The following is a 67,584-nucleotide window of genomic DNA, read 5'->3' on the forward strand; positions in this document are numbered from 1 at the left end:
AGTATTAAGTGTCTGAGGCCGGATTTGAACTCAGGTTCTCCTGAATCCGGGGCCAGTTTCTCTATCCACTGCACCACCTAGCTGCCTGTTTTTTTTTGTTTTTTTTTTTGAGGAGCAATGAGAGCTAAGTGACTTGCCCAGGGTCACACGGCTAGTACGTGTCAAGTGTCTGGGACCGGATTTTAACTTGGGCAGGATTTGAATTCAGGTCCTTCTGAATCCAGGGCCGGTGCTTTATCCACCTAGCTGTCCCCTCAGTGTGTTATTTTCAAAATTATCCTGCTTGTCTGTTCTATTGACTTTCTTCCTATTCTCTGCTGTAATTTAAAAAGATACTTCAACGACCTTCATCTTACTTTTCTTTTTTTCATTGTGGTAATCTTCTCAATAGTCCAGTGCTCCATGGCCATCTCCTACTCTCCTTTAAAAAAAAAAAAAAAGAACAGAATCCTTTTCTTAAAGCAAATGCTTGGCTATGTTAAAAAAAAAATGTGTCTCATTCTGCACCTTGAAATGATAATCTTAGGGGCAGCTAGGTGGCACAGTGGATAGAGCACGGGCCCTGGAGTCAGGAGTACCTGAGTTCAAATCCGACCTCAGACACTTAACACTTACTAGCTGTGTGACTGTGGGCAAGTCATTTAACCCCAATTGCCTCACTAAAAGAAAAAGAAAAAGAAATGATAACCGTAGTGTGAGGAGGTGGGCAACATGTTTTTATCAATGTATTTCTGGAATCATGGTTGGTTATTGCATTGATCAGAGTTCTTTGTTCTTAGTTGTTTTTCTTAGTTTTTTTTGTTTTTTTTGTTTTTGTTTTTGTTTGTTTGTTGTTTTTTTGCGGGGCAATGAGGGTTAAGTGACTGGCCCAAGGTCAGACAGCTAGTAAGTGTCAAGTGTCTGAGGTCGGATGTGAGGACGATCTGGCTGCGATATGTGTCACCCCATTGATCCCCAGGGTTGATTCGGCTGATTTGACTGGCTAGGCGGGTGTCCCCTTCCTCCGTCACTGCTCCACGTGCGTCCCTCCCAAAGCTGCACACTTTAGAGGCGGTACCATTCTTCAGTCAAGGGTATACGAGTGGCTGTGCTCCCCTGCTAGAACAAGCTCCAGAGGTCCATTAGTTGTTTTTCTTTACATTGTTGTTATTGTATAAATTATTGTCTAGTTTCTGATCACTTCACATTGCATCAGTTCATGGAAGTCTTCCCAGGATGTCTAAACTATTCCTTTTGTAATTTCTTTCTTTTTTTTTTTTTTTCTGGTGAGGCAATTGGGGTTAAGTGACTTGCCCAGGGTCACACAGCTAGTAAGTGTTAAGTGTCTGAGGCCAGATTTGAGCTCAGGTCCTCCTGAATCCAGGACCGGTGCTTTATCCACTGGACCACCTAGCTGCCCCTGTAATTTCTTAGAGCCCAATAATTGTCCATTATATTCACCTACCCAGTTCATTCAGCCTTTTTTTTTTTTTAAGTTTTTTTTTCTTTTTTTTTTTTAGTGTGGCAATTGGGGTTAAGTGACTTGCCCAGGGTCACACAGCTAGTAAGTGTGTGTTAAGTGTCTGAGGCCGGATTTGAACTCAGGTACTCCTGACTCCAGGGCCGGTGCTCTATCCACTGCAACACCTAGCTGCCCCTCATTCAGCCTTTTACCAATAATTGATAGGCATTCCGCTTATTTCCAGTTCTCTGCCATAACAAAAATGGATTCTATTAATATTTTTGTATGTATGGGTCCTTTTCCTTTAAAAAAAAGTCTTTGGGGGCAGCTAGGTGGCACAGTGGATTAAGCACCCACCCTGGATTTTGGAGGACCTGAGTTCAAATCAGGCCTCAGACACTTGACACTTACTAGCTGTATGACCCTGGGCGAGTCACTTAACCCTCATTGTCCTGCCAAAAAAAAAATGTCTTTGGAGTTATAAATCTAATAATGGTATCTCTGACTCACAGAGCAGAGTTCCAAATTGCTTTTCAGAATGGCTGGGGCAATTCACAGTTCCCACTGAAACATTTGAACAAGAAAGTAGCATGAACAGATTTGTGCTTTAAAAACAAAACTATTGGGGCAGCTAGGTGGCACAGTGGATAGAGCACTGGCCCTGGAGTCAGGAGTAACTGAGTTCAAATCTGGCCTCAGACACAACACTTACTAGCTGTGTGACCCTGGGCAAGTCACTTAACCCTCATTGCTCTGCAAAAACAAACAAACAAAAAACCACCAACAACAACAACAAAAAAACTATTTTGGCAGCTATGTGGAGGAGGGATTGGAAACAAAAAAAAGACTGGAAGGAGGGAGGCCAATTTGAAGGTTATTATTACAGTATTTCAGGATAGAGGTGATGTTCTAGGGGTGGTGGCCACGTGAATGTTTTGAAAGGGACAGATGTGAGGGAGTTTGTGAAGGTAGAATTAACAAGATTTGGCAAATGATTAGAAAGGGCACTGAGGGAGAGTGAAGTATCAAGGATAACACCTACGTTGTGTATTCAGGTGACTGGAAAGATAATGATCCCTCAATAAAAATGGGGAATTTAGGGTAGAAGTAGCTTTAGGAAGAAAGATCTAGAGTACCATTTTGGACATAGTGAATTTGAGATATGTAGTCAGGTCCAGCAAGCAGTTGGTGTCATGGGTGTTCAGGAAAGAGATGAAAGATGATTATGTATATTTTGGAGTCACTTTCATAGAGATGAGAATTGAACCCATGGGATCGGGAAAATGCGGATAGAAGAGAACTCAGGACAGAGCCCGAGGGGATGGCTGCACTTAAAAGATAGGGTATAGATTATAATCTCACAAAACTAGGGAAGAGCAGAGGGCATGAGGATCACTAGAAGAGAGCAGTGTCATGAAAAGCTAGGGAGGTGAGAATGTTTAAGGGAGTAAAATTAGTCAACAGTATCAAAGCTACAGAGAAATCAAGAAGAATGAGGCCTGAGAAGAGGATATTGGATTTCTTTTTTAACTTTTCTTTTCAATTAACAAGCATTTTCTCTTCCTTCCAACTGAACCCACTCCTGGGGTGGGGGTGGGGGGAGGGAAGAACCCTCATAAAAAACATGCATAATCAAGCAAGCAAAACAAATTCCCACATTGAAGGCCATTGGATTTAGCGATCAAAAGCCAAAATCGTGTCCATAGCCTTGGAAAGAACTGTTCCAATGGAGTTCAGAAGCTAGACTGCAATAGACTAGGAAGTAAATAGATGAAGAAATGGAGGCAATGAGTATGGCCAATGCTTTCTAGGAGTTTGGTTCTGAAAGTGAGAAGAGAAATAGAACAATACTTTGATGGGAGGGTCAAGTAATTTTTTTTTTTTAAAGAATGGTGTGGGGGCAGCTAGATGGCCCTGGAGTCAGGAGGACCTGAGTTCAAATCTGGTCTCAGACACTTAACACTTACTAGCTGTGTGACCTTGGGCAAGTCACTTAACCCCAATTACCTCACAAAAAAAGGGAAAAAAAGAATGATGTGTGTGTGTGTGTGTGTGTGTGTGTGTGTGTGTGTGTGTGTTGGATTGCAGACTGAAGGAGAGGAAGCAGAGGATCAAGTGAGAAAGATTAGAAATAGGGGACTATCAAGTAGGTGTTCCTGATTCTGAGGCCATCTACTATGCCATGTTATCAAAGTCCTTTAGGCAGGAGAATGCTGGAAAATGTTTAACAACCAGTTCCCTGAGGGAAAATGTACAGAACACACTTTTAAGTGTAATCTACATTATTACCATTGATTACTTTGAGTACAGAAAATGAAAACAGGAGCAGCTAGGTGCACAGTGGATAGAGCACCAGTTCTGGAGTTAGGAGGACCTGAGTTCAAATCCAGCCTCAGACACTTAACACTTACTAGCTGTGTGACCCTGGGCAAGTCACTTAACCCCAATTGCCTCACTTTAAAAAAAAAGAAAAAGAAAATGAAAAAAGCAATAGATCAAGCCTCGTTTTCGTGGTGTAAATGCTCACCCTGAAAATTTAACAATTGGCTCTCCCAGAGCCCTTGTTTTAGGATACCTAATATACTATATTACATACAATAGATATCTCAGCTAAACCTTCTCAATTTACAGGTAGATTAGGGCTTCAACCAAAGGAAATGAGATCGTGCAAGACATTTCAGAGACTTTAGTGCTACTGTTCTTAACCCCCTTACTCTCATCACCTTCTACAATCAATTGCCAAATCATGTTCTACCTTCCCAACTTTCTATACATATATTTGTTGTTGTTCAGTGTTTCAGTTGCGTCTCTTTGTGACCTCATTTGGAGTTTTCTTGGCAAAAACAGTGGAGTGGTTTACCATTTTCTTTTCCACCTCATTTTACAGATAAGGAAACTGAGTTAAACAGGTTAAGTGACTTGCCCAGGGTCACACAGTAAGTGTCTGATGCTGAGATTTGAACTCAGGTCTTCCTGACTCTAGGTCTAGTGCTCTATCCACTGAGCAATAATCTATCAATCTATTAATCAATTAATTTCTCTCTGTCAATCTAATCTATCTCCTTAGTACCTCCCTCACAGGGTTGTTGAGAGGATCAAATGAGGTAATATTTGTAGAGTGCTTAGCACAGTGCCTGGAATATAGTAGGTACTTAATAAATGCTTTTCACTGCTTGAATCTTTTCAAATCGACTCTTCTTGACCCATGGACTTTACCATCCATAGGGTTTTCTCGGCAAAGATACCAGAGTGGTTTGCCATTTCCTTCCCCAGTGGATTAAGGCAAACAGAGGTTAGGTGACTTACTCAGGGTCATCCAGCTAGTGTAAGAGGCCCAATTTGAATTCAAGTCTTCCTGACTCCAGGCCCAGGGCTCTATCTACTGAAGTTAGCTGCCATATGAATGGAAGGAAGCCCAATTTGGAGGGTGTTAAAATAGCCCCAAGGAGATGATTAGGACCTAAGGGTGGTGGCTATGTGAGTGGAAAGTAGGGGACTGATGTGAGAAAGGTTCTTTTTGTTTTTGTTTCTTGAGAAAGGTTGTTGAAGTGAAATTGACCAGACTTGGAAACTAATTGTCGATGAAGTCTGTGGTAGGGTAACTAGCAGATATCCCATCGGGTCAAAGGACATGGATTTTTTGTCACTTCCAGTTTTGTTCCAAATTGCTTTCTAGAATGGTTAAATTAACTCACAGGTCCATCAATGGTGTATTAAATGCAAATATCTTCCACCCATATTTCCAATACTGTCCATTTTTATTTCTTGTCTTTGCCAATTTGGGTTGTTTTAATGTGTATTTCTCTTATGTTATTTGGGGTGGCATTTCATATGGCTAGTAGTTTCAACAATATTTTTCCAGTGATGTACTGTGGCTACAAGTTATGGAACTGCAAACAAAGTTAAGGGTTGTCCACTGAGTAATGGAGAGGTGCACGACGGACATGAATTGCAGTACATTACTAACAAAGAAGGTTGTGTAAGTGGCATAAAGGCTATTTTCAGAGATGTATGACTGGAAATGGTGAGCCAGTTACAGGGTGAGAGCAAGGGCGAGCTAATGGCCAAACTGCTCCACTGTTAATAATGGAACAGCAAGCAATCTGGAGGAAGGTGTCTACCTAGTGGGTAGACAGGGCCAAGAAGCTCACAGGACGGGGCACAGGCTGTGGATTGCATTGTTGGTTAGCCAGTCTGTGAGAACATAGCTCCATGAAAGTATCAGTCTGTCAGTTTATATGCACAGAAATCAAAAAACCTAAAAGATAACAAGCACCCTTACCTGGCTGTTGAGCAACCCTCTGACCTTCTATTTGTGAGTGGCAGTGTAGATTGAGTGCAAACATACAACTGTATGAAAAATTCCTATAATTAGTACCTCTAGTAGAAGTCAAGGTTTTAGGGGGAGAAATTTTATATATAGCGGGTTTTTTTTGGGACAAAATCTGTAACTTATTTGTTGACTGTTAACAGATAATGTAAGTTGTACTTTCTGGTATTGATATTACTTTTCTAAGAGAATCTGTGAGAATTGAAATTATAAGTACTGATAGATCAGTAAAATTAAATAGAAAAAGTTACTTAAGTTATACCTAGGTGTTTGTATTTAAATGGATAATATATAATAATTTAAGCTTATTAGGAAAAAAAGGCGATTAGAGATTTATAAATAGCCTACCATTCAACAAAAATGTTTTATTTTTACATAAAAGCACTAGCTGGATTGTGTGCTTTATGCTAAAGGAAAAAAGCAAAGTGACAATTCTGATCACAGTGGACTTATTTTATTTAATCCAAATTTATGATAACAACATATACAGGCATAATATAAACAGATATACATAAAATGATTCACTGGTTAGTACCTTGCAAATTTAAATTCAATTTTTATCACTTTTTTTTTGCTGAAACAATGCACATCTGAAGATAAAATACAGCATAATGGGAAAAGAACTCCACATGTTCCCTTCCCCCTTCCCTAGGCCCCCAAGCCCTCTGAGTTTAAAGTTCCCAAAGGGGATAGGTTCAAGAAAAGTAATTTGGTCCACAATTTTACTCTTTCCTATTGACAAGTAAGCTAAGAAGTAGGTTGCTTTTACTGCTTATAACATTTACTTTGAACTACTGAACTAGCTTGCATAGTAATCCATACTTTCAGTTAAATCAGCTACTAAGACTGGGAAGTCTCCAGTGGGATATATCATGTACTAATATGCAACTGTTAAATGTAAGCTAAGATACTGAAAATTCTCATATATAAACTAAGGCAAGATTTAGTTTCTTTCAAGATAAATTTTTGAATAGTTACAGCAAGTTAGAATCTGGTTGACTTTTCCTTGATATGTGTGATGTCTATGTCTTTTTTTTCTAATTTAATTTTTTTTGTGGAGCAACAAGGGTTAAGTGACTTGCCCAGGGTCACACAGCTGGTAAGTGTCAAGTGTCTGAGTCTGAATTTGAACTCAGGTCCTCCTGAATCCAGGGCAAGTGCCTTATCCACTGTGCCACCTAGCTGGCCCCTGTGGAGATGTCTTTTTGAGGTGGGCTTAATGGTTGAAGGAAAAGATATTTTTGGCTAGCGTAGAATGGAATATCTGGTTTAGAATTTGGGCTTAGGATATTAAAAGAATAACAAAATGAGAATTGGAGTAGGAAATTGCTCTTGGAAATATTTCTAGGTTTGTCTACAAAGTTACTGAGCATCTGAGGGGAGACCTTGAACCTAATAGAAGAAACCAATTAAGAAGTTAAAGAAAATTTGTACCAATCATTTGTTCACTGTCACACAGAATTAAATTAGTGATTTCTAAATTTAGAACTTTTAACAGAAATTTACTTCGTTTGACAATGAAAAACTTTGGTCAATCATAAGTCTGCAAATGTGTCACTCAAAAAATTCTTCTTCTTCTTCTTCTTATAATATAATGAGCATCTTAGCTAAATATTCCCTTCAGGAATATTTGTTCTTTCACATCTATTTTAGTAAGGAAGCTTTATGAAAACCAAAAAAATCACCAATATGCTTTGCATCAAATAGAGAAAATAAAAGACCACATGTCAAGTCAATGCCTTAATTGAAAGAAAATATGCATTGAATTTTTTTTGGAGTGTTTTAATAGCTTTGTGATAATACAAAGTACTCAATCTTTTCCCATTTGCCTTAGTTTATCAATTGCTTGCTTAACCCTGAAAACATAGATTCAGTGCCAGAAAGGAAATATCATAAGGATTATAAGTTAATGTTGAAACCAATCTTATTAATTAATCATAGATTTACTAAGGGCAGTTCTATTAAGAGTTTATCCGTAGCTTATATTGACAATTGATTTCATTTCAGAGCCACAAACTTTATTATTAGCAATCTAAATAAATAAGATAAAGATGATTTCCTATGAGCATATGAGGTTAATTAAATTGACTTTACTATTGCACATACCTTGTAGAGCATGTGAAGAGTACATATTTACAAATAATAGACTGTTTTTGTTTCGCCACTATGAACCTTTGAACTATGAACCTACTTTGAACTACCTACTCCCAGTCTTGCTCAGCTGCTGAGCCACTTCCATTTTTTGCTATTAAACATTAGAAAATTGAATTATATTAGAGCCAAAATAAAGGAGACCAAGATAAAAGGGCGAAGATTTCAGTAAGAAATATTTTAATGCATAAGGAGGAATTATTTTTTACATTTGAGAAAAAACAAAGGATAAATTAGTCATTAGTCATAACGATAGGATTTAGAGGGGGGAAATGATTGTCATTGTGGCTCATTGTGCCCCATCCTATGCTGAAGAAAGAGTCCTTAGAATAAAGCCATGCATAACATTTATATTGTAGTCTGATCGTCCCACTTAATCTTCAAGGCTCATTTACCCAGCAGCCACTGCTTACCAATGCAGTAGGTATGCCAAGGTTTTCCAAAGTCTGGTTTGCAGGTTCCATATGTCCTGCTCTAAAGAAAAGTTCTTAAAATGAGGTAAAATAAAAGATATCCATCCAACCGTCATGTGAGAAAACGGAAGTTGTTTGTTCTTTATTTTTGATTGCTGATGCCAAAAGCTTTCCTTGTCATTGCAGGCAATGCCCTGAAGTTCCTTCCACATTGTACAAACACAGCCTCCTGCTAATCTGCAAATCTGCTGGTTTAAAAAAGGGGAGTGCTGTTTGCTATTCTATTTCTATATTACTGCCTATGTGTTTTTGCTAGGGGGGGAAATCATTTCTGATTTTTGTCCATCTAAACAAGATTAAAGTGGGATGCCACTCTCAGTGAGCTTTCTAACTATACAGCTATCCTATTCCATCTAATATACTTCTTCAGAGACCACATGGCACAAGGCACAGTGTGAGCTATGGTCTTGTTTGTCAATTAACCTTTTGTCTTATAGCCACCCCCTGGGGACCCACTGGTCAGCTATTATCCATGTCTTCACACCTGCATAATTACAGTGCCACAAGATGACCATAAATGCTAGGAATCTAACTGTATTCTTAGCCACAGTGATCCTTTACAGACCTAGATTCGTCTATGTGGAACACCAGCAAAAAGGGACAAGGCATCTGTGGTAAATGTGAATGCCAAAGCCTCACTGGAAGGCTACATAAATCACTCTTTTCAGGTACTTTGGCAAAGAAGGCTGTTTCCATCTATCAGTGCATCATTTGCCATCATACAAACACCTTCCAATCTGAGGTTCTTTGGATTTATGTTGAACTGGATCCGTGCTTGGTTAGGAACGTGGTGCTTTGTGAAGATTTGGTCTTCAAATAGATTAGTGTCTCATGGTCCTTTGTTCAATATCATACTGAATGAAATTCAAACTCCTAAGCTTATTTATTACTCAAAGTCCTTCATACTCTGGCCACACTCCATTTTTCAATGCATTCCCAACCCAAATGCTTGCTGAATTTCTACCCTTCCTGTTAACCGCTTTCTAATGCTTTTATCAAGTGTATGGTTATTTTGTGGCTCATCACCACAACCACGTGTAGACTATGAACTTATAAGGGGAGAGGCATGTCTGAAATGAAGGGTGCATTCCAGTCAGTATCTAGCACAATTCTCTGCATATAGAAGACACTGATACATTTTTGAGCTGAATATAGAAAAATTATAGCTTCAGACAGCACCTTTGATTTCAATTAGCTGCTTCGCAAAAGGTTCTAATAGATAATGGGAAGAGAAATGCAATTGAAAGGACCAAGGATGTGGACAGCTCAGCACAAATGCACCAACAATGCAAAGATACCATAAAAAACAAAACATGTTTTTGTGACACCATTTTAGTGTCGGGATGGGGAGAAGCATATGTTCTGATGAGACTCTCCAATTCCAGGTCAATTTTCTTTCTTTTATAGGACAAATATCCTACCGTAGTTTTCCTGTGGATAATTGCCAGCTCTCAGATGCTTTTTATTAAATCTTAACTTGACCAAACATTTCACTACAGAAGAGGACTTAAAACTTTGAAATCTGTGACATAAAATACTCAGTTGACAAACTGGTTAGCAAAATATGGGACATCAAAGATAATTGTGATTTATGAACTAGATTCATCCCCTATGGAAGTTTCTCCCCCTGAATCTTCAAATTTATATGTACATGATTATTGTCTATACAGATGCACACAAAAACCACATACACAAGTGTTAAGGTTTTATAGGTCATACACTATGTGATCCTATACTGTTCTAAACTGTAGGAGAAACAAGGTCACAGCTTTGGAAAACAGGAAAAGAGAAATGTGTCTTCTTTTCCCTGACCCAACATCTCCTGCTTACTCCTGTCCATTCTCCCTCCCACCCTCCTATCTTGTGCACTCGCTTGCTCTCTCTCTCTCAGAGGGAGATAAAGCAAGTCCTCTGACAGTGGGGCAATAATTGGGTTCCTGTTCTCAGAAGATACAAGGACTAGGACCTTACTGTGATAGGACACTTCTTTTACCAGTGTAGGACAGCGGCTTTTCTAAAACAAACAGCCTTAGAGAGTTTCACTGAGTGACTTTTCCAACTAAAAGAGCCAGTGTATGTCAGAGACCAGAACTGAAGCCAGGTCTTCCTGGCTCAGAGACAAACTCTCTATCCATTACACTACCATGCCTCTTTTTCCCCCCAGGAAATACATAAAACAAATCAATAATTGTAAATTAAATGCTTCATAATACAGTCACCTCCCACAGACCTCTGTCAATGGGTGTTTTTCTTATTTTCTCTGAATCATTTTATCCTTTTTTTCCCCCTAGGATCACCTCAGACACACTCAACATAAAGCGTTATACATGTCCAAATATCTCATACCTGGAAAAAGAGTATTAACTACTAATCTAAATAGACAATAGGAAGCATATATGTTTATTATCCTACCAAATGAGTCTGCAATATGAAGAAGGGGGTGGGGGAGAGGCATAGGGTAATATAGACATAATTTACACATATTGCTGTTTGTCCTTTGTTTTCAGAGAGGACCATGACATCAGGATGATATCATGGATATCATGACTTGCAGTGAATTGGATTTAAGTGAGGCAGGGCTTTGCAATGTCACCAGCCTCATTCTCTCCTCCAGAGCCATCTGGGTTCAGTGGTAAGATATACATCAGGACGACTGGAGATGGCCCTGGATGTTTAAGGCAATTGGGGTTAAATGACTTGCCCAGGGTCACACAGCTAGGAAATGTCTGAGGTCATATTTAAAACTCAGATCCTCCCAACTTCAGGGCCAGTGCTATATTCACTGCGCCACCTAGCTGAACCCAGTTCACACATTAGAAAATATGAGTACCCCCACAGGGGGCATCCTAATTCTAGAAGCAATTTGCTGAAGATGTTTTCCAATATAAGTTCAAGCCTAGAAGAACAATGCAGTCTCATATTTGTTTAGGATATACAAAAATATAATATAGGGTCTAAGAAAATAACCACTTTAACCTTTTCATTTGTTGGGCTGTCTCAAACAAAAGGTGAAATACAATTTTATTTAACGCAAACCCCAACTTGCTTATTTGAAATCCATATTAGTAAGCACCAAATGAAATACTTGACAATATTATGATAAATGACCAAACCTATTGACTAAATAAACCAAAAACAAAGAAACAAAAAAAAACAAACCTTAAGGTAGTCTACACTTGTCTAATTCCTATATAACAACCAAGGTCAGGAGTTACAAAAGAGTTAAAAAAAAAAAAAAGGCTAATTATTTATCTGGGCTTTTAAAGGTAGTTTAGACTTAACAGTGGAATGTTCCAGAATTTCTTCCACTTTTGACTTCTCCACAATGTTTACAGCTCTGTTTTCTTTATCCTTTCTGGAGAATTTTTTACGCTGTGGATGTAAGGGAAAGAAAAAAAAATAAACACAAATGTAACAAATGTAATAACATACAAAATGTCACTTTAGAGACTTTCTCAATGTATCCATCAATTATGCTGAACCCCACCTCCTCCAAATACTATTTGTCATACAGGATGGCTCTGGGGGAAGGGGAGGAATACATAGGAATGTAAGAAACAGAAAACATCAATAAAATTATCTTAAAAATAGTAAGGACTTACATTTATATAAAAAAGAAAAGACTCATTTTCTCATTAATGAATTTTATTTTGTCAGGGTCTTCATTCTTCCACAGGAAGAGGCTGCCAAACAGTCTTTATTGTGGCAAACATGCCTGCTGAAACAAGTTGTAGGCGACCACCCTGCAGGTGAGCTGAGGCTTCCAAGTAAGGCCGTGACCAAGGGAGGCCCAGCCCTCTCCTGGGCCTACAGATGCTCAATGAGTGAAGTGGGAGACACAAGGACCCCATGGTGGCCTAAATAAATCGCTGTATTGAGTTTCTAAGCCCAAAGGAACAGGATAGGAAAAAGGAGGAACCTGATCTTGACAATGATGGAGGGGGGGGGTCCAGGGAAGCCCTCTTTGTTTACTTTGTTCTCCTGTGAGTTTGAGCCAGTTATTCAACTACCAAAACTGCCCAAAGTTTTTGTTTTTGTCACTCTCTTATTTCCTCCCAACCCATTCCCACACATGAAGCCCAGGCTTGTCAATTTTTTTTTCAGGGTACTTTCATTCTCTTTATTATTTGTATGCAGACATTTCTTCTCTCCCCCAATCTATGCTCTCATTCACCCCCCATGTATGTCAAGTATGAAACATTTAACACACAGTAATTCCATTAGCCTTTCCAACAACCTGAAGTAGATAATTTGTCCATTTTACAGATGAGAAGACTGGGCCACAGAGACATTAAGTGACTTTGGCCATAAAACTAATAAGCAAATGTTTGTTGAAAACTACAAAGGTGGGCCCCTAACTCAGGTATCCCTGACTAGCTCTACCACTCTCCATTAAGCTCTCTTCCCAGTCTAAATTAGACTAGAAGTCTCCTACTCTTGTTTCCACTTCATGTTTCTAGACTTGCTTCTCCCTGCCTAGAAAATGAAGATCAAGGCTACCACACAAACAGAGAAAAAAAACCTCAGGCTTCAGCTTAATTTCATCAAATGCTTGAGTTTTCTAAAAGGTCTCTGCTTCTTGCTAATAATAAGATCAATAAATATAGTTCCACGTATATGGAGGAGAGTCAAATGCAGGCTCCAATGTCCTGTATACCCTCACCTTCACAATTCTACTATGAGCCACTGTCCCCAGAGCCAGAAGATGATACTGGGCTCCCTGAACATGTATGTCAACAGAGTCGGGAAAGGAAGCAACAGCAGTGACTGATGCTAAGGTTCCAGCCCCTCTAGGTCAGGGCAGGTGAGGAACTCAGCGACTATTAGCGAAGCTAGTTCTGTACACTGAGCTGTCCGATGGAGAGTCTGATTAGTGGAGGTGGGAGCAGGTCAGGATTGGGGAGGAGGAGAAGGTATGGTACAGGGTATACAGCTAAAGGAGTTGTTTTTTCTCCATCCCATGTCCCCAAAATATGGTTTTCAAAAAGTTAACAACATAATTTTGAATGGAAACCTACTAAGAAGTTTTGTCCTTGCAAACAAGAGAGGAATTTAAAATCTAGGTTACCTAATTCCACTAGGGAAACTCCCTCCATTAATGCAGAAGTGTGTCTCACAGTTAACCCACAGTGCCCTGAGCTCTGCCTTACTCCAAGACCAGCTCTTCAGTCAGTACTTGCCAGTAATGAAATAGAAGGACACTGGGGCTAGAGGCAGCAGACTTGGGTTCAAAGCCTGGCTCTACTATCTACCACCAGCGTGACCACTAATGGTCACTGGCAGTTCTTCATCCATAATCCTCCTTGCCTGACCCTAGGTCATATAACATCCCTAGTCCTCAGTTTCCCTCTCTGTAAAATGAGGGTACTGGACTCCACATCCAAGGTCCCTTCCAAAATTCTTTAACTTGATTATCACTTATGTTAGATCCATCAGCTGTAGCAACATTCTCTCAGAAGTGACAACATCAGTTACCTGGAAAAAAGGAACACCACCATTGATAGGCTTGCACACGCTGGTTTCTGCTGTTGGCTCCTCACTCAGGATGATTTCATTAGTGAGCTCCAGGGCAGGCTTCTCTTCATCCACGTCCTAAAAAAGAAAGAGGGACTCAATCCAGCAGGCACTTCTGAAGCAGCCATTGTGCACCTGCAGACATGCACGAGGGACCCTGATGTCTGAGAACACAGAGGGACATTTGAGAGCCACGTATACAAAATACATTGTATGTGTGTACGTATGTATTTTTGGTGGGGCAATGAGGGTTAAGTGACTTGCTCAGTCACACAGCTAATAAGTATCAAGTATCTAAGGCTGGATTTGAACTCAGGTCCTCCTGAGTCCAGGGCCAGTGCTCTATCCACTGTGCCACCTAGCCGCCCCCTACAAAGTACATTGTAGAGGAGGAGGCTAAGGAGTTGGAGGAAGGAAGGGAAGCTTCACATGCCCATACAAAGGAGTTTGTACACATAACAATTAGAAAGGACCGTGGTGAAGGAGTAACAAGAAACTGAGATTTTGACACTTCATTTTTACCTCACTGGGGTCTTCTTCTGCTTTAATTATGTCTGCTCTTAAGAGCTCAGGTTGTTTCTCTCTTAGCTGACTTAGGAGTTGCTCCCGAGGTTCAGTTCTCAGCAACGTGGATGGGTAGGAATAAGTTTTCCTCTGGGGAGTTGAACCTTTAGTGGACATTGCAACCAAATAAATGAATTAAAGCACCATTGTGTAACAACAAAGGACTGAGCTGTAAGTCTCGAGATCTTGCTTCTAGTCCCACATCTTCTATTCGTTGTTCCTTGTGCAAGGCCCTGATTTCCTCACATCTAAAGTAAGAGACTGGATGAGATGGTTTCTAAGGTGCTTCCTGGCGCTTATTACAGAGTGGCAGTGTGACCATCATCTCAACAGCTGATAGGAGGAGCTTCATATATACCACCTCATTTGAGTTTTCCAACTGTGAGAATTGGCACCCCTACTGGAGAGATACTGGAGGGAAGCTCCGCCATGAGGAGAAAGCATGTGATTTAGAGACCATGTGACTTTAGCGTCCAGAAGTTACATCTATAGAACCACCTGTGGGACTTGTCAATCAGAGCTGCCAGCCAATTAGCTTGGAGCTGTGTGTGGGTGGATGGCCCTGTTTCCTGTTGGAGAGGAGGTTTTCTGGGAGGAGGAAGGACCTCAGTTTGAGTGGAGCTGAGATGCCGGCTCCCTGAGATAGAGAGATGATGGCTCTCATTGTACAAACTCAAATTCTTAGGTAACAATCCCAGAGGTCCTGGATCTGGAGTCACCCTTCCCCTCTTTGGGTCTCAGTTTCAGGGGCCGCACTAGGAGCTCAGTGGCCCCTTCCAGATCCTCTGACCTGATGTCATCTAGGCTCTGACTGCTCTTGGCTGCCTCCATCAGGCCTGATTGTCAGTGTCCTCTGAATGGCCTTTCTCAGGCTTGTTTCTAAGCAGTTCTGCACCTATGATTCCTTCTCTCTAGTTTTGCTCTCTCCGAGAAGGACCTGTACATGCTCCAACCTCAGCTGGGCCACTTGGGGTCTGTGTAGCCTTGGTGAGGTCACTGAGACTCTCTGAAGCGGCGTCTACTTCTGTAAAATGAGGATGGGCCTAGAAGCTCTCCAAGCTCCCTTCTCTGACATTCGGTGGTCCTTTGAAGCTCTGACGCTCATCTGTCATGATGTCCCATGGCCCTGATGAGCACCTCCCTCCCTCCATCTAATACTACACTAAATATTGTACTATCTTTCTCTATTTTCCCTACACATTTGCAGGTCTGGTTTCCCTAAATGGGCTAAGCCGCTCAAGGCTAGTGATATCTTACAACAAGACAGGGATTTAATTTTTCTTTTTGGGGGTGGGGCAATGAGGGTTAAGTCACTTGCCCAGGGTCACACGGCTAATAAGTATCAAGTGTCTGAGGCTGGATTTGAACTCAGGTCCTCCTGAATCCAGGGCTGGTGCTTTAGCCACTGTGCCACCTAGATGCCCCAGACAGGAATTTAATTAATAAGAAATTTAAATTAACCTCATATACTCGTGTAACAATATAACTTGATTTCCCGCCTAAACTACCTGTTGGAATATCCAGTTTCAGGTCCTGCTGCAAGAAGCAATTAAGTTTATTCCAGCCACTTTTCGTGATATCATCAAGTTCTTGACTGTGTTCCACCAGCATTTCCTTGTCATTAGTTATCTCATCATGAAAGGAGGTCAGCTGGCTGTCTTGTTCTGCTTTTTGTCCATTGACCTTTTCCATGATTTCTGAATTGGATATAACACAACCTTGCTTTACAACCTAGAGGATAGAAGCAAACATTTGCCAAAGCAATTAGACTCATCAGTTCTTTAAGATGGCATTTCTTTTTTCTGACAAGCTGAAATGATGTGAACTTTTTGAATCTCCATTATGGGAATAATGGAGAAATGTCTTTATTTTGCAAAAGAAGAAATCAAGTCCTAAAAACTTAAGCAAGCGTTATGTTCTAGCAAGTAAGTCAGGTCATGAGTAGGTTATCAATTCTCTTTTGAGTGGCCAAGCACATGGTAGCAGACTAGACATGCTTGAAAGCATATTGGAAAAGTAAGAAGTGCATGCAAGTGAGGTATTAGACATCAGAGGGTGGGATTGTTCCTCTTAAGTGACTAATAAGGAATAAAAAAAACAATCCAATGGTAGGTGTAGAACCTAGATGGCTGTCTAGGTTCTTTAATCACCAGACTTCAGATAGGAGGGTAATTAAAGCATGAAATCAGGATCACTTACTGTGGTGGTTATGCATTAAGGGTGAGCTCAAAAGGAAATGGTTAAGCCACTTCAGAAAGAAATGTACTTTTAAAGTAAATTCCTAGACACAAATATTCCATTTTTGGACCAGTAATTTTCTCCTCAAGGTAGGTTTCAGTTAAAAAGTTACCTTTAGTAAGTTATCAAGTTCTTCTTTCCTTTTGTGTAAGCCAGATATCCACTGATCTGAAAAGTGGACAGTACTTATATTCATATCATTATACCACTGCTGGCTCTCTTGGGACACTGTTTTAATACTGCAGCTGAGCTTCTCACAATGTTTGATAGACTCTTCAACCAACTCTGAGCTTTGATGGTGAAGATGTCTGAGCTCTTGTGACAGATCATCAGAAACAGCAAGGAACTTTTTGTTGTGAGAAGCTGTGGTGCTTATGATGTCCTGGGAATGCCTGTGAGGAAAAAAAAAGGCATTGCTACAATTATGGATACCTGATAAAATGTGCCATGTGGCTTTTGCATGGTTCACAAATGAGCAGTTTATTTATGACGTTTTTACTGTGTAGCGATGAGATTCATGACTTGAGTAGGGAGATGAATCCGAGAGGCTATGACAATTTTTTTTTTTTATGGGGCAATGGGGGTTAAGTGACTTGCCCAGAGTCACACAGCTAATAAGTGTCAAGTGTCTGAGGCCGGATTTGAACTCAGGTCCTCCTGAATCCAGGGTCAGTGCTTTATCCACTGTGCCACCTAGCCGCCCCGACTATTTCTTTATGAATCAGGGAATCTTTGTCCCCTTTTTGATAGGCCCCTGTCTTTTGAGGATTCCTCTACCAGCAGGTGATCCTTTCTGTTCCCTGTTCTTTCTCCCATTGCTACAATTCTCTTTCCCCACTCCAAGGCTTGCCTGACCTGTAGGTCACCTGTGGAGACTCTTGGCTGTATAACTTCCCCGACTGCAGTTATATATACCATCAACATAGCTTCAGAGTAACCAGAATAGGCTGGATTTTCCTTTTGAGGTCCAGACTATTTCACCAGTATTATACTTCAATTGATCCCTTTACATGGCCCATGGCCAGGAACGCTCCTCTGGCCCACTTACCCAATCTTTCTTTTTTTTTTTTTGGTGAGGCAATTGGGGTTAAGTGACTTGCCCAGGGTCACATAGCTAGTAAGTGTTATGTGTCTGAGGCTGGATTTGAACTCAGGTCCTCCTGAATCCAGGGCCGGTGCTCTATCCACTGCGCCACCTAGCTGCCCCTTCCCCAATTTTTCTTATCCTGAACCACTCTCCTTGGCAAAACCCTGCTTCCTCCAGACCTTGAAAGGTCAGATCTCAGGCCTACCACTGTGTCAAATCAAGACCACTCTCACTAGTCCTTTCTTCTATGACCTTTGGAAGTCACTGCTCCCTTATAAACATAATGTTCCTATGCCTCTGACTCCTTCAGTCATTCCTTTAACCTACCTATCTCCTAAAGAGACAACAGCTCCCTCGAGACTCTTAGGAGTCTCTTTCCCTCAGGCTACATATGGCCTCAGGGGCAGCTAGGTGGCACAGTAGATAGAGCGCTGGTCCTGAAGTTGGGAGGACCTGAGTTCAAATTCACCTTCAGACACTTACTAGCTGTATGACCCTAGGCAAGTCACTTAACTCTGTTTGCCTTAAACACCTGGGGCCTTTTCCAGTTGTCCTGATATAAATCTTGCCACTGGACTCAGATGGCTCTGGAGAAGAGAGTGAGGTTGGTGACTTTGCACAGTCCTGCCTCGCTATAACAAATGAAAGAACATACACAATCGGGCCTCTTATGCTTTTAAACCTTGCATCAATCTGGTGGAGTAGGTACTACAGGTATTAACATGTCCATTTTACAAAATAACAAAATGTCAAACCCAGTGGGCTTTCCTCAGCTCTTATCTTCCTTGAAATCTGTAGAATTAGGCACTGCTAACCTTCCTTTGGGCAGCTGGGTGGCACAATAGATGGAGTGCCAGGTTGGGAGTCAGGAAGACTCCTCTTCTTGAGTTCAAATCTGGCCTTAGATACTAACTAGCTGTGTGACCTTGGGCAAGTCACTTAACCTTGTTTGCTTTAGTTTCCTCATCTGTAAAATGAGCTGGGGAAGGAGATGGCTAACCACTCCAGTATCTTTGCTAGGAAAATCCCAAATGGGTCACAAAGAGTCAGACATAACTAAAACAACTGAAAAAGTAACAACCATCCTCATCTTGAGTCTCTTCCACTGGATTCCACAAGACCACACCACCATCACATTTCTCCTCCAGCCTCTATCTGCTCCATCTTGATTTTCCCCTTCCATGGGTCTTTTCTTCCTCCCATCAATGTTAACCATATTTCTCGGTGTTCTTTTCTCCCCTGTCTAGACCGTCATCATTTCTCTGCAGGGTTCCACATCTTTATCTCATGCCCTGGCTTCTCCCAAGTCTCAGGTTTACATTCCCAGCTGTCCACTGCACATCTCCAACCTCAGGGTTGCAGGTCAAACTGAGGTCCTCTTTCACCCCAAAGCTGCTTTTCTGAGTTGCTTTTTCCTGCCAATGGAAGTACCTTCTCACCCATGCTTAGAACACCAGCCATCCTTGACTCTTCCTTTGTCCTCATTTCAAATACTTCCTCAGTTGCCAGTTCTGCTCATTTCCTACCTCCACAACATATATATATATATATATATTTTTTTTGGGGGGTGGGGCAACGAGGGTTAAGTGAGTCACACAGCTAGTAAGTGTCAAGTGTCTGAGACCAGATTTGAACCCAGGTCCTCCTGAATCCAGGGCTGGTGCTTTATCTACTGCCCCCCTCCACAATATTTTTTGCAAAATTTCCATGTTATCATTATTCTACTTCAGGCTGTCCTTATCTTTCACCTGGACTATATAGCATAAGACCTTACCCCCACTATCCTGCTACCCTCCAGTCTGTTTAATATACTAGTGCCAGACTAACTGTTTTAACGCACAGATCTGATCAAATTACTGCTAACATACTTTTTTGTGGGGGGGGGCGGGCAATGAGGGTTAAGTGACTTGCCCAGGGTCACACAGCTAGTAAGTGTCAAGTGTCTGAGGTTGGATTTGAACTCAGGTCCTTCTGAATCCAGGGCTAGTGTTTTATCCACTGCACCACCTAGCTTCCTCCTTCACTAACACATTTTTAATGGCTTATCACAGGCTACCAAATAAAATTTGAACTCCTTGGCCTGGCATTCAAGTCCTTCCACAATTTGGCCTGAACAAACCTAGCCTTCTCTCAAATGACTTCATCTCGCAAACCAAGGTTCTTAACATGCTACACATTCTCGAATACTCACTGTCCCTTAACATCCCACATCTTCTCACTGCTATACCTTTGCCAGTGTTGTTCCATATACTTGCAATAGTCCCTCTATTCCAATATCTGCCCACTGATAGAATCCCATCTTCCAAGACCCAGCTCAGATTCAGAACCCTTATAAAGCCTTTCCTAATTTCCCAAGCTGGAAGCTTCTCCTTTATCTTTAAAATGTTTTTTCTCCCTTTCAAAAATGCTTTATTGATTTACTTAAAAACCCATCACTATCACTTCCAAATGATAACCCTCAGATCTCCCTTCAAACAAATAAATACTGTCAAATCAAGTAAATCAACACACTGGCCAGCCCTCATCTGATCTTGTAGCACTTTTTACTTATTCTAATTTGGACTTTATTTGGTTCCCTCTCAGTTTAGATATGTAGAGATGTTAAAGAAAATAATCACTACTGTGCATATATAACCTATATCAGATTGCTTTCTGTCTTGGGGAAGAGGGAGGAAAGGAGAAAAATTTGGAACTAGAAATCTTAGGAAAGCAAATGTTGAAAACTATCTTTACATGTAACTGGAAAATAATAAAATATTTTTATGATTAAAAAAAGAAAGAAAGAAAAAAAAAGAAAATGATCACTAGCCTTTCAAAGAGTAGCAATAAATGTCTGATGTCCATCACTCAAATGAATAACAAGGTTGTGTGACCAGCGCCATGTTTCCCAGCACTCACCTGAGCACCTCATCTACTGAATCTATCCATCAGTCCCCAAAGCCTTCTTTGTATTTAGGATCCAATGCAAACTCTTCTGTTTGGCATTGAGACCTGGGCTCCAGCCAGGACGTGTGTAATTGTAAGGGATATTTTACTTGCTTTTCCTTATATTCCTAATACTTAGCATAGTGCCTGGCAAAAGTAAACTCTTAATAAATACTTTTTCATTCATTAATTCATCCAGATGACTACAAAATGAGAGCTAATAATTCATGTTATCCTTTTACATTAACCCTGTCTTCTAGATTTGTAAACACAATCATTTTTAGGGGCTTGCGCTAAATTTATGTTGAATCAAATACATTAGCTTATAGATGTTACTAAAAAAAAAAACCATAAGCAGGAATGAAAAACATCTTACTGTTGTGTATTTTCTTGAATATTTCTGAGTGGATTCTTGATACTTCCACATGTTTCCTCCAAGGCAGAGAATCTTTGTGTCCAAAGATTCATTAACTGGCAAAGTTCCTGTAGGTGAAACCCCCCCCACCCCCACACAAATGATATAATTAAAGAAAAAGTTAACTTGTGAGTTACTAGTAAGGTAGAATAATGGAGCAAAGCAATAATACTGATATTAAAAGGGGACAAGTAATCCAAAGACCAGGTGGGAAATCTGAGGCCTAAGGAGTTAAAGTGGCTCATTTAAGATCCCCAGCAATCAGTAAATAGTGGGTATAGAACTTGAACTTGGCCCTCCTGACTCCCAAAGTCAAGTGTCCATCCAACTAAATGAGGAACTATAAGTTTAGAATGAATACCTGAGGAATTCTACAAATGCCAATGATTAAAAAAAGTCTTCTCATATGGAAGGGTGAGACCAAACTGAATCAGGCCGGGTTAAGACTGTAGCTCCCTTGCCACAATTTTTCCTCAAGATTTGGGACAATTTCTTTAAAGTGTTTTAAAGCTTGCCCTGAGAAGAACAGAGGCAGAAGTCTTGGGGTTGGGAGCTCCTGCTATTCTCTGAGCCTCATTTTCTTTTTGTGAGGCAATTGGGGTTAAGTGACTTGCCCAGGGTCACACAGCTAGTATCAAGTGTCTGAGGCTGGATTTGAACTCAGGTCCTCCTGACTCCGGGGCCGGTGCTCTATCTACTGTGCCACCTAGCTGCCCCTCTGAGCCTCATTTTCCACCCAAGGCACAGGAGAAACACAGTTGTCACAAAGGTTCCTCTGTCAGATTTGGTTCATGGAACAACATCTCCACCTGCTGGGATTTTTAGGCATTTATTGCTAAAAGCCTAAGGTGGTATTACACCTATATCTACTTGGATAAATGGGTTTTGATCAGGGGGTTCTTCCTCTACATTAATGGTTCATCATTTCCCTGACTTGAAAGAAGCCATAAAGTGCTATGATAAAGTCATATGCTGGGGGTTGTTGAAGGACTCATGGAATAAGCTGAAGAGCTAGAAAATTGCATCTATCCAGAAAATTTTTTATCACCAACTTGGTCTAACTATAACAAAGAACCCAAAAGCAATATTTAGTTGACTATATGGTTTAAATATTTCACCAGTTATGCAGAGCAAGAAGGGACTAAGAAAAGTCACGTTTGCTTTATAAGAAACCATTCATTTAGATCACCCTAGGAAGACAGAACAATCACTAGTGGATAGTAATTAATAACCCGCAAAAAAAAAGGTAATAAAAATGTGGCCAGCAAGTTGTATGAAAGTTGACCTTTAATCAACTTTTTTTTTGGGGGGGGGGGCGGGGCAATGAAGGTTAAGTGACTTGCCCAGGGTCACACAGCTAGTTAAGTGTCAAGTGTCTGAGGCTGGATTTGAACTCAGGTACTCCTGAATCCAGGACCAGTGCTTTATCCACTGCGCCACCTAGCTGCCCCCCTTAATCAACTTTTAAAGACAGATTCAGTTGACTAGGGGAGGGATCAGGAGAGACTTGACGAAGGGTCCAGTCCAGAAAGATTTCAAAATATCACAAAGGACCAGGCCCCACTCAGGGAAAGAAGCAGGTCCATCTCCAGTAGAAGGTTTCCTATTTAACTCTTCTTGCTAACTGGTGCTAAGCTCAGTTGTCTTCTATCTGCTGAGGAAGCACAAGTACTGTCAGTTCCCTCTATATTTCTGGAACCCTAAGGCCTGCTCAGTCACCCCACATTCATTATAATCCTAAGACAAAGTAGAAAATAAATCTCTCCCTTCATCACAGAGCTGGGGAATCTAAGGATGTGGAATATTTTATATACTGACATACATAGCTGAAGTGTTGCTTAGTTTTGCTAAACTGCTTCCCCTCTTTAAAATCTTTGTTACAAGGGATCCCTTGATGGATAACGGAGAATGGGAAGGAGATTTTAAAAACCACTATGAAGTTAAACAAAAAATATTGATTAAAAATAAGATAATAATAAAAGATACAGTTTTCAAAATTCTGTCTTGGTTATACTTTCCATTTTCAAGAGCTGTTGTATTCTCCCTTTTTATTATAATATTGCTAATCTTTCACTTTTGACCTCATCTTTTAGCTTGATGTAAACAATACTTTCTTACTTTATCAATAACATGTAGGGGATAGTGTTCTGCATACAGTAAACATGCTCACTGATTCTTAATTTATTTTAATCTGGGCCCCCCCTCACACCCCCCACACCCCCACAATGAGGGTTAAGTGACTTGCCCAGGGTCACACAGCTAGTAAGTGTCAAGTGTCTGAGGTTGAATGTAAACTCAGGTCGTCTTGAATCCAGGGAAAGTGCTTTATCCACAGCATCACCTAGCTGCCCCTGCTGATTAACTTTAAGCAAGCTATTTCCAAATGCTACAGATTAAAGAATTTCTTTCCTTTTCCAACCTAAACCGGTTTATTCTTCCTTTGGTAATTTGGTGACCTTTGGGGGCTTATGATATTGATGTGGGACTTGCTAAGGATGACTACATCTGCATAGGATGCTATAGCTCGAAACTCTGGAACTCAAGATGTGCCAACTTCGGCTTCCAGTAGGGACAACAAGCATGTGTCATCATATCTAGCTGCTTTAAAGGGACTGAAGGACACTAGTAACTTCCAAACTTTAAAAAATGCTTTTAGAAATGCTTCCATTTCTTCCAGCAAAGGTGACCAAATTACCCGTGCCCCATGAAACCAGCTGTTCATCTGATACCTGTGATTGGGTTTGCTTCACTGTCTTCAGTTCACTCATTAAGGTTTCACAATGCTTCTGAGATTCAGCCAAGGAGGCATCAGTATTTTCCTGTAGTTCATGCAGACGTTTACACAGTGTGCTGAGAAAATCGTCTATTTCCTTTTTTTGATCTTCTATCTTTGAAGAAAAAGGATTTAGTTTCCTTCTTAATCTGAGGTTCACTTTCAAATATTAAAAATGAAACATGTTTTACCTTATTGGCTACTGACAGAAGATTCTTGAAGTTACAATTCATTTGACAGCTGAGTTCCAATAGAGACACCACCACAGGGGAAAGAGTCGTTTCCAGAGATTTATTAAGCTCAGTTTTATGCTCTTCCTAAGATTATAAAAAAGATAAAAAAAAGAACAGGCAATAATCTTAATGCTCTAAATTAAGACCATTAAAATAAACTATTTAAGACATTCTAGAAATCTTTAGCTATATATTCCTTATCTGCATAAAAGGTGACCATCACGCTCTCCTAAGGAGAAGCCCAGTCAGTGTGGGAGCTGACACTTAGCAAAATTCTTAAGTCAAGTCATACAGTTTTGTCTCTGGAACTTCTGTCCTGAATTTAACTCAAGGGGCAGTTTTCTGGGGCCAAAAATTAGTGGAATTAACTTGGGCTGGTGTCAAACTCCCTGGGGAATAAATTCATTTCAATAGTCATTTAAAGGGGGACTGGACACATGGTCCTGGGCTAGAGGCAAAGGACACAAAGATGAGGAACTTACATTTTATTGGAGGGATGGGTGGGGGGAGATGCATATGAATAAGTAAATACAAATTACATCACTACAAAATTTCAAGAGAGAAAGTTAATAACTGAAGGGGAGAGGGGAATGATAGTTGTTAGTGACAAAAGGCCTTGCTATGTACCTCCACTGCATCATGAAAGCTTCAAGTAGGCAGAGGTAAGGAAGAAGTACATGCTAGACATAGGAGATCACTTATACAAAAGCAGGGAAAATGGAATGTCATGTATGGGGGCAAAAATAAATAGGCAAATTTGACTGGAACAGCAAATATATGAAAGGAAGGGAATAACTCTCTATTAAGTGCCTACCAGGACACTGTGCTAAGTGCTTTACAAATGTTATCTTATTTGATCCACACAACCACCCTAGAAGGTAGGTGTTATCACTGTCCCTGTTTTACAATGAAGGAAACTGAGAAAGATAGAGGTTAAGTGACTTGCACAGGGTTTGAACTCAGGTCTTCCTGATTCCAGGACCAGCGCTCTATCCACTATACTATCTACCTGCCTTTAGGAAAAGAGTAGAATGAAGTAATGTTGGAAATATTAGAAAGGCTGTGAGAGCCATTATGGAGAATGAAGTCAAGTGGGCCTTAGGAAGCACTGCTAACAATAAGGTAGTAGTGGAGGATGCCGTTAAAGCGCTGCACTGAGCAGTGGCCACTAGATTGGAAAAGATAAGTTTACAACCCAATCCCAAGATGGGCAATGCCCAAAATTGTTCAAATTACCGAACAATTGTGCTCATTTCACATATCAGCATGGTTATGATTAAGATTCTGCAAGCTAGGCTTCAGCAATATGTGAACTGAGAATTACCCAAAGAGTAGGTTTGTTTTCAAAAAGGCAGAGGAACTAGAGACCAAATTGCCAACTTTCGCTGGATTATGGAAACTGTATTCGGGCCAAGAAACAACAGATAGAATAGAACATGGAATAACTGATTGGACATTTTGAGATTTAGTTCAATTTCTTCATTTTATAATAAGGTTAGGAAAATGTAACCCGGGAAAGTTTAGTGATTTACCCAAGGAAACACAGCAAATATGAAAGTCATTGATGGGCATTCATCTGTTTTTTCAGAATAATATGTGCAAAAATGGGAGGAAGGAGTTACATAAAGACTTGGAGAGGGACCTAACATTTTGGTAAGAAACAAGAAAGGCAATCCTAGAAATTATAGGTTTGCAAGGTAACTATACTTGGAAAAACAATGGGAAAAAAACACTACCACAGAATTTTTTAGCAAAAATCTGGAAGAAGGGGGCAGCTAGGTGGCGCAGTGGATAAAGCACTGGCCCTGGATTCAGGAGGACCTGAGTTCAAATCTGACCTCAGACACTTGACACTTAGTAGTTGTGTGACCCTGGGCAAGTCACTTAACCCTCATTGCCCCACCCCCCAAAAGAAATCTGGAATAGGATACTAAGTAATATCACCATTTAGCACCATTTAGGTTTTTAGGGGAGTCCTGTCACATTAACATAAACTCATTGTAAGGCAGTGATAGGCCTAGAAGTCATGGGGAGTAAGAGGATGCTATCTTTTCCCTTTAGCAGAGTTCCTTACACATAGTAGATATTTAATTTTTTAAAAAAGTTTGCCAAATTTAAATGGAACTGAATTCAGAAAGGTTTTTGATTTTGTTTCATACAACCTCATTAATAAACAGAGATCACAAAATTAAGTAGATGTTTAATTAATTGCCTGAAAGGCTATACTCAACAGGGTCAAATGGCTCACATACTTAATACTAACCCCTACAGGACATTACATTTTATCTAAAAAAATTTTTTAACCAATCAAACACATTAACCATCAGACATTGTGATCTAGATGATGGAAAAAAGACTTGTTTATGAATTCTGGAAATGACCTTGTACTAGGCAAGATAAGCAGATGGCTTACATACTGGAAAATAGATTTATAATCCATGACCAAAAAGTGTGGGTGTATAATAGTATAATAGTTTTCTGTATATATATATATAAAACTGGATAAGAATAATATGTACAAATTCAGTTGAAAAACAGTTATGTAGGGGCAGCTAGGTGGAGTAGTGGATAGAGCACCGGTCCTGAAGTCAGGAGTACCTGGGTTCAAATCTGGCCTCAGACACTTAACACTTACTAGCTGTGTGACCCTGGGCAAGTCACTTAACCCCAATTGCCTCACTAAAAAAAAAAAACAAAACCGAAAAACAGTTATGTAAACTTTAATGAAATAAATAGTATAGAGAGTAAAATTAAAATTTTGCCCAGTTGTCTTGAATATACCGCTCCCCAACCCCCAAATATTAGATATATCTTCTGTACTGGCAGACAAGAAAAGAAGATGGGACATATACATGTGGTATTGAAGCTAGAATACTTACTTAATAACAACAAGAACACAATGAGTTGCTTCCTATAATCTTAGAACTGCAGAAACATTATGATACGTGGCCATCTTTCTACAATACTGTAGCTTTTAAAGTAGCAACCTTATATTCCTGCCAGGTTAGAGAAGGTCAATAATTAATACTGGCTTCTGTCAGAGAAGGGAGACCAGCAATTCTGAAGTCACCTGGCTCCAGTGGAATTGTTTTACATTGTACTCATCTGAATGTACCAGAGATATGGTTACTTAACCAATATGTGGACCCTGCAAATAGATCCTGATCCCCTGAGGACATCTGGCCCTCATTTCTAGAGTATTAAATTATTATTATTATTATTATCTCTTTACCTTTACTTTTATAAACCAGAAGAGAGTGTGTGAATATATGTGTAGGAGGTAGAAGATGGGGGCACATGGAGTAAGAGGAGGCTGTTTCCATAGCAGGTTTATCCATTTGATATCAATTATTTGGGTGTTTTTTTTTAAGAAAAAACCAAAACCATGTATATCTGAAACACCATGTTCATAACATCTCATTATCATTATAGAATTATAATAATATTTAGTATTGCAGTTCTCATTTATAAAGTGTTTCAAAATTTGCAAAGTCCTTGATCTACATTATTCTATTTGGCTGCTATAACGATAGTCTACTGTAACCCACTATATAGCTTAAACTGGAACACTGACCATTAACAGTTTCATAAGAAGACACAAAATAACTTACCACCAATTTCTGAAGAACAGTTTTACTTTCAGTTGATATAGATTCTTCTTTTAATATCACATTTGAAATCTGAGAAACATTAGTAGATACTTTTTCTAAAATGGAGCTAAGAGATCCAAGTGCAGTTGTTGTAATATTGTCTAGTGCAGAGGCACTAGTGGAGAATAGATGGCCTATGAAAAGAAAATGTTATTTAAAATCAATCCTACTTTCAAAGTTGACAAGTTTAATCATCCAATTCCTCATTCCCTCAACCCCTCAATATCACTGTCCCCAAAATGCTTTTCCAACATCTAACAACCTCCCTACTGCCAACTCCAGTGCGCTTGTCTCAGTCTTCATCCTCTTTGACCTATATACTGTTCATGTATTTACTATTGACCAAGCTTCCTTCTAGACTCCAGACATTCTCTCCCATAGTTCCTTAGACATCTAGCTTTGCTTGTGTTTTTACTTTCTAGCTACTCTTTCTCTGCCTCCTTTCATGGCTACTATTCTGACTCCTGAAGGTTAAGTATTTCTCAAGGTTCTCTTTTTGGCCTCTTTTTCTTCTCTTTTCATTTGCTCACTTGGCAATATCATTAATTCCCATTTTTTCAACTATGAGTTCTATACACATGACTTTCAAATTTAAATTCCCAGTCCTGACATCTTTCTTTAACTCCAGACTTGTGACTTCAACTGCTAACTGGACACATCTACCTGAATGACCCAGAAGCACTTCAAACTTAACAGGTTCAAAACCAAGATTATAAATGTTTCCCCAAAACCTGTTCCTCCTTCTGACTTTACAAAGTCTCTTCATCAACATGTACTCAGTATCCTATATTTGGAAAAAACCATGATGTTAACTTAGATTCTTCCCTTCCCTTCATCTTCCACATCTAAACAATTAAAAAGTCTTGTTTAAACTAGTTATCACTCAAGTACAGACCCTCATTCAACCTATCTGGACTACAATAGCTATCTAATAGTTTTTTTAACTTATACTATCTATCTAACCCTCAAACCTATCCTGACTATTAGTATATTAATATTTATGTGGTCATCTGGCCTTATTATTCCTTTAGCTGAAAATCCTTCAGTGGTGTCCTGTAGCCTATCAAAAAAAAGGGGGGGAGGGGGCGGCTAGGTGGCGCAGTGGATAAAGCACCGGCCCTGGATTCAGGAGTACCTGAGCTCAAATCCAGCCTCGGACACATAACACTTACTAGCTGTGTGACCCTGGGCAAGTCACTTAACCCCAATTGCCTCACTAAAAAAACAAAAAACAAACAAACAAAAAAAATAGGGGGAAGGGCAACTAGGTGGTGCAGTGGATAGAGCACCAGCCCTGGAGTCAGGAGGACCTGAGTTCAAATCTGGCCTCAGACACTTGACACTAACTAGCTGTGTGACCCTGGGCAAGGCACATAGCCCCAACTGCCTCACTTAAAAAAAAAAAAAATAGGGGGAAAAAAGTTAAAATTCCTATGCCAGCCATTCAAGGCCCAAACCAACCTGAAACCTCTCTATTTAGGCTTTCCTTATATTAGTCATCTGAATCTATTCTGTGCCCTTAGACAAACTGGCTTGCTCTTTATACACAGTAATTAAGAGTTTGTTGATTCAAATCTGGCCTCTGATACTTGACACATACTATCTGTGTAACCCTGGGCAAGTCACTCAGCTCTCATTGCCCACCCCACCAAGTTTGTTGAACTTGTTGAATTGCTGTCCAATAACTGATTAGAATTTTCAGGATCAAATATGCATGCATACTAAGTAAATGGGCCATTGAATGGAGTTTAGAAACAAATCTGTTAGAGTGAAATTTACATTACAATGTTATTCATATAGTATTACATAATTAGCTACTTAATCATAATTTTGCAGTTGGATTGGACCTAGTAAATCTAGTCTATCCCGCTTAGAGAAGAAGGAACTAAAGCCCAGAAAAAATGTGACTTGATTAAAAATCAGAAGTAGAATCCAGGTTTCAAAACCTCTAATCCAATGCTTATTCAACAACTCCATGAGGTATTGCGGTGTTTGGAAAGTGTGTTGGGCTTGAGGTCAGGACTCTACTGGGTCTGAATGCCACACAGACTGTGGGACAAGGAAGAGTCATCTAGCCTCTCTGTGCCTCAGTTTCTTCATCTCCAAACAATTACTTCCATGTAATAATTATAAGTACCTACCCCAAAGAGTTATTGTAAGAATCAATGGGATAACCCAAATAAATGTGCTTCAAAAGCCTAAGAACACTAAATATTTTATCCATATGGTCCAGACCTGTGATTTCTTGAGTATAAGGAGCACACAGTATGGATACTCCATCCTTATCAACAACTCATCTCCATCTTATAGTGAGAGACCTGGCTACCTGGGGCACTGAGAAATTACATATTTTGTTCACAGTCACAGAACTAGTTTATGTCAGAGACAGGACTCAACCAAGTTGGCTCATTCTCTCAATCAACTGGTTACCAGAGAATCTATGCCTATGATCATAATGAAGAAAGTATCTCTATTTTTTTTTTAGGGAAACGAGGGTTAAATGACTTGGTCCAGGGTCACACAACTAGTAAGTGTCAAGTGTCTGGGGCCGAATTTGAATTCAGGTCTTCCTGAATCCAGGGCCAGTGCTTTATCTACTATACCACCTAGCTGCCCCCAAGTATCATCTCTATTAAAAGTTCCACCATACAAGACTGATTCAACATTGAATCAAGGGGCAGAAGAATTTGAACCTGGTCTAGGCTAAAAGAATAGATACATAATAAAATATATTTCATATCCCAAAGTCAAATTGATAACATTTTACTAAGTCTGAGATCAACATATAAATTAAAAGCTAAAATAAATTAGGACATTAAAAATATATTTAAGGGGGCAGCTAGGTGGCACAGTGGATAGAGCACTGGCCCTGGAGTCAGGAGTACCTGAGTTCAAATCTAGCCTCAGACACTTGACACTTACTAGCTGTGTGACCCTAGGCAAGTCACTTAACCCCAACTGCCTCACACACACACACACATACACACACACACAAATATATACACATACATATATATATTTATTTAAACACTGAACTTCGGCTTACCAAATAAAGTACTGTATGAGTCTAACATGGCTTTTTGTTTTCTGGTGCCATCCTTTATCAAAAATTCCATTTTACTAAATAAGCTATTCAGGTCTTTGCCAAATATCTCCTGGGCTTCAGCATTATGCTTATCAACTGCTTGTTTACGATCCAGTTTTGAATGTAGACCAAACACATCTTTTGTAGTCTCTTTAACAGCACCAAGTAACTATAAGAAAAACAACAGCATTGGTAAGACGGATATGACATAAGCGTTTTATAATTAAAATAGAATTCAGAGTATGAAGGAGGGACTTAAGTGAAAAATGATGGTGAAAGATAGTGGTGCTAATCAAGTGAGAAGTTGCACTCTTTGTACTTCTACAAAGAAATAATGTTTTTCTCACCCTATAGATTAGATTTCATAACTATGATTATCTACAGTTAAATATTAAAAAGATGGCCCAGTACCAATGTCCTTATACAATTTCTTCTCAAATTAATCATTAACTGAAGTGAGTCTACATACTCAAAGATTTTATAATTATTTTACAATTATTCTGAAATGATAATTAAAGTTGACTCAATTATTCTTGTATTGATCAAACATATATACTTCATTTCTTGTATAGATCAAACATACATACTTTATTTCTTTCCTTACTAGTGTGGGCTACTGGAAGTTTACAGAATTTCAATTCCTTCTCTGTAATGTGGGAATGTAGTTTGGTATTCAGGAGGTATGGAAATATTTTTTGATTGGTTGGTTTAAATCACCAGTCAAGATCCCGTGCTTTTTTTTTTTCCTCCCCTGGGCAATGGGGATTAAGCGACTTGCCCAGGGTCACACAGCTAGTATGTATCAAGTGTCTGAGGCCGGATTTCAACTCAGGTACTCCTAAATCCAGGGCCGGTGCTTTATCCACTGCGCCACCTAGCTGCCCCCCCACCTTTTTTTGATTCCGTGCTTTTTTAAGGATAATTTCTTTAAAAGACATTAAAGTTCTATTCCCTTTTCATTACTCTAGGCTTGTTTTTTAATTCAGCAATAAACTTCCAGTTTTTGAATGGAATCAGGCAGCTCAACTCCTACATACTGCAGTAAAAACCTAAAACTATCCCTAGAATGAATGAATGACAATCAAGAAATGCAGTGATAATCTAGACTACATTAAATAACTACCACATAACTGCATAAAATGTCAGCAGGAAACCCAGTCAGAAGAAAAGAGGGCCTGGTAGAAAAATTTGTGCCAGCCAGCATGGGCAAAAAAGACAGAAGTTCCCAACAAGATGAGAGGGGCCAGAGACACCTGTACCTGCACAGCTCTGTATCTGGAAGCAAGAAAAGCAGTAAAGTCCCATGACAAAGTCACAAGGTGATCAGAAACCAAGAGTGAACCTTTAAAATGTCCCAAGACCTCTTGGCCCTAATAGGCAGTGCTCAGAACCTCAAAGATTCAAGGGCCTAGAATCTATCAGTGTGTTTAGTACAGAAACTCCCAGGAAGTAGAGGTCAGGAAAGGAATCCAAATAACCCAGGTCAAGAACAAGCAAGGCTAACCACACTACCCTAACACAGCAGGGGGCAACCCCCCAATTCAGGAACTAAAGCTGGAGAGATATGGAAGATACCAACCACTTTTTTGAGGGGGGGGCAGGGCAATGAGGGTTAAGTGACTTGCCCAAAGTCACACAGCTAATAAGTATAAAGTGTCTTAGGCCAGATTCAGTTTCTCCTGAATCCAAGGCGGGTGCTTTACCCACTGCACCACCTAGCTGCCCCCGATACCAACCACTTTAAAGAATTATTGTACATCCAGATTACCCAAAAAGCCAAACTAGAAGGAGATAACAACTCCATAACAAATGAAAGCAGAATCTCAAAGGAAAATAAAAATTGATTTTCCACAAGAACTACATGAATGCCTAGAAGAAATTAAGAGATTAAAAAAATGAAATCTAAATTTCAAAAAGAATTGGAAAGACAATAACTTAAAACAGAAAGTGATAAATTTTATCCAAGTAACAGACTCCCTGATAATTAGAAGAGACCAAAAAGAAATCAATGACTTCATGAAGTATTAGAAAAAAATCAAAGGGTTTTTAAGGGAGAGTTAAATAAGATTAACAGAAAATCTAGACGAGACTGTTCTGATGGTTTTAAGAGGGTTGGGAAAGGGAGGGTAAAAGAAATACTTTAGCATAGAAAGGAGGAAAAAGACCTTACTAGTGTAACGATTGGAATGACGCCACCTGCTGGAGCTTTACTGTAGGAAAGCTCCAACATGAGGAGAGGGCCTCTGAGGGCAGGACTATGCGGCTTTTCTTTGGCGTCAGGAAGTGAAGTTGGCTGGTGGGAGGAAGAAGGGGGAGGCTGGCACTCTGACTCTCTCTTTCCTGAGGACTCTGGTGGAGAAGGGAGCTAGAAATGCACTCTCCCTTTAATAGATAGATGAATCTAGGCCTTTCTCTCTCTCTTTACCAAATTTTCATTCTCCTTAATTAATGCTTAAAAGTCTAACTCTTGCTAAAGCTTATAATTTATTGGCGACCACTCATTAGATATTTTAGACAGTATAGCTAGAATTTTAGCCCTTACACTAGTTCTCATAATTGGGGTACATGAGAAAAAAAGCATACAAATATGGAGTTAGTAGAAAGGGAAAACAGCTATCAAATGAACCACACTCATTTCTTTCTTTCTTTTTTTTTTTGGTGAGGCAATTGGGGTTAAGTGACTTGCCCAGGGTCACACGGCTAGTGTCAAGTGTCTGAGGCTGGATTTGAACTCAGGTCCTTCTGAATCCAGGACCAGTGCTCTATCCACTGTGCCACCTAGCTGCCCTCACACTCGTTTCAAATGAGATGAGTAAATGGACAAAGTAGGATTTAAACATAAACACACACACACACACCCAGACCCAGACCCATACCCACAGAGCAGGGATATGGAGGGAAACATTAAGAGAGGAAAGATAGTACCAGAAAAGGAAGAGTCATAAGTTAAACAGCATTAACACAGAGAATAAATCCTGAAGTGGAGATTAAGAGAGAGAAAAGGAATAAACAAGGGATAGCAGCCAGGGCAAGGGGAATTGAAAACAGTAGTGGAATGGAAACAAGCACCCAGTTATAACACTGGTGCTGATTTCACACGTTCTCTTTCACCATCTTCTTCTTTGTAAAATGGAAGTTGGAGAGCCAAAAGAGGAAAAAATACCTGGTATAAAATCCTTGCAGCATGTTTCATTGATAAAGGTGTGATATTCAAGAGATATAAGGAACTAATTCAAATGTATAAAAACAAAAGCAAATGGTTAAAAGATATGAACAGGTAGTTCTCAAAGAATGAAATCTAAGTCATCAGCATATGAAGTTTTTATATATATATAAAAAAGCTCCCAAATCATTATTTATTAGATAAACACAATTCAAAGTAATTATGAAGTTTCACTTCACAATCAGATTGTCAAAGATGACAACAAAAACAAAAAGCATAACAACTGCTGTAGGGGAGTGAGAGAACAGGCAGCCTAATGCAGTTGGTAGAGCTGCTGAGTTGTTCCAGCCACTCTGAAAAGCCATTTGGAAGTATAGCTAAAGTCACAAGAATGGGCCTGTCAGTGGACCCAGTGATACCAGATATAATCTGAAGAGATCAAAGAAAGAAGAACAGGACCATCATTTTAAAACTATTTAGATAAACACTTTTTGTCACAGCAAACAAAGGAAACTAAAGGGAGCTAATCAATTGGAAAAGGGCTGACAAATAATGGAATATAAATGGAATGTTATTTTGCTCTAAGAACTGATGAAAGAGAATTAGAGATTTCTGAAAAGACTTGTATGACTTCATGCAAAGTAAGTGAGCAAAACAAGAGGAGAAATTTATTCAGTAACAGAGTAAACAAACAGTAATATGGCACCAAAGCAGTAACCAAGTAAACCACTTTGATCAGTCCAATGACCAGCCAAGACTCCAAAGAACCTATAACAAACAGTAATTATTAGACTAAGTCAGGGAAAGAGACATTCACTCTAGGACATGGGCATTGTGCGGATTTGTTTTGCTTGATTTATGCTTCTTACAAGGTCCTGTTTTGACTTGGATGTGGGAGGATTTAGAGTGGAAGAGGGGGTAGTAACAGTGCCGCAAAAAAAGAAAAGATTTTAAAGAGGGCCATTAAAATTTTAAAACATGGGGCTGCTAGGTGGTGCAGTGGATAGAGCACTGGCCCTGGAGTCAGGAAGACCTGAGTTCAAACCCAATCTCAGACACTTGACACGTACTAGCTGTGTGACCCTGGGCAAGTCACTTATCCCCAATTGCCTCACCCCCCCCAAAAAAAACAACACCACCACCACCAACAACAACAAAAATTTGAAAACACACAATTATTTTTTTTTTGCATCTAAAGATAATTATGTGGTTTGAGATGTTTTTAATGATTATATTGTTTTCCTAATGATGAACCATGTTTGCACCCCTAGTGCAAATCCAACTTGGTCACAACAAATGATTTCCTGGATAAACTATTATAGTATCTTTAATAGGCTTTCGCTTAAAATTTTGGAATTGACATTCATTAATAACATTGATTTATATTTCTTCTTCGATCTTTTCCTAATTTAAGTATTATGTCAATATTTGTTTCATAAAGAGTTTGGTAAGAGTGCTTTTCTTGATTTTTGAGAATAATTTGTGTAGTATATGGATTTATTATTCTTTTAAAGTTTGATAGAATTCTCTTGCAAAATCTATCAGGACAAGAAAGTTTCCCTCCCCCTTTGGTATTTCCTTTACAATTAGCTCTAAAGTTGGATTGTTTTGGTGTATTCATTGGTTTTACTGATTTTTTCCTTCTTTTATAAAAAAAAATTCTTTGTCTTATAACAAAGATGGTTGTCTTAAAGGGGGTAAGAAGAGATATAAGGGGAAATCAAGGTAAGGTAAAAATAAAAGAAATCAAAATATATTTTAAAAAGAAAGCAACTTGGTTAATTTGTCATATGCTTTTAAAAAAAGATATATGGAATAGAGATTCATATTATCACATACAATGCTCTTCTTTCATTCTGCTTTTATATAGACTTACTCTTTTTTGGTGTTAAATTCAGAACAATTTAAAAAATAAAAATCAGCAATAACTAGTAAATTTCATTAGAATACAGACATATCTGGAAGACAGATTTCTTAAATGCATTTCTTTGATGGACAGAGCAAATGATATCTCAATTTTTTGTGCATAAGCAGAACTTACTTTTTTTTCACAAGGATTTATCTGAATAGGCAATAAAGCCGATTAACCAAAACTTTCTAACTTTGTAAAAGAAAATGACCAACCTCACTGGCAACACCATGAAGTTTCTCCTCAGTGATTTCCAAAACTGAAGTGATATATTCTTCTTCAACAAGTTGTAATTTAGTTTCTTGTAAATTTTTTTGAGTGTCTTCAAGTTCCTTCACCTTATATTGGAGGTCTGATTTACATTGTTCCAGTTCATTTTTGTTATCCACAAACAAATCTGTGACCTAAAAGTGCCAACCAGACCAATTAAGTAACATATTTTTTCACAAGAAAAATATTTGGACAGCTAATTAGCAAAGGTCTATTTTTATGAACCACACATTAAATCAAGACAAAAACTGGGAATTACCTAGATTCCCTAGCATTTAAAAATAAGTTATTTACCAGTATGCATTGCAATTAAGTATCAGAAATGTTAAACTATAAACCTATTTGACAGGCTAACTTGTTTTAAGGTACCCATGATTTAGCTGGTGTGGTGAACTCCCAGGTGAAGAAATTTCCTTTACCAACGCAGATTTATACCTTGGTTGTCTAGAACACTGAAAGGCTAACTAACTTGACCAAGACTACATGGCCAGTAACTTTAAATTCAACCCAGGTTCCCTAACTGAGGCCAGCTCTCATTCTAAATTTTTAATAGCTATACTTCAATAATGTTTGAGCAGCTAATATCAATTATATGGTAAGTTAGATATGTTGGTTCCCTGCCTCAAGTCTTTCCCCATTTCTATCCATCCTCCAGAAAAATGGCAAAGTAAATTTAATTACATGCAGAACCAACCATATCACTCCCCTAATTCAATCAACGACAGTACCCCTATTGCCTCTAGGATACAATAGATTTGTTTTTTGTTTTTAATTTGTTTGTTTGGTTTTTCTTGGTCGGGCAATGAGGGTTAAGTGACTTGCCCAGGGTCACACAGTTAGTAAGTGTCAAATGTCTGAGGCCAGATTTGAACTCAGGTCCTCCTGAATCCAGGGCCGGTGCTTTATCCACTGCACCACCTAGCTGCCCATAGATTTGTTTTTTAAAGACTTTTACAACTTGGCCCTAACTCAAATCTTTCCAGCTTCATTGGACATAACCCCTCACTCTACCCCCCCCACTCAGCAACCCAGTTACACTATCCTGCTCTCTGCCCCACATTATGACCGCAATGGTCTGTGGTTTGTTTTGGCTGTCCTCCACAGCTGAAATTCACTGCCTCTTTCCCCTTGACATCGCTCAGGCACCATCTTCTGCAAGGAATTTTTCCTGATGTCCCTAACTGCTAGCTAGTATCCTCCCTCCCAAACTACCTTATGTATCTAACTACTTCACATATGTTTGATTTATTAACTTTGTGATTATACTGTATATATTTCTCTTTGTTGATTCTCCCATTAGCACGTCAGTTCCTTGCAGGTAGATTGTTTCTTTTGTACTTGTACCCCTAATGCCCAACACAGGAACTTAATAAATATTTGTTGATTGATGAAAGATACCATATTAGTGACTTCATAACTTTTTTTCTCACAAAGGCAGTTACATGGTTCTAGCCTTCAAAATCATGAATTTTAAGAACTACAATTGGGGCAGCTAGGTGGCGCAGTGGATAGAGCATCGGCCCTGAGTTCAGGAGGACCTGAGTTTAAATCCGGCCTCAGACACTTGACACTTAACTAGCTGTGTGACTTTGGGCAAGTCACTTAACCCCAATTGCCTCACCAAAAAAAAAAAAAAAAAAGAGTTACAATTCTATCAGTAACCTTGAAAGTAAGAAAGGTACCCCTGCTCCCAAAAAGGCAGACCACTAAGATAATTCCTAAACTACTGCTAGTATAATATACCTTCTTTTAAAGAAACTTCATTTGTAACATTAGTGAAAAATAATAAACAGTAGTTATATATTTTAAGTTATACCTAAAAATGACTGTAAAACAAAAGAATATTTGACTTTTATAGATTTAAGTATCTGAAACAGTTATTTCAACCAAATAATAATAAACGTAAAAGCTCATAATCATTATGGAGTAACAGAAAGAGCGCGTGTCTAATTCTTCTCACTGGGCTTACTTAAAAACTGTACCAGATCAATTCCCACTGCTCTGATGCATTCACGGGTACCAATTCCTCCTGCTGCCTCACTAATATGATCATAAATGAAAGTTTAGTCCCTGGCTCTCTGTTCTCTCTGTAAATTCATCTAGAGGATTGCATTTTCTTGGCCTCAATTATCATTTCTATTGAGAATGTTTACATTTCCAGGCCTCTTTTCCTCCAGCTCTAACTCCACATCTTTACTTTATATTATTTTTGGTGAGGCAATCAGGGTTTAAGTGACTTGCCCAGGGTTATATTGCTAGCATGTGTAAAGTATCTGAGACTGGATTTGAACTCAGGTCCTCCTGACTCCAGGGCTGATGCTCTATCCACTGTACCACCTAGCTGACCCCCATCTCCACATCTTTAAAGACAATTCCACTTGGCTGTCCTGATGTTACCCTAAAATAAAAACATATAAAGTCAAATTCCTCCTCAAACCAGAGTTCTTCTAGGCTTCCCTTTTTCTACGACAGTAGTACCATAGTTTTTTACAGTATTAAAATCTTGGAATTATTAATTTAACTCTTTCCCCTCTTCCCACATCCATTTCAATTTTCCATTATATCTTCAAAATCCATTCTATGTTCTACTTCTACATCATATAGGTTAACATACTATATTTCCATGAGACTTGATTCCAGGTTTCTAGCTCAGCACACCAACAAATACATCAGACTAGATTTTTCCTAAAGAAAAATCACTTAAATCTCTGAGTATCTTTAAACACTCAACAAAATATTCCAAGGGGGAAAAAATCTTGATCTTCATTTAAAAATTTAAAAAAATGTATTATCCTAGGGGTAGCTAGGTGGCGCAGTGGATAAAGCACTGGCCCTGCATTCAGGAGCACCTGAGTTCAAATCCGGCCTCAGACACTTGACACTTACTAGCTGGGCAAGTCACTTAACCCTCATTACCCAGCCCAAGCCTCCAATAAAAAATTTATCCTAGTGAAGAAAAGATTAACATGGTCTTCAAAGACCATTTTACAAATGCCTACCAAGTACAGAATATAAAGAAGCATCCCTGGGAACATGAGAATATTAAAGCAATTCCTTTGTGTCAGAGCAGAAAACAGAGTACACAAGAATGGCCCAAATCTCTGCACTGAAAAACAGGACATAATAAAAAGTAATAACAACACACAATATGACATTTTAAGGATTTTTTATAAGTTTAAATGCCTCTATACTTGATTTAATCTAACTTTTACTTTCCTTTTTTCAATTTATTTTCTCAAAAAACACTTGATTTTACAAGCAGTTGCCACTTAGATTTAGAACTTTTTACTTCAAAATATTGGTAACTTCTTCCTGGAAAAAGGTACATTATTTTACATGTATTTATACTTACCCTACTAAGTTCCTCTTCCAAAATACTAATTTTTTCAACATATTCTGCAATCTGCTCCTCTTGGAAAATTATTTTACCATTCATAGCTCTAAATAAAGTTCAAAATAAATATAATTTTAAAGTAGTGTTTATGGAAGTTTGGAAAGCTATAAGTAAAATTTACTCTATCAGCCTAATGCTATTAGCATTATTAAGCGCTATAGAATTAAGATTCTATATGATATACATGCTTAGAAGAGAATGTACCCAGAATCTTTTTTAACCCAGTTCCTTTTACATCACAGCACTGATACATACAATGATAATATTAGAATCCAAATGGTCATAAAAATGTTACCAGCACTATTAATAGTTGTATTGTTATACCTCTTAATGAAATATGTGTTCTTTACATTAGCTATGAAGTTAATTTCTGTAAACAATCATTTCCCCATTAAGCTCCATTATCAAATTGAACATGACTACTTATTAAAAAAGTTTAATTCGGGGGCAGCTAGGTGGCGCAATGGATAGAGTACCAGCCCTGGATTCAGGAGGACCTGAGTTCCAATCCGGTCTCAAACACTTAACACTTACTAGCTGTGTGACCCTGGGCAAATCACTTAACACCAACTGCCTCACCAAAAAAAAAAATTTTTAATTCTCAGATATAACAAAAGTCATACTTACTATAGCAAATTAATATCCAACGTAAGTAAAAATACCATAACAAAGCTTAAAACAATGTGCCAAACAGTGAATTTCCTAGGGATAAGAGACATACTGAAAAAGATATTAGCCATGTTGTCTGGCACTTCAAACTTAGTTTAGTTTTGACATTTTTTTATTCCAAATTTATATGCTCTAGTCTAAGAGCTACTTTTAAGGTGGCATCTCTAAGTAATTAGACAAAGTGAGAGCTACATGGGAATCTTTTTTTAAAATTCTATTTAAAATTTTTTTCCAATTACATGTAAAGATACTTTTTAAAGTTCCAAATTTTTCTCCCACCTTCCCTTCCCCCTCCCCCCCCCCCAGGCCGGCAAGCAACCTGATATAGGCTATACATTACAATCATGTTAAATATATACAAGGAAATCTTTTTTTTTTTTTAATTTTTTTTTTTTTTTAGTGAGGCAATTGGGGGTTAAGTGACTTGCCCAGGGTCACACAGCTAGTAAGTGTTAAGTGTCTGAGGCCGGATTTGAACTCAGGTACTCCTAACTCTAGGACCGGTGCTCTATCCACTGCACCACCTAGCCGCCCCCTATACAAGGAAATCTTAAAGATCATTGATACAATCCTTCATTTTACAAAGAAACTAATTCTGTTGGTGAGTTCTTTATATCACTTGTGAATTATTTATGGTAAGAACCAGATATCAGAATCCTTTCCATAACTGGTAATTTTAGTCAATGTAGAAATCTATACTAGTGGGTTTAAACAATAGCTTCAATTTAAATGTCTTAAAAACAAAACATTTTCCCTAGCCAAAAATAAAATTGTCTATTAAGAACACACTCTCATTTAAATTACACTTTGGGGGGGGGGGGGCGGGCAGCAATTGGGGTTAAACGACTTGCCCAGGGTCACACAGCGAGTAAGTGCTAAGTGTCTGAGGCCGGATTTGAACTCAGGTACTCCTGACTCCAGGGCCAGTGCTCTATCCACTGCGCCACCTAGCTGCCCCTTAAATTACACTTTTATAGAACATTTTTAAATAAATATAAAATTGGCTTAGTTTACTTGAGAGTAGTTCTTCAATTCTGACTTTGGGATATGAAATAGCATTTTATAGGCCTCCATCATAAAGCTCTCAAACAAATCTTGGATTTTCCTTGTTTAAGGAATTCCTTTCAATGATTGAATACCAAAACATATTGTTGTTGGCCAATTTTGTGCAATACTAGTCCAGAACCTCGAATAAGTATGCCACAGAGGGTAGATGCAACATGTTGTAGGCCTTTCTTTCTCCTGTCACTGAAATGTTCTCAATGGGATACTCTGGCTATCAACCTAGTTCATAAACAAGCATGATATAGAGAAGAGCACAGGATGTAAACTTGATTATTTTGATTACAAAAACTGTTGGGAAAACTAGAAAAAATTGACAGAAAATGGACATAGATCAGCATGTATACCAAGTTAAGGTCAAAATGGACATATGATGTAGACATAAATGATGATATCATAAGAAAATTAGTATGGAGCATAGAATGAAATTACTTGTCACATCTGTGGAAAGGGGAAGAATTACCAAACTAGATAGAGATGATCACAGGACATAAAATGGTTAATTTTCACTATAAAAATTGCTAAGAAAACTAGCTTCAACCTCCTATCTCCTGCCCTCACCATAAGTCCAGCCTACCCTCTCTTCTTATCATATAATTTCCTGATGATATCTGTTATTCCTGCTTTGTTTTGTGGTGGTTTTTGAGGCAATCAGGGTTAAGTGACTTGCCTAGAGTCACAAACATCTGTTATTTTTCATAGTTTCTCACTAGTTATATGTTGCAATCTACTCACACCCACCAGGTGCCTTTCCATTGCCCTCAGTGATATTAATTTTTATTCTTCAGTATTTCACATCTCACTATCATATAGCAATACTGGGAGAAAGTTAGCCTTAAAAAGATGAGCTTTTCTGGGGGGCAGCTAGGTGGCCCAGTGAATAAAGCACTGGCCTTGGATTCAGGAAGGCCTGAGTTCAAATCCAGCCTCAGACACTTAACTAGCTGTGTGACCCTGGGCAAGTCACTTAACCCTCATTGCCCCCCCCCCCCCAGAGATGAGCTTTTCCTATGTGCTAAAGATATAAAAGTGGAAAAATTCACGTACAAATATATTTATCAATGGCCCTTTATATAGTGGCAAGGGATTAGACACCAAGGTTGGGGTGGGGGGTTGTCCAGCAATTGTGAAATGGCTAAATTATGGCATATAAATGTAATGAAATATTATTGTGCTATAAGAAATGATGCAAGAGGTAGTTTTAAAGAAATCTGGGAAGACTTGTATAAAGTGAAGCAAGAGTGAACTGAGCACAGCCAGATTTATATAATATATTCTGATTTATATAATTATGATATAGCTAACAATAATGTGTATAAATTGCAGAAAGTTTGAAGCATGATCTTGCTGTAGTGCATTATTTTAATGTGCTACTAATATCTGACAACCTAACCATGTACTTCTCATCTTAGGCCATTACCAGTTTTCACAACAGGCTGATATCTGGCTAGAGGCACAGGAATGTCCAATATGAAGCCCTGAAAAACCTTTCATTCCTGTTATCCAATTAAAAAAAAAAATCCTCAGGGCAGCTAGGTGGCGCAGTGGATAGAGCACTGGCCCTGGAGTCAGGAGTACCAGAGTTCAAATCCAGCCTCAAACACTTAACACTTACTAGCTGTGTGACCCTGGGCAAGTCACTTAACCCCCAATTGCCTCACTAAAAAAAAAAATCCTCTTTGGTAGTAGCACTGCTTATTTACTGTTTTAAACTGTTCATGAATCATTTTGGTTTTTAGCTTCACAGATGGTCACAATTTGGAAGAACTTCTGGGGAAGAGTTCAGTCCATACCTGACTAACATTACCCTCTCAGTCATCTCCTGGAAGTAGTCAGCTGGCTCCTGAATGAATCCCTTTAGTAATGGGGAACTCATCACCTAAGAGTATCTCATTTTATTTTTAGGAAGCTCTGTTAGTGAGTCTTTTCCATTTATCAAATATACATTAGTTTTTCTGGAAATAGCCACCCTTTGCTTACTACCTATGTAACCTGGGCTCAAGCAAAACAAGTCTAATAATCCTTTTACTACATCCAAAAAAAAATTCTTCATTTAAGCTGGCTTGTAGTTACAAATACAAGAAAATGTTATATCTAAGTTCATTATAGTTCTGGTTTTATCGGTTTTGAAGCTGAAGACTCACTTATAGTTTTCATCAGAAATGTAGACTCCATTTTTCTCTCGGGCTGCAGCTAAATCTCGTTTCAATCGCTCTATCTCTTCTGTATACTCCTGTAAACAAAAATGGGGAGTTTTAGGCATCACTTTATCATCTATTTTAATTTCATATTCACCTTCTTAAAATGCACAGAATGAGTTAGTACAAAAATCAGGTTAAAAAAATTATTATCTACAACAGTCTTGTTCATTGCTATCACACTATTCAATAAATAAAGCATACAATCTCAAAAAAGTAGAATTCGAGGGGAAAAAATACAGTCCAACAACAGCTTTCAAAATTCCCTTCCATACCTACCAACCTTAGAAAATTAAATGCAGAATTGCTTCTCATTTTAAAAAAATGTTTATCAGGCTCTTATTTGTATGCAGCATAATACAAAGTGAAACTCCATTATTATATCATCTGAAATCTTTTTAGTTGTAAATCTACAAACTGTTTTATCTTCTGATTTTGTATGTGTTAATAACATATATTAAATGGTATTAATTCATTTTATATTCTAAGTGAAAGCAAATGTGTAGTTATTATCAAAATCTTAAAAACCCATACACACGAAATATCTTGTGCAATAAGAGATCCAGACCCAGGTCTCTAGATGGCAGGCCTTGGCTTAGAGAACTTTGTTATGGTAGCTTTGGTATTCAAAAAACCTCCAACAAACTCAAATTCTAGACTATAAATGATCGATTTTAGAACTGCCATAAAGACCCTAATTAAATTTACAAATTCTGGCCTATGTGATCCAAATGAGAACTCAACAAATCCTAGCAGAGTTGAGAAATAAATCTCTATCGATTTATTCCAATAAGATAAGGAATATGTGTATTCTGCATATACACATCCACTTAGAATAGGAGTCCTATGAGCTATGGAGGAAGATGCTGATAGAGATACTGGATCCATTGAACACTGCCTCCTATCTGTATCAGAGAAAAGGAAGTCCTAGGCAGGAAGCTGCAATCTCCTAACCCCAACTGCCATCTTTGGGTGAAATGCTGATCAGCAGATACATAGGAAAAAAAGACTTTTATTTCAGTCAGAGTAAAAGCCTTCATAACTATAGAGCTTGACCAGATAAAAAAAAACATCCCTTCTACTTCAATTGGACTCAGTGTAACCTGGGGAGAGGTCCTTAATTTAGGCTTAACTTGAATGACTGAGCACTCGGTTCTAAAAGATCTCCAGAAAACACATGCTAGGCAATGTCCCAAGAACACACTAAAAATCCCTTCCCCAACAAATTCTTACTTGTAGTCTCCTCTGTATATAATGTAAACAGAAAGAAAAATGAAACCTAATGCTGTGCAATTATAATGATCAAAGTGAGCATGAGAGAAGAATTGAGAAATACCTTCTTCTGAGAACTGCCAACTAAAGCCATTATTTAGCTGAGAAATCACAATTACCTTAATAAGAGCTTTTTTGGTGAGTTTCTGGTTAACTTCAGGCTTATTCATTATATTCTTTGCTCTATGAGCATATTCCAAAGTACTCAATGTTTCCTGTTGTGCAAAGAACAAATGAATTACTATTATTTGTACAATATCATGCTTTACTACCAATCATTACATGAATAACGTACCATAGCTTATACTCACATATAATTTATGAGGAGACTTTTAATATAAACCAGAGGCACTATTCCAAAGCAGAAAGGGGTCAAAAGAAACAGAACACTGGACTGTAGCATTTGAATATTTGTTTACTCTCCCCTACTTTCTTTTTCTTTTTTCAATTTTAATAGTATTATATTTTTTTCTAGTTTCATACAAAGATAATTTTCAACATTTGTTTTTTATAAGATTTTGAGTTCCAAATTTTTCTCCCTCCCTCCCCTCTCCCCAAGACAGAAAGCAATCTGATATAGGTTATATATGTACAATCACATTAAAGATATTTCTGCATTAGTCATGTTGTGAAAAAAGAATCAGAATAAAAGGAAAAAAAATCAAAAAAGGGGGAAAAAAGTAGAAATAATATGGTTCGATATGCATTCAGAAACCACAGTTCTTTTTTCTGGATGTGGAGAGCATTTTCCATCGTGAATCCTTTAGAATTGTCTTTCTCCCTTACTTTCAGTTCTCAGAGTCCTAAATGTTCTAGTTCAACAGACACAGATATAACCTTTAATTTGAATAGTCTTAGAGAACAATGGACTATATTTGGTACTTTTATATGGTACCCATAAATCTTTTAATGAGGAGTATAAAAAGACTCAAATGAGACAGGGAAATCCACTGAAAAAAATAATATACCCAACATGAGTAAATTCCATGTTCGGCCTGGAGTCAGGAAGACTCATCTTCCTGAGTTCAAATCTGGTCTCAGACACTTACCGGGCAAGTCACTTAACCCTGTGTGCCTCAGTTTTCTCATTTGTAAAATGAATTAGAAGGAAATGGCAAACCACTCCCATATATTTGCCAAGAAAACCCCAAATGGGGGCAACTAGGTGGCGCAGTGGATAAAGCACCAGCCTTGGATTCAGGAGGACCTGAGTTCAAATCCAGTCTCAGACACTTGACACTTACTAGCTGTGTGACCCTGGGAAAGTCACTTAACCCTCATTGCCCTACAAAAATTTAAAAAAAGAAAAAGAAAACCCCAAATGGGTCACAAAGAGGACATCACTGAAAAATGACTGAACAGCAACAGAACCTACAGAATGGACTTATTCCTTGTTTTCCAAGAGACGAGATGACTTGGAAATATTCCAAAGGTCTTGTATTGTTCTCGAAAAGCAAAAACAACAAAAAAAAAATCTCAATGCTGACAACAAAGGGGTAAGCCACTTTTGCTTCTCTTTTTCCTATCACCAGATGTTTTCCTTTGGGCTCAGCAATAGCCAAAGTCATATACTAATGCACTTGCATAGTCTTACCCCACCCCCCACTCATTGTTAATTATGACCAAAACAATTTCACACACACAACATGTTAAGTGGAAAGAGCAGAAAAGTGATTGGTAGTCTGAGGCTAATAAAGTTCCCATTAACTTGAGGCACCAAGATATGTTGCAGAGAGCAGGGGCTGGAAATCTGAAGACCTGCCACTGCCACTGCCACTGTGTGTCCTTGAGTGAGTCGTTAACATCTCTCTGAACCTCAGTTTCCTCATGGCTAACATAAAGATATTGTATTAGGGTCAATCAACAATCAGATCAGTAATTAAGCACTACTAGGTACCAAGTGCTGGAGATAACAAAATTAAAAAATGAAACAATTCCTATTTTCAAAGAGGTTACATTCTATTAGCTCATTTATAAAATCTTTATTCTATTTGCATACATATATGTAAATACACAACATCCAAGTGCTATAGTGAGCTGCTACGTTAGGCCTAGGCAATACCCAATTTTCCTACAGATAGGTGAAAATGAACTGGCTCTAGTTATTTAGGGAGCAATATTTTCTCATAATTTGTAACAAAAATTATAGATACCATATTCTTAAAAGTCTTTCAAAGTCTTGTTTGGTTTGTTTTTTTTTACCTCTAGATTGACTGATGCAGGGGAAATTGTGGCAATTATAGATGTTTTTGTACGTCCCCCAAGAGAATCTTGCAGGATTCTAGTTAGTTTGGATTCTCGATAAGGAATATGTGGTGCTCTTTCAACAAGGGAAGTAATAACCCTTCCCAGGGTTAAAAGGGATTGATTAATATTTCCAGCTTCCCGAGCTCTTCTGTCAACTGCCCCAGAACGTCCGATATTTTCACTTCCGGCAAGATCAACCTGAGAAGTATAAAAAATAATAATGCATTCAATGTGATCGTCTATGAGGTCTGAACTCAAAGATTTCAGACTTCATATTAAAATTGTCAGCTGGGTGTTTAATACTTAACGGTTAACATATCATTAACAATATGAGGCAAATAACAAGATGATTACATAGAAATAAACAATGTTAAGGGGCTAGATCTACAAAGTTCGCATCCACATTCAAAAGGAGATGCTTACCAAATTCAGCTTTCCAATTTTAACAAGTTCTTCTCCATCAACTGTAGTTTCTTTCATATGTATTGTAACAGAAAATACAGAGTGGGATCGGCTAAAACATAAAACATTATAACACTATTAATTACAGTGTTCATTAGATAGGAAAGGAATTATGATTTGAATTATGAGACATAAACCTATTCTGTGTGAATGATGTTAATATTAATCTGGAGGTTGTGCCACAGAAATAGGAAAGCATCATTCAGTGACAAATTTCTAGCTCCTCTTAATTGCTAAAGCACATTTTAAATCTTGCTCTTCAGCCCCCAACTCGTTCCTTAAGAACACTTACTAGTCAGAATTTCAATTGGCACTGATACCAGTTAAGTTGAACAGAATTGTACCAGAAAGATAAGATGTTTGAGAACTAGTCAAGACTTTAGTCTCTATCTCAGGCAAAAGAAATAAAAAGGGCATCTAGATTTAACTTTATTTTCCCTAGAACAATATGTCCAGTAAGTTCATCAAATTCCATTTAGAGAGAAGCAATGTTTTTTCTTGCTAGCAGGATAGCAAAACCAAGATTAACTAGTTCAATTCTGTCCCTCCCTCCCTTAGGCTATTTTATTCCAAACAATCCAAATAAATACAATGAGTATATACATCAGAAGACTGAAGCAGAAACAAAGGAGTTCAAGACTTGTTTTAAACCTCAGGAAATTTGCTGAATGAGACTGACTCATAAAAATGGCTGAAACCTTCCTATAATGACAACTGCAATCCAAAGGCAGACCACAAGATGGCAGCGCAGCTAGAAGAGTGGACACTACTAGCTTGTGAAGATGGCTTTGTGGGGAGCTCCGGGCAGTGCCAAAGTGAGAGGGGCAGGTCCCAGTGGCAAGGGAATGGGGATAAAACTGAAGACATTCATTTTTAGACATGGACAATGTGTTCCTATATTTGTTTGACTATTTGTATGATATAGGAGAGGGATTCTATTGGGGGTAAAGATAGAAGAAAGTGAGAGAGATGTAAAAAAAAAAAGAAAAAAGGTCAATAAAATATTAAAAATACACACAGTAGAAAACAAGAAGTTCAGAAGGGGACATGAACAGGGCACTTTTGCTACTACCTTGTTACAAGTATACATTTTCCAAAATAAACTATGTAACAGAAGTTCACTGTTTTTAAAAATTATTTTTTGGTTGGTTGGTTGGTTGGTTAGTTGGGCAATGACTTGCCCAGGGTCACACAGGCAGTAAGTGTCAAGTGTCTGAGGCTGGATTTGAACTCAGGTCCTCTTGAATCCAGGGCTGGTGCTTTATCTACTGTGCCACCTAGTAGCCTCTGGAAATTCACTTTTATATACAATTTTTCTTTTGATATTGAAGAGTTGGACTTCTGAAGCATTTGTATTTGCAGGTGAGGATCATTGTGTTTTGTTTTTTTTTAATAAGTAGGTTAATCACAGACCTAGAGCTTTGGCACTTACCCCAGAGAGGTATGATTAATACCAGAACAATAAGTAACTCAAATACTCTTCATTTCTGTGTCCTGGCTTCTTTCAAGATTCAGCTCAAATCCTACCTGCTGCTTTTCTTGGCCACCCCACCCACCCACCCCCAACCCCGCAGCTTCCTCCCATTTACCCCTTATACATCTTCTATACACACAGTGACTTGCATGTTGTCTCCCTCATTAGAATATACTGCTTGAGACAGGGACTCTGCCTTTCCTTGAATCTCCCAGGCTCAGCACGAAGCCTAGTACACAGTAAGTACTTAATAAATGCTTGTCCCCCAACTACACTCTGTTCCTAATTTTCCCTAGCAAGAGAATTCTTTGCAGATTGAAGCATACTATTTTCACTTTTTTGTTGTTTTTTCTTTCTTGTGGTTTTCCCCTTTTGTTCTGATTCTTCTTTCACAAAATGACTAATGTGGAAATATGTTTAACATGATTGTCCTGTATAACCTATATCAGATTGCTTGCTGTCTTGGGCGGGGAGAAAAATCTGGAATTCAAAATCTTACAAAACTGAATGCTAAAAACTATCTTTACATGTAATTGGGGAAATATACTATTAAGTGAAAAAACAAACAAAAAAACTCCAAGAGAATTCTTACCTAGAATACGCATTCATTAAAGTTGCTGCTGTTGTCCTTTTTGCTGCCCCCCTCTCCAAAATCTGATAGACTTCATTTTTGTTGTGTACTGTAACTTCTTCCAGACCCTTGATGATTACTCCTCTCTGACCAAATATAAAAAGCAAAGATCAAAAAGGTAAATATAAGAAATTAATGGATCACAGGAAGTTTTTAGAGAAGTCTCAGTCTAAAAACAAAAGGTCACCTTGTTACGAGGATCATCAAACATCTGTAGTCTCTCAGAAGCATCAGTAGAGGGATTGAGTAGATCAAAGAGTTCTTCATTATAGATTTCCAGCAATGACACTTTTACTGAGAATTCTGTACCATTTTCAGTGAGTTTCTCAAATATCTGATGGAGGGTACGTGGAATGATGCCAGCTAAAGGATCCTGAAATTATAATGTTGGGTGAATTAGCCTAATGGTCAATACTGAAGTAATAGTAATAGTTAACATTAAAGTAGTTTTCTGGTTTGCAAAGCACTTAAAATTTTCACACTTCTCATAACAACTCTATGAAATAAGGACATGTCCTTTAATGTCTGTTTCACAGGTGAGGAAACTGAGCTCCAGAAAGTTTAAAGGGCATAACTAGCATCAAAAGCCAGATTTAGACTCAAAACAACAAACATTATGTTTTCTGGGTAAACTAAAATGTCCTAGGGGGGTCACAGATCCAGTATATGTCAAAGGGAGGACTTGAACTCGGGTCTTCTGGGCTCTCAAGGCCAGCTATCTACTATAACAAGCTGACTCATTTTTTGAGAAGTAGGAGCTCTTTGATTTAGTAATTATCAAGATCGTTTTTCCTCTACAGTCTTTCAAGAGGTACTAAATTCAGATTTCCTGGGTTTCTAGCTCTTAGATAACTTGGGAACATTATAAATTATGAGACCACACTGAAGTTATCCCCAAGACAAACTCAGTTGGCTATCCTATTCCATTCACACTCATTAACCAATTACAACCCCACAGCTGAGTAAATCAATTAGATTTATATAGGTGTTAATCTGACCAATTGCCTATACAGCTCAGCTTTTTGTTTCCCAGTGGTCCTAAGGGATGTTTTGCCTCAAAAGATTAGGATAGATGCTATATATACACTCCTCAAGTCCTAGTTTCCTTTAGATAGTTCATCACATATGAGTTTACCTACAATTTTGATGGTGCATTTTTGGCCTGTACCTCCTTCTGGCAACAAGTTATCTGCATGTGAAATAGTATAGTGACTTTCATATAACTGGCAGTATTGAGGGGGAAAGATGGGTAGTCAATCAAGAACACTTTTTAAATAACAGAGGCTTTTAAGTACCCAAACTCATCTTTTTTTATTTAGATCATTTTTTTTTTTTGCAGGGCAATGAGGGTTAAGTGACTTGCCCAGGGTCACACAGCTAGTGTCAAGTGTCTGAGGCTGGATTTGAACTCAGGTCCTTCTGAATTCAGGGCCAGTGCTTTATCCATTGCGCCACCTAGCTGCCTCCTATTTAGATCATTTTTAAAGCAAATCTTTAAAAAAAATACATACTTGCAACTTTACCGAAGAAAACATAGTGAAAAGTAATGAAATCTATTAATGACCTATGTCCACTGAGCAGAAACGCAGTGATAGTTCAAGAGCTACTGATGAAATGAAACACAAGCACACTTTGTGCTAAATGTCTAAGAAAAGCAGGGGCAGCCCCGGAAGTTCTAAGGTATTGATTTTGCTGATTCTTTCACTTGTCGTTGTCACATGTCAATTTCTAGATCCTTTCCCACCTCTAGCAGCTAAAAAAATTAAAGGTCACCAGCAAAGAGCTAATTAAATTTATTAAATTGGTCAGCTTAATGTCAGACTACGCTAAATTAATTATAGCTCTAGGAACTGCTCCTAATCATCATTTTCTGCTCTGTTCACTTTGAGGGGTACAGTTATGCTACAGAAGGTTGACAGCACCAGAAGTCCAGCAGTAGTTGTTAAGTTTCCTTTTGCCCTACATTTGCCTCTTTTCGACTTAAATGACTCCCTTTGCCAACTGCCCCCCCCACCCCTTCAGCCCTAAAAGTCAGCAAGCATTTTCCTAGTGCTTTGAAGTATGCAAAATGTTTTGATCCTCACAATAGCCCAGCAGGTAGGTACTATGAGAATTCCCATTTTACAGATTAGGAAACAAGCAAAGAAGAATTGCAGAATCCTAGATTTAGAGCCAGAAGGAACCATAAAATAACATCTAGTTCAACCGCTTTATTTTATAGATGAGGACAATGAGGCCAAGGGTCCCATAGCTTGTGTTTGAAATAGAATTTAAACCCAGACCTTGCCAACCCCAACGTCATCTCTGTTTCTACTAGGCCATCTGCCTTTCCTCTTATTCTTCATCAAAATTAAATTATATCTGTTCTGGGTGAAGTTGTACCAGATTAGGAAACAAGAAGATTTTCTAGCCCATCATCATATCTACCCATCATGTGCCTGACTAGTTTGAGAGACAAAGAGCATAGGAGCAAATTTCCACAACCAGGGATGAAATCAGTGATAGGGAACTTAAGGAATTAAGAGATGACACATAAGTAGTTGAAAGAAAGAAGTAGCCAGGGGGGAAAAGCAACTAAAAGCAAAAACTCAGAAACAAAGGGCATACCCCACTATTGCAGCTGTGCATGCCCTCATGTCAAAGACCCTGGGAAAGTCTCTAACAAGCTGGAAATTAGAAGCAGATACCTCTAACTTCCCTAGTCTTTTCTTGGAATGTTCAAGAATCCAGTTCACCGTCACAGGACTTAAGACTAAAGCGCCCATAGAAAGACCCCATTTTTGGGTTAAAGCCCTTAACAGCTTAGTCCCAGCTCAGCTATATGTCAGAGGTGAACATTTCAAAGCCACTGATGCGGACAATCAGTACCTCTTCCCAGGTATATTCTTCATTGGGTGACCTTTCTCCTTCCATTGTAAAAGTCTTTCCTGTGCCAGTTTGGCCATACCTGCCAATATGAACATTAAGTACAGTTAAATTATTTAAATATGTATTTTAATTATTTTGTGAGAGACCCAAATAAATGCTCTACTCACGCAAAAACAGTACAATTGTATCCCATAATAACTTCATCTAAAATTGGACACACCACGCTTCGGTAGACATCAATTTGTTTTGTGGATGCTCCAAAAACCTAGGAATAAAAAAATCCAGAAGAGACAAAAACCTACTTAATTATACTTCATATGATTAGTAGCAACTTCACATGATAAAAATACACTGACAATTTAATTATTCCAATGCCAAATCACACTTATAGTTAGGAATCTGGGGAATTACATAAATTCTTCTAGATAATAAGAGATCAATCAATTCTCTAAGAGTTTAATAGATCTAATCAACTGACTATATATTACCAAGAGTAAGACTTGTACACGAGTGAAAATTTTGATCACTCTAATACAAAGTATTAAGAAAAATAAAAAGAAATACCATATCAAAAGTATAGGTTTTTCTTGTAGTCTTGTCCGTCATTCCTCCAGTACGTACACTGATTTCTTTTCTAAAAGAATCACAATCCACCACAGAATGGGCATTTGCTTTTCGCTCTGACAAATTAAATGGCCTAAAGAGGGACAATAAAATTAATTCAGAGATTGACAAATCATAGGTGTTGGATAGATATATTATTTTTTTATATGTACAATCATATTAAACATATTTCTGCATTAGTCATGCTGTGAAAGAATCAGAGCAAAAAGGAAAAACCTCAAAAAAGAAAAACAACAACAAAAACAATAGAAATAGTATGGTTCAATCTGCATCTAGATTCCTGTTCTTTTTTTTTTCTTGGATTTGGAGAGCATTTTCTATCATGAGTCCTTTGGAACTATCTTGGACCATTGTATTGCTGAGAAAAATCAAGTCTATTACAGCTGATCAGCACATAATGTTGTTGATATTGTATACAATGTTCTCCTGGTTCTACTCATCTCACTTAGCATCAGTTCATGTAAGTCCTTCCAGGTTTCTCTGAAATCTGCCTGCTCATCGTTTCTTACCACACAATAGTAGCCCATCACATTCATATACCACAACTTGTTCAGCCATTCCCCAATTGATGGGTAACCCCTCAATTTCCAATTCCTTACCCCCACAAAAAAGAGCAGCTATAAATATTTTTGTACATGTGTGTCCTTTTCCCTTTTTAAATGATCTCTTTGGGAAAAAGACCTAATAGTGGTATTGCTGGGTAAAAGGGTATGTACAACTTTGTAGCCCTTTGGGCATAATTCCAAACTGCTCTCCAGAATGGTTGGATTAGTTCACAGCTCCACCAACAATGCATTAGTGTTCCAATTTTCCCACAGCTTCTCCAACATTTATTATTTTCCTTTTTTGTCATTAATATTAGCCAATTTGATTGGCGTCAGGTCGTACCTCAGAGTTGTTTTAATTTGCATTTCTCTAACCAATATCGATTTAGAGCATTTTTTCATATGGCGATAGCTTTGATTTCTTCATCAGGAACTGCCTGTTCATATCCTTTGACCATTTTTCAAATGAGGAATGACTTGGTTTCTTTTAATTTGATTTAGTTCCTGATATATTTTAGAAATGAGGCCTTTATCAGAAATACTGGCTATAAAAATTGTTTCCCAGCTTTCTGTCTCCCTTCTAATTTTGGATGCATTGCTTCTGTTTGTACAAAACCTTTTTAATTTAATGTAATCAAAATCATCCATTTTACATTTTATAATATTCTCTATCTCTTGTTTGGTCATAAATTGTTCTCCTTTCCAAAGATCTGAGAGGTTAACTATTCTTTCCTCTCCTAATTTACCTATGGTATCACCTTTTATGCCTAAATCATGTACCCATTTTGACCTTATTTTAGTATAAGGTCTAAGATGTTCAGATCCATTATTTTTTTTTTTGGTGGGGCAATGGGGGTTAAGTGACTTGCCCAGGATCACACAGTTATTAAGTGTCATGTATCTGAGGCCAAATTTGAACTCAGGTCCTCCTGAATCCAGGGCCCATGCTTTATCCACTGCACCACTGAGGGGGCCACCCAAGTTCAAATCTGGCCTCAGACACTTGACACTTAATAGCTGTATGACCCTGGGCAAGTCACTTAACCCCCATTGCCCCACCCCACCCCCAAAAAGTAATTACAACAGTAAAATAAATATCAATATGTATATACCAGTTTTAATTATCATCTTGTGGTTCAGGGTCAGATAGGGAGTAAGAAAAGCTCATTCATTGAGCTCCTTTCCTTGCCCCATCTCACAAATGCTTCAGGCTTGTAAAAAACCACCTTTTACCATCTGCAGAGATATCCTGATCTTTCAAAATACCCATTTGTGGCAGATGTGACTATTATTTCACCACACTCTTTTTTTTTTTTAAGTGAGGCAATTGGGGTTAAGTGACTTGCCCAGGGTCACACAGCAAGTAAGTGTTAAGTGTCTGAGGCTGGATTTGAACTCAGGTACTCCTGACTCCAGGGCTGGTGCTCTAGCCACTTCGCCACCTAGCTGCCCCATCACCACACTCTTAACAACCTTTAAAACCCCCAGTTTCACTGACCTCTCAAATTCCATATTTGTCTGGCTTTGGGTTTGAAAGACCCGAACATCGAGTTGCTTGTTGAGAATCCAACAAGATTTCAGAGTCAGGACGTTTCAGAACAGACAAGCTAAGCAGACATCTAATCTACGGAAAAATGCCCTGTCTAGGCAATTCTTGTCTGTATCTAGGTCAATATCACGATAGCTAAACAAATTAGGAGACAATTCTATCTACTAAACTATAAATGGGGTGCTTTAAAGAACTAAATAACATAATGAAATATGTTTGGTGGAACAAAAAAAATCTAGGATCTGAGGAGTTATCTGGAAAAAAATTAAATTAAGGGGGTATAGCAATACCAGATATCAAACAATAATATAAAATAGCAATCATACAAACCCAACAATAGAAAGTATATAGGTGGAATAACTGGATAAGCAACATTGATTCAGTATTTGATAACATTTACAAAACAAAATTACTTGAGGAAAAATTCTTCAAGACTTGGTGGAAAAACTAAAGTTCAGTTTGACAGAATTTAGGTTTATTGCATCACATACCAGAATAATCCCCAAATGGAAAAGAAATCTAACGTAAAAGGCTACATCATTAAAAAAAAAAACTAGAGGGAAATGGAAAGAGAAATCATGTTTGAGGACGTGTGTGTGTGTGTGTGTGGGGGGGATAAGGTAGAAGAGGCTATCAAAGATAATTCAGAGTGCATAAAATTAAAAGATATATTTATACAAAGCCAGTCAAGGTAACTAGAGAAACCATAGACTGAGAAAAACATCTTTGCATGGAATATCTCCAATAAAAGCAAAATCGTCATGGTAGGAAGGAAAGAGGCAAAAAGATAAGACTAACAGTCAAGGATAAAGGACAAAGGTTTGAGAGAATGTTAAGAGTCTAGTGGGTGTTTATAGGTATAAGGGATAGAATCTCCAAAAACACAGAGATTGAAGATTGGCTGGAGAAGGGATGCTGAGAGCGCTCTGTTTAAGAATAAGGGAAAGGATGATATCAAGAGGGGTTGGTCACCTTTTCATCAGATACTGGAGTAGAGAGACAATAGCATGAGATTTCACAGGTGTGGTATAGTAGAAAAGATGAGAAGAGGGAGCTCAGTGCACAATCTCTAATTTCTCAGGAAAGTAAGAGTCAAGAGCCTCAGCTCTAACAGTTGAGAAGGGGATGGTTCAAGAGGCTTGAATAAAAAATAGTAGGTTTGGAAAAGCCTCACTGATAGAGAATTGATTGGATAGAAGTAAAAGGATTGACTTATGGTGCTCTTACTCTGTGGTTCATGCATACTGAATTACTCAGTCCCCAGAATACACCTTGTACCTTCCCACATTTGTATCTTTGTTTAGGTTGTTTCCTAGGCCAGGAAATGTTTTCCCTTTCCTTCTTCACCTGATAAATTCCAACTCATCCTTTAAAAACGTGATTCAAATACTATGCCTTCCCTTAGCCTACCTGAATCCCCCTGACCAGTGTCAATGGATTCAAGAATACTTCAGGGGAACAAGGTGTAATAAGACTGGAAAGGTAGGATGGGAAATATATTATGGTTCAATTTCACCTTTTCAACATCTTTCCTCTAGTCCCCTTCTCTCTGATGATACTACTCCAGTAGCGGTGCTCATCATCTCACACATGGATTACTGCAATAGTCTGCTGGTAGGTATGACTGCCTCATTGCCCACTCCAATCTATCTTCCATTCAGTCACCAAAATGATTTTCCTAAAGCACAGGTCCAACCATGTCACTTGCCTACTCAATAAACTTCAATGGCTCCCAATTGCCTCCAGGATCAAATACAAAATGCTGTTTGGCATTTGAAGCCCTTCATAATCTAACCCCACTCCTACCTTTCTATTCTTCTTACACCTGACTCCAACAGGTATTCTTCAGTCTAATGAAACTGGCCTCCTGCTTGTTCCACCAACAAGACCCTCTATCTTCCTATTCTGGGCATTCGATCTGGCTATCCCTCATGCCTGGAACACTCATCCCCTCCCCTCCAACCAATGACCTCTCTGGCTTCCTTTAGGTCCCAACTAAAATCCCTTCTTTTACTGCAAGTCTCCCCCATCCCCTCTTTCCAGTACCTTCCCTCTGTTAATTATTTCCTATTTATCCTGCATAGAGCTTGTTTGTATTATATATGTATGTTTGTATATATTTGTTTGCATGCACATTGTTCTCCTCATTAGACCATAAGCTCCTTGAGTGCAGGTGCTTCTCTGTCTTTTCCTTCTTTTTGTATCTCCCCCCCACCCCCCAGGACTGACTGTTGATTGCATAAGGTACAGCTTAAAAATGAGGTCTATCTTTCTTGTGATCTAACAAGGCTGCTTATGAAACTAATCACCCTTTTTCAATGACAATGTGTGAAACTGATTATATACTTCAAAAGGAACAAGAGCTAACATTTATATAGCTCTGCGTGCTTTACTAAAATTATCTCATTTGATCCTCACTGACAATGCTGGAAGGTAGGGGCTATTATTATCCTCATTTCACAGTAAAGAAAACTGAGGCAAACAAAGGTTAAGTGATTTGTTTAGGATCACACAACTAGTAAGTGTCTGAAATTGGATATGAACTCAGGTTTTCTTGACTCAGGAATTCTAGTCACTCCAGGCCACAAACCTGCTCCACTTTAAGTCAAAGTATGCACCATAAACTACCCTCAATTCCCCTTCACACAAAACAGACTGGTTCTATTATATCATCCTGGCATAGTAGAAGGAGCACCGTTTTTGGAGTAAGGTTCAAATGTCAACAGATGTTTACTCCCTGGGGGGGGGCAGGGCGGTCCACAACCTGCCCGAGCTGCAGTTTCTTCAAATGTAAAAAATAATTGTTGTTTTTCAGTCAATTAAGAGATTACAACTAGGAAGGTGAGCCTCAAGTGCCTTTCCCATGTATACAAAGCTTTTGTGGTTTTTCAGCTGTGTCTGACACTTCCGGACCCCATTGGGGGTTTTCTTGATAAAGATACTGGAGTGGCATGTCATTTCCTTCTCCAATCCATTTTACAGATGAGGAACTGAGGCAAATAAGGTTAAGTGACTTTGCCCAGAGTTATACAGCTAGTAAGTTCCTGAAGCCAGATTTGAACTCAAAACGAGGAGTCTTCCTGACTCCAGACCCAGCACTTTATCAACTTCGTCAACTAGCTGCCCTTAAATAACAATTTAAAACACACACATACACAAAAACAAATACTAATAGAAATTCAAAGGCTAGACAACCAATCAATTAAAATGTATTAAATGCCTACTACATCCCAGGCTAAGCGCGGGACAAAAACTCCAGTTTTCAGCCTCGTGAACAGTGTTCTTTTTAAAAAAAAAAAACTAATAACACCCAATAAAACAATTTTCCGATAGCACAATAAAACCAGATTCACGAATAAATCCAACGCCGTAGATCTGGTGTGGGAAGGGTATTTTGCCCACCCAGCCAAAGCCCCACACATCACAAGTGACAGGCGGGAGGCGATCCGATACCACAACAAACTCGGATCAGTTTTGAGCGTCCACCGCTGCTCATCTGAAAGCCGGATCAGTTTCAGATGACAGACGCTGCAGAGGCACCCGAGCAAGTGTAGTCAGTAAAACACCTCGGGGGGGGGGTGGTTTCCGGGGTCCAATAACAAGCCGCGCGAGGTCAAATGCAAATGTCAACACTCGCCGGTACCCCAGACCTCTCCGGGCTCCAGCACAGAAGGGGGGGCCCTTTAGCCACCTTCCCCTCCAAGCCCCACCAAAGGACACGAACCCGCGGGGGAGAAATCTCGCGTGCCTCCTACCTGCATCTCACCACCACCTGGATGTTCTTTCCTTTTTCATCCTTCTTCTTGCCAACAGAACTCGGCTGGAAAGCCATGACGAGCCTCGCTGAGAAACCTAAAACCAGGCCCAGAAAAAGCAAGGGACAGGTCAGAGACGAGACCTCGAGCTGCGTCCGACTCCTGCACTCAGCCCGGGCCAGTCCAAGGAGGAGAGAGGCCAGAAGCGCCCCAACACCCCCTACAAAACCATCCCACGACCAGCGAGGCCAAGGAGAGTCCCACCCACCCAAGATCCCAGCGGGGCTCTCACCTCACTCAGCGTCCCCCGAATCAACTAAGCGGCTCGTTAACGCCGCTACAGACCAGCTTCCTCCTCCCAGAAGCCGAAGCAACGTTTACGCGCCACGATTTGAATCTTGGACGTGAGATTTCTCCAGACCAATCACAAGGGCCCCGGGCTCAATGCTCCATGGGAAACGGATTTAAATTAAAGGGACCGACACAGGTTACGAACGACAGCCGTGAAGACAAACGGAAGTAAGAGAGGAATTTTTTTTTTAAGGAAATGTAAGACAACTTCATCGTTGTGCTTTGCGATGCTTACCATGAAAGACTCCTGGAAGCGATGAGAAACCCCAGTGCGCCAGACCTCTCGCCCAGGAGCCGAGCATTTTTCTTTTTACTACAGGTCCCAGAGATCTGTGCGGCAACTAGCGGGAAGTTGAGCAATTCCCGGGTCTTTCTCCACCTGCCTACAGATACCGGCCTGCACTGCGCGCGACCGGATTTCCGCTTGCCTTTGTCCCGTCGTCCGGAACGTGGGGCTGCTGTTTTGATTTTATGGTGTGGACAGCGGCGGAGCCAATGAAGAGGTATTCTCTCTTAGAGCTGCGGGGAGGCGCTTGATTTCTGGAAGCCACACCTGGACCTCAGAGGGCGTTCATTTGCGCCGCGGAACTAGTGTCTCCTTCGCTTTCTCTGCAGAAGGTTCCAACAGACACCTGGACTTCGGGGGGAGAATCTGCTTCTCACCCGCGCCCTTTTACTCAGCCTCCTTAATGTAAAATTCCTGCGTTTCCAGCCATACCTTCCTCCACTTTGGGTGTAATTGCGGGAGAAGCATTGGGGTGATCTGTAATTTGTGATCTAGATGCAGCCTCAGTTTCTCCTCTGAGCTCCAATCCTGCCATCTATCTAGTGGCTATTCCAGCTGAATGTGAATGCTCAACAGGCGTTTCCAAAACAAACAGTTCATTATCTTTTCCCCAAAACCCTTCTCCCCTCCTGCCCCAACTTCCTTGTTACTGATAGGGACCATCCTCCCGTCTCCCTTCAGTCATCTTGACGATTCCGCCCCAGCCTTCTTCCCCAATGACTTAGCAGTCAGAATACTCTGCCCCTCAATGCCACTTCTAGACCCTCTCTCTTCAATCATCATTCAGCTTCACTTTATCCGAGTTTTTCACCTGTTTGAAATCCTGGTAGCTGTTACCTATCTACTACACTTGGCTCTTATTTCTTGGTGAGTCCACTACCTGTCTCACAGTCTAACTTTCCATTCCAACTAATACCTTTATTTCAGGGTATTCAACAAATATGTTGTAATGTTACGTCACACATGCTAAATTCTAGGATTCTCAACTCCCCAAGACCTACTCCTCCATTCCATCTCAAGTACACAGAAATAGTCGCACCTTTGGTCTTGTTGCCACCCACTTGTTTCACTTCCATGATTATCTTTCTCTGATAGTAACCTTTATCCTCCTAAAACTATCCCAACTCATAGCAAATCCTTTAGCCCAGGATATACTCACCTCCCTCCCCCATATTTACCTCTTGGTTAATCCATTCAACTATACGTTATTCTCTACTCTGGAATTCCCCATCCTAGAGATATTCCTGCCAAACCTCAACTTTGCAATACTATATCTTCCTCCTTTGAGCATACTCATGCTCTGGAATTGAAGTTGAAGGAAGCAATGCAACTAGAATGCTGATGTAGTACAAATTTATAGTACCTGATCTCAACTAGACCCTTGCTGCAGCAAGGCAATCCTTTTGACTCCTCTCTAATTCTCTATCCATTCACTGTAGCAGATATTCCAAACCTCCTTTCCTCAGGATAACTGCAGAATCCTCTTTCTTCCAACTCCTCCACTGAGGACCTTACCCTATACAGTTACAAAGGAAAGAAAAAATCAAGACCATACACTGTGACTCTATCTTCCATCCTTCTTACTCATAAAGCCTTGACATCTCCCATCTTTCTTTACTCCAGGTGCTATTGGAGAAGTGATCCTTGCTAAGGTTAATCTTTGGCTGATACATGTCCCTATCTTCTATTTGTTTGCGTTGGGGGTTTTTTTCGGGGCAATGAGGGTTAAGTGACTTGCCCAGGGTCACACAGCTAGTAAGTGTCAAGTATCTGAGTCTGGATTTGAACTCAGGTCCTCCTGATTCCAGGGCTGGTGCTTTATCCACTGCACCACCTAGCTGTTCCCATGTCCCCATCTTCTAAAGCAGATTCCCCCCACTATTATCTCTCTTTAATGTTCAGTATTTGCCTATCTATTAGTTCCTTGGGTCAGCTAGGTAGTGCAGTGAGTAGAGTACCCAGCCTGGAATCAGGAAGACCTAAGTTCAAATTTGGCCTCAGACACTTACTTAGCTATGTGAACCTGGGCAACTCACTTAACTGCCTCAGTTTCCTCAAAATCTGTAAAATGAGCTGAAGAAGGAATTGACAAACCACTCCAGTATCTTTGCCAAAAAAAACCCAAAACCCATATGGGGTCACAAAGAGTCAGGCACAACTGAAGAAAAACAATAAAAATTAGTTTCTTCCCTGCTGACCACAGACATGCCCATATTTTCCTAAACCATAAAAAAGAAAAATCTCACTATATCCTATCATCCCTGCTAACTAGGGTCCTGTCTTTTTTTTTTTCTTAGCCAAAGTATTTGGAAAAATCTACATTTATTACCTTCTTTTCTCATCTGTTCTAAACTCTGCAATTTGGTAGCCAACTTCATCACTCAACTAAAACTGCTTTCTTCAAAGTGATCTCTTAATGACCAAATTCGGTGACTCTCAGTGCTCATCCATCTCGACTTCCCTACAGCATTTGAGATGATTGACCACCTTCTCTTCCTGAATGCTCTCTCATTTCTGTCTTTTTGTGATGTTCCATCTTCGGACTGCAGACATTTTTTTTTGTTTGTTTGTTTGTTTGTTTGTTTTGTTTTAGTGAGGCAATTGGGGTTAAGTGACTTGCCCAGGGTCACACAGCTAGTAAGTTTTAAGTGTCTGAGGCCGGATTTGAACTCAGGTACTCCTGACTTCAGGGCCGGTGCTCTATCCACTGCGCCACCTAGCTGCCCCTGGACTGCAGACATTTTGACTGGTTGTCTTCTGTGTCTGCACTGCTCTCCCTCTTTATCTCTGCATCTTGGCTTCCTTTGTTTCTTTCAAGTGCCAACTAAAATCCAGTCTCCTGAAGGAGGCCTTTCCCAATTCCCCTTAATTCTAGTGCCTACCCTCTGTTGATTATCTCCAGTTTATCTCTATAATACATAATTGTTAGCATGTTGTCACCTCCATGAGACTGAACTCTTTGAGAATAGGAAATTTCTTTTGCATCTATAAATGTGCTTAATAAATGCTTATTGAGTGACTGACTTCTTTTGGTTCCCCTCCTATTAGTCTAACCATTCTTTCTCCATTTCCTTGGCTAGATCTTTGTCCATGTTAGATCATCAAGATCCTGTACTGGATCTTTTCATTTCTCTCTATATTCTCTCACTTTGTGACTCTGCAATTCGTGTAGGTTCAATTAAAATCTCTATGCAAATGACTCACATCTCTATATACAGCCCCTGTCTTCCCTGAGCTCCAGTCATATTTCACCATTGCCTATTGGACCTTTTTAACTAGATGTCTGAGAAACATGTCAAACTCAACATGCCCAAACTGAAATTATTTTTCCTCCCCAAACCATCTCTTTTTAAAATGTCCCTGTTTCTGTTGAGGGCTCCACTATCTGAAAGTTACCCATAATCATAATCTCAGTGTCATCCTAGACTCCACACTCTCATTACATATAACCAATAAATTGCAAGATGTCATTTCTCTCACCATAACACTGGGATATATCTCCTTCTCCCCATTCACATAAGTGTCACCCTAGTTCAGTTCCTTGTGACTTCTTGACTGGTCTATTGCCATAGCCTCCTATTTGGTCTTCTGCAACCAGATTCTTGGATTTCTAATCCATACTCTGCACAGTTGATATTCTTAAATCAGTATTCTTAAGGCTCAGTTCTAATCATGTTACTGCCCTGCTCCAAAAGCTTCAGTGGCTCCCTCTTATCTCTAGAATAAAATGCAAAGTCCTGTTTGGTTTTATAAATTCTTCTATAATCTAGCTCTAGTCTACCTTGCTTGCCTTGTTTCAGATTACTGTCATACTCATATTCACAAACCCTCTGTTCTAACCAAACTAGCCTATTTGCAGTTCCCTTTCTGTGACACTCCATGCTCTCTGCACACCTTTATACATCCTGGGCCCTATGTCTAGAATTCTCTTCTTCCTTACCTTTGCCTCTTGGAATACCTAGCTGCTTTCAAAATTCATCTCCTTCCTTTCCCAATTCCCCCAGTTGTTCGTGTTTCCAAAAATACTTTGTATCAATTCAGTATCAATTCATGTAAGTCTTTCCAGGTTTTTCTAAAATCTGCCTGCCTGCTCATCATTTCTTAGAGTATAACAGTATTCCATTATATTCTTTTTTTCCCCTCTTTTTTTTTTTCAGGGCAATGAGGGTTAAGTGACTTACCCAGGGTCACACAGCTAGTAAGTTTCAAGTGTTTGAGGCTGGATTTGAACTCAGGATTTTTTGAATTCAGGGCCAGTGCTTTATCCACTGCACCACCTAGCTGCCCACCCCCAATTACATTCTTATGCCACAATTTGTTTGGGCATTCCCTCAGTTTCCAGTTCTTTGCCACCACAAAAAGAGCAGCTATAAATATTTTTGTACATGTGGGCTTTTTTTCCTTTTTGATGATGTAGACCCCTGATCTCTCTTCTGACCTCCAGACTCAGATCTCCAACTTTCTTTTCAACATCTCAAACTAGATGTCTTATAGACATCTTAAACTCAACATGTCCAAAATGGAACTCATTCCCCTCCCAGAAGCTCCCCTTTTCCTAACTTTCCTATTTCTGTGGAGGGCATCCTCATCTGCCCAAATTCCCAGGCTTGCAACCTAGGTGTCATTCTGGACTTCTTACTCTCACTCCTCCCCCTTCCCTATATCCAATTATTTGTCGGGTCCTGTTGATTCCACTTTGTCAAATTTTTCATATAGGCCCCTTTTCTCTCTTCTGACACCAAAATCACTATGTTATAGGCCTTTATCACTTTGCCGCTGGACTATTACAATAGCCTGCTGGTTGGTCTCCCTGCCTCAAGTTCTATCCCATTCTGGTCTATCCTCTGCTGTTCATTCAGTTGTGTCTAACTCTTCGTGACCTCATAAGTCATACTGTTTATGGCATCTTGACAAAGATACTGGAGTGGTTTGCCATTTCCTTTTCCAATTTTATCCTCTATTCCAGGGCTTCTTAAACCTTTTCCACTCGCAACACACCCCCCTTTTAAAAAAATATTTTATTTTTAAAAAATGTTTTCCAATTACATGTAAAGATACTTTTTGAGTTCCAAATTTTTCTCCCACCCTCCCTTCCCTCCCTGCTCCTAAAGCCAGAAAACAATCTGATATAGGTTCTACATTACAATCATGTTAAACATATTTCCACATTAATGATGTTGTAAGAGAAGAATTGGAGCAAAAGGAAAAAAAACGCAAGAAAGAATATAGCAACAACAAAAGTGGAAATAGTATGCTTCAATCTGCATTCAGACTCCATAGTTCTTTTTCTGAATGTGGAGAGCATTTTCCACCATAAATCTTCTGGCATTGTCTTGGATCATTGTATTCACAACATGTTTTTGCCTAAGAAATTTTTACATGACTTCAGGTATATAAGCACATAAAACAGGTATACATAACCTTTTGCTGTTGCCAACTTTTTCATGATCCCCACATTCAGTTTAAACCTATAGTTTAAGAAGCTAGGCTCTATTCCCCTACCAAATAGATCTTCCTTAAGCACAGGTCTGATTGTGTCATCCACCTAGTCAATAAATTTCAGTGGCTCCCTATTACTTCCAGAATCAAATATAAAATTCTTCGTTTGGCATTTAAAACATTTCAGAATCTGGCCCTTTCCTAGCTTTCCAGTCTTTTTTATACCTGGTTCGCTTACATCTACTCTTTGATCCAGTGACATTAGCTTTCTTGCCATTCTTTGAACGAGACACTCAATCTCCAAATTCCTGGCATTTTCACTGGCTATTCCCCATGCCTGGAGTTCTCTCCCTCTTCATCTCTACCTCTTAGATTCCTTCAGGTCCAACTAAAATCTTTTCTTCAAGAAGCCTTTCCTGATTCCACTTAATTTTAGTGTGACAAATACAAATGACTGAGAACTAAATGAACTCCATCTAGTTTTGTTCCCAGGCCATTGAATTACCTGTAGAAGACCCAACATTGTGTTCCAGTTTCTGATTGAATTATAATGACCCCCCAATTCTTCTTTTCCTGAGACTCCCAAGATTCCTTCCAGATCTTCCCAGTCTCTCTGTTCTGTTACCCCATATAAACCATATCCTGAGTTCACATCTTCAGGTACTCAGCATCTGCTAAGTAATAGCATTGAGTTATAACTCTACCCCAATTAAAGACCTTAATTTTGTTATATTGATTATTTTATTAATTTTCAGGTTGACAACTACCTTACTTATGAGAGTAACTTCACTTTGTCCTGTATGTACCTTGTTTGCGCATTGTTTCCCCCATTAGAATGTGAAGTCCTTGAGGGCAGGGACTATTTTTGCCTTTGTGATACTGTGGATAGAGCACTTAACCTAGAAATGAGAATATTTTAGTTCAGATCTGGACTCGGACACTTACTAACTGTGTGACCCTGGACAAGGCACTTCACTTCTGCCTGCCTCAGTTTTCTCATCTGTAAAATGGGGATAACAATAGCACCTACCTCACCAGATTGTTGTGAGGATCAAATGAGGTAATAATGATAAAGCACTTAGCCTAGTGCCTGACACATAGTGAGTACTTAATATTTGTTCCCTTCTCCTTTCCCTCGTATCCCCAGCGCTTAGGACAGTAGCTAGCACAAAGGAATGCTTTTTAACTTGCCTCTCCTTGACTCATCTGTAATATAGAAATCATATTTGTATTACTGCCCTTAGGGGAATTGTGATGAAAGCACAGAGCTAGATGAATGAGTTCTTTATTCCACAAGCATTTGTTAATCACCTGCTGTGTGCTGGCAGAGAGAGAAATAGAAAATAATCATTGACATCATAGTCCCTGCCCTGAAACATGCAATAGTACAGAATAACTGGAGAGGCTTCTGGAGGTAGTAGAGGGTTGACCTTGCATTGAGAACAAACAGAAAGACATTCAGTTCCTGTCTGTGATACATATCTGAGGGACCTGAGGCCAGTCAATTTAACCTCTTATTGCCATAGGCAGTTCTCTAAGACTCTAAATCTCAGAACTGTTGCCAACTTGCATTAGCACCTTACTGGGAGCTCCCTATGCTGATGAAATCCCAGTTTCGAACAAACAGAAAATACATATATATATTCAAACAAAATATATATCTATATTAAGCAGCAGCTTAAAATGAGGCTCCTTCACCTCTATTAACTATAAACATCAACAAGTAATATTGCAGAGACAGACATATATGTGTGTGTATGTGTATGTGTGTGTGTATAAAATGCAGAATAGAATATGAGAATATAAGGTGCTATGTGAGATCTGGGCAATTGTAAAAAACAAAACCTTTGGTACTTTAAGGATCTATGTTTTTATCAGTGTGATCATTTCTTACCCATTCCAACATAGAACACTTTCTGAAGGCTCACAAATTCTGGGGAATCCAATTATATAGGGTAATCCTATTCTTTGTGCTCTTGATCCTATTCTCTATTGTCTCTTTAAAGCATCTTCTTTCTGACTCCCTAATTTTCAGTCTCTCCCTAACCACTGGCTCCTCCCTAATATTTCCAAACATGCCTTAAATTGGGAGTTCCTTAAGAACAGTTACTGTCGGGGCAGCCAGGTTGCACAGTGGATGGAGCACCAGCCCTGGAGTCAGGAGTTCAAATCCAGCCTCAGACACTTAACACTTACTAGCTCTGTGACCCTGGGCAAGTCACTTAACCCCAATTGCCTCACTTTAAAAAAAAAAAAAAAAGAAAAGTAACTGTCTTTTGTCTCGTTTTGTGCTTAGCACAGTTCCTAAACTGAGTGGGTGCCATAAATTGGCAAACGGTTGAAGAATTTACTTTATATGAAAGTGACAGAATAGTATTTTTCTGTAAGAAATGATGAAGGGGATAAAGCACCGGTTCTGGATTCAGGAGGACCTGAGTTCAAATCCAGCCTGAAACACTTGAAACTAGCTGTGTGACCCTTGGTAAGTCACTTAACCCTCATTGCCCCACCCAAAAAAATAGAAAATTGGACCACTA

General features: G+C 39.1%; 1 protein-coding gene across 2 annotated transcripts; it reads right to left on the minus strand.

Moving 5' to 3' along the window:
• Positions 1–11,087: 11,087 nt before the first annotated feature.
• KIF11 (kinesin family member 11) lies at positions 11,088–59,651 on the minus strand. 2 transcript variants are annotated; one of them, XM_043986591.1, is made up of 23 exons: positions 59,558–59,651; positions 58,972–59,068; positions 53,063–53,195; positions 52,666–52,763; positions 52,499–52,577; positions 49,818–50,003; positions 49,592–49,716; positions 47,487–47,577; positions 47,019–47,261; positions 44,936–45,031; positions 43,491–43,579; positions 39,574–39,661; positions 36,167–36,355; positions 30,841–31,048; positions 27,756–27,928; positions 24,103–24,228; positions 23,868–24,026; positions 21,100–21,206; positions 16,824–17,103; positions 15,982–16,204; positions 14,432–14,577; positions 13,871–13,987; positions 11,088–11,767 (listed from the first exon to the last, which is right to left on the minus strand). In XM_043986591.1, the coding sequence occupies exons 1-23, from the start codon at positions 59,622–59,624 to the stop codon at positions 11,636–11,638; spliced, it is 3,252 nt and encodes a 1,083-aa protein (XP_043842526.1). In that variant the 5' UTR covers positions 59,625–59,651; the 3' UTR covers positions 11,088–11,635. The 2 variants fall into 2 exon arrangements, with proteins under 2 accessions (XP_043842526.1, XP_043842527.1); XM_043986592.1 differs by lacking the exon at positions 59,558–59,651 and adding an exon at positions 59,264–59,378.
• Between the last annotated feature and the right edge of the window lie 7,933 nt (positions 59,652–67,584).

The sequence above is a fragment of the Dromiciops gliroides genome, chromosome 2, assembly GCF_019393635.1.
Source record: "Dromiciops gliroides isolate mDroGli1 chromosome 2, mDroGli1.pri, whole genome shotgun sequence".
Classification (NCBI taxonomy): Eukaryota; Metazoa; Chordata; class Mammalia; order Microbiotheria; family Microbiotheriidae; genus Dromiciops; species Dromiciops gliroides.

Bases quoted from the DNA above. Each gene is read 5' to 3' on its own strand.
- KIF11 (XM_043986591.1), bottom strand. From the start codon at position 59,624: ATGCTCGGCTCCTGGGCGAGAGGTCTGGCGCACTGGGGTTTCTCATCG. The intron at 49,717-49,817 runs GTGACCTTTTGT...ATATTTGGTCAG, and splicing joins TTGATGATCCTCGTAACAAG to AGAGGAGTAATCATCAAGGG. The intron at 39,662-43,490 runs GTGAGTCTTCAG...AACTTTATTTAG, and splicing joins ATTTCTGATGAAAACTATAA to AGCTATGAATGGTAAAATAA.